This window comes from Neofelis nebulosa, chromosome 5, assembly GCF_028018385.1.
Source record: "Neofelis nebulosa isolate mNeoNeb1 chromosome 5, mNeoNeb1.pri, whole genome shotgun sequence".
Taxonomy (NCBI): Eukaryota; Metazoa; Chordata; class Mammalia; order Carnivora; family Felidae; genus Neofelis; species Neofelis nebulosa.
This window is the reverse complement of record NC_080786.1, coordinates 63,070,109-63,129,061: the sequence shown is the minus strand read 5'-3', so window position 1 is coordinate 63,129,061 and position 58,953 is coordinate 63,070,109. Positions and strand designations below refer to the sequence as shown.

Below are 58,953 nucleotides of genomic sequence, written 5' to 3'. Positions count from 1 at the left end.
TTTTAGCTTTCCATCTTCTGCTGGGTGCTAGCTGATCATATCCAACAACTGTCTTCTTCCTTAGAATCACCTAGCTCATGCCTACCTTTCCTCCTTCATCTTTGACACTGTGGGACATCTTTGACACAAAGTCCATCTTTGACACAGGGTTGTCGAGCACAATGGCCAAGAAAGAATTCTTGAGACGTTTTCTGGAGCAACTTAGTAAGGTTATTTAAGCAGCACGAGGACAGGACCCTTGGGCAGAAAGAGCTGTACTTTTGCTGTATGAAGCTGGTGGTTATATGCTTAGTGTTCAAGGTAGAGGGGATGTATAGGGAGTATTAGATCATGTTTCCTTTGAATTTCTATCCATAAATTTCTACTTATAAATCTAGTAAGATTTCTGTGGTCCTTATCATTCGGCTCAATATTAACTATTGGCAAGATATACAGACAGTCATGAGACCCTTTCAGAATGTAGCAACCAATGCGTGTTTGATCCTTATCGAAACTATGTAGGCTATTAGGTCAGCCTTCTAGCCTAAAGGCAAACATTCTTCTGTTTCTATACCTCATCCATACCACAGTTCTCCTCCTATTCCCTCATCCCTCCACGTGCAGTTTCACACTTACATGTCTACTATTTTTTCCCCTTTCCACTTGCCATATCCTTCAAGGGTCAGGTAACAGGTCACCTCCACAGCGAAACTTGCCCTGAATTTTCTCTTCAGCAGATTAGGTTGTTTCTTTCTCTGCCTCTTATAACATTTTATGCACTCACTGTTAGTATATAAGTTCACATTATAATTTGTTGTGTCCTTTCTACCAGACCGTGAACCATTCAGAGTCAATGTCTAGTCCAGTGCCTACTTCATGTAATGTCTAAATAGGGTGTCTGTCTGATCGGATAAGGGACCCAAATGTAGAGCGACCATTGAGTGGAAGCCAGTGGCATGGGTAGTGGAAGAATTCACCTGACGCAGAACAAAGAAGATAGAAGATTACTGAATACACCACAAGGGAGCAGTGGAAAGGGCAGCAGAGAGGCTGTCTGCAACAAGGCAATGGGTGGGGGCTGTTTCTAAAGGGGGAAGAGGAGGAAGTATGACAACATATGGAATTCTCCCTTTTTTGGTAACTGTGCCTGACTGTAAGCCGCCTATTGACCAGTTAGGGCCTATGGGTATTTTGAGGTGGAGCACCTGATTGGCCTGTCTGTATTCAGCCAGGTGGTCACCTGTGGCCCTTTCTACATTCCATTGCTCAAGCCTGTTTGCCTACAAGCAGCCTCTACATTCCCCACCCCCCCACCCCCGACAGATCGACAATGACAAATCTTTGGCATTTGGGCAGAAGTCTCATCTTCAGTAGCTTCTTCCTACTGAATGAGGAGCCTATAGACGACATGATCTAAACTTGTTGCTTCATCAGGGGTTCTGTGAAGTTATGGAGAGGACCCTCTGATGGTATGGGCTGGACTCCCTGTTGAACCATCATTCATATATGGAATTGTTGAATTCTAGAAGAGACAAATTTAACAAAGAGATTAAAGATAGGGGGACCAATAATTAAGAGCATGACTACTGAGGACAGGGGTCTTAAGAAGGGAAGGAGTCAGGATAGCCATGAACAGGTTCCTTTTCAGGAAAACCATCCTTGTGTTGCATCCCAGAAGAAGGAAGCTAAAAGAAGGTTACAATGAGAAAGACAAAGCTTAGCCCCAAAAGGGGTTGTGACTGTATTGTAAGAGCAGAACAGCAAGGGGAAACAGTTCCAGGTAAGTTATGATTTCTGACTGAGTAAATCTGGAGGGGTCATCCTGAAGGGAAAGGTTGAGAATGAAGTCTTGGAATTGGGAAGGAGAAATCGTGAATTTCAGAAGGAAAGAATTGAGAAAGTTTTTCTAAGATAATGTCATAGAATGATTAAATGCAAGAGAGTGGGGGATTGGCAAGGGGCCGGATTCATGGGTGTCTAGGTCTCCGGGTGTGTATCATCTGAGTCTTGTTTGAGTAACAGGCATAGATCTCCAATTGGCTCACAACTGTACTTGGCAGAGGGCTCCACATCTGGGGCTGGAATGCTCTTGATTCTGGAAAGATGAATCCACAGGGAGAAGCCATGAAGTTTTACCACTGTTGGGAGTGGTCAAGAGAACCTGATAGGGCCTGATCCAGTCAGGTTTGAGTGGCTTTTTGTCCTGTGAAAGAGTCTTAAGGTATACCCAATCCCTGGATGTAAGTTTTGGTTGTATGTTACCTAAGAAAGAGGGGTCAGGTTTTGGACTGCACTGGTTTGGTGGTCAGTTTGTCGTAGGGATATAACATATGGTATAATTAGAATAACAAAAATTAAAAGAAGCCCAATGAAGACAGCTGACAAGTCTTCCTCTAGTCCAGGAGTTTAACCAATCATTAAAGTAAAAAGAGGGATCATTTAAAGCACCAATTTGAGTATTCATGTTAGTTAGAAACCCAGAAATATTTTCGTGGTAATCTGGACTATATACAGAACCCTCTGTTTTAATGAAGCTTAGGTTCCTCTTTGAGCTGCAGTCAGGATATCAAGGGACATTCAGTTTTGGAGGGCTCTCTTTTGGATTTGTGAGTGACGGCCTATTGAGCTTAGTTAAAGGTGGCTGCTGTGTGCTTGGCTAAAGCCTCTACTTGCAATTTTATATCACTAGAGGCAGTTCCTGGGACAAATATGCCTAACGGATAAAACCATCAAGAAGCCCTCTTTGTTTGATGTCTAGCCTTAACAATATCCTAATTACGAGGAATCACTGACAAGTGGGAAAAGACTTGTCTGGGGATATGGGTATCCCCAAGTGCATCATCCAATCCAATCTTAAGGAAAGTGGGGCCATTTGTTGTTTCCTTGAGTCCATAGTTAATCCCACGGAGTGGGGAATGCTCTGGATTTTAAGGAACTATTTTGTCATCCCAGACACAGAATTGGTCAAGGTGATAGTTGAGTTATACAGTTGACAGGGAATCCATTCCATTTTCCAGATGTTCAAATAATCATATGTCCATGGGATCCTCTTATTATCCCCATAGAATAACAAGCATGAAGACTGTCTATACATAAGCTATGGTGGTGATTTCTCTGAAGTTTACCTCAAGTTGTCTAGCTTAGGCAGACAATAAACATTTCAGGACAATCAGAACTAGAATTTAACATTTGCAAAGGTGTGTTACTGAAAACTAATTTTTTTCTTTAAAATCCCCCCTTATTTACAGAGATAGCCAAATCAAGACTTATTTGTTTGAAAAATAAATCCAATTTTAACAAACTTGGCCAATTTTTTTCATACTCAGCAAGAATAGTGATTGATCATACAGATTTCTAAAATCTGTTTTGCTGGAACTTTTCATAAGGAATCTAGATTGAATTTTTAGTAGCCTCTCTAGGCTACAAGCCCACCCAAATACTTGTCAGACATGCCTGCAATACCTGTAGATTTGGGTGAATTTCTCTTCTTGAGGTTTCCAAATACCCTGAGATCCCTGCACCTGCCAGGAAGTGACATTCTTTACTCACCTGGTAAGGCTGCTGGGAACTCTGTAAGCAAAGTATCAGGCCAACATTTCCAAGGGGCTTTATGGCTCCATGTTTCATAAAGTCAACCTTAGTTCCTTAAAGCTGTTTGGTCATATCAGAGTCTATGAATGTCACTCTCAAATATGACATTCCAGTCAAAGCCTTGGTAAAATAACCACTGTTTCCAATGGTACCCTGTTGCAAGGAGAAGAGATTCTTATTGAACTTCTGCAAATAACTATGATTGTCAAGGAAGAGAGAATACTCAGAGTTTCTGAATTCAGAGGTTTCAGGTCGAGAGAAAAGTTAAATGCTTCAATTGGTTCACAAATGAATACTTTATCACATTTCTGTAAGTCACAGATATCCTAAGAGAAAGTTTCCTTAATCTGGAAGAGCAAACATTAGAGAGCCAGCAATGTTTTAAATAAGAGTCACAAAAACTGTAATTCTTATTCAGTTTGAACGCAGCTTTAGTTTTACTTTCCAAAATTCTTACTCATTTTAATGCTTTAATAATCAGAATATTGAGTGATGACCTTATACCAGAACATAACATGCCAAATAAACAAGCCTAATTAGTCAAAGAGACTTTGTTTACAATTTAAATCTCAGGGAAGTTTGTTAAAAAAAATCTCAGAAAGTTTTAAAGCACAAGATTAAGTAGGATTACAGCTAATCAAAGACCTGATAAAGACAAAACATAGAAACTGGTTTTTCCGGGCAGATTAAAAAAGACAAAAAACAAAAAAACAAAACTTTGTTTACATTTGCTTATCAAGAACAGACCAACAATCCAAAAACACTTTTATTAACAGAGAGAAAGCAGCATTTCAACCTTATACCAGTGTACTTTTAAAATCCATTCATTTCTCAAAGCACCTGCACGGCTGATTCAGTTAAGCAGCTGACTTTGGCTCAGGTCATGATCTCACTGTTCTTGTGTTCAAGCCCCACATCGAGCTCTGTGCTGACAGCTCAGAGCCTGGAGCCTGCTTTGGATTCTGTGTCCCCCTCTCTCTCTGCCCTCGCCCCTCTTGCACTCTGTCTCCCTCTCTCAAAAATTAATAAACAGTAATAAATAAATAAATAGAATCCATTCTTTTCCATCTTAGTCTATCCTGACCATGCATAAAATTCCTTTCCAAAGACTTCCCTTCATAAACCTTCTACAGTTTTCCTTTACATTCAGATTTGTGTCACACACCATTTCTCTGCAAACAATCAGTCTCATTTTAGGACAAAATTACTTTCTTTTACCGTCAACAAAAATGTGTTCCCGTCCCTTATATCTTTCTTACACGTCTCCTACTTTCCTACATACAGAGTTATTTCCCTTATTTCCATGAGTCTAATTATTTAGCAGAATTTTAACTCTTAGAAATCTTAGTCTCCAGTGAAAACTAGTAACCAATTGTGAACTATTATATCAGAATTCTGTGGGTGGCAAATTTATGAATCAATTAAACACAAAGCATGTTTCCCAACAGACTCAAATATCCTTGGTTTTTTTGCAATAAGATGTCAAAAGCAGATAAACCTTATGTTTAATAATCAATGCTTCAGCATTTCATCCTCTTTGGAAAAGACCTAGATATCCAATGAATTCATCCAATTTATCATTCAAGCAAATTTTAAAGTTTCAGGTTACCAAACACTTTGAAATCTGTCTTAACAATTACTGATGAAAACTTTGAGGCATCTTTTGCTAACAAATTGCAACAGAGATCATGAGCTTATTTAACCTTCAGCAAACTTTGGTAGAAAAAAAGTTTCAATTAGCTTAAATAGCGAATTATGTTTACTTGGGTCTACTTAAAAGTCAATCAATTTGTTCCCCATTGCCAATTTTTACCTAGGGCACCTATGAAGAAATCTGAAGTGGGTGGTATAAGTCCAAGGGGGTGCTTTTTGCTTGTAGACAGCAAGGGGAGGAAAGGAGTCAATGGTACTGGAGGCACCAAAGGTGGTGTAAGAGCCAGATTTGCAGGCCACACCCAAGGTGGTGCAGAAACAGGAGGAGGGGTGGGGAGAGGCAGAGGTGAGGTGCTGCCTGAGGGCTGAGAAAAAGGACTCCCAGTTCTAAAGCATGTAAGCTTGGACAGAAGAGCAGAAGCCATGTTTTTTGTTTGTTTGTTTTTTCTCATCCACAAGTGGAAATGGGTAGTCCATGCTGGGCCAGAAAAGATAGAGAACCTCCCCAAAACAAAAGTGGCAGCTGCTTGGGAATATTCCTTAAAGTCCCCATCCTGAGGTAGACTAACCACAGTTGACTCCAGATATCATAGCCATTAACATGGGAAATGAATGAGGGGGAAGCTGCCAGATATAGCCAAGAGTAACCTAGGTCTATTAGGAGGAGGAACAGTGAAAGAGTCAGTGGCCAATATGTCAGGAGGTGTTTTGTTAGCAGCCAAACACATTCTGCAAGAGGCTTCTAGGTCGAGGTCCTGATTCGGGGCCATGAAACCAAGCAAGACACATTTGAGACTTCTGACCATTTGGAGGAGTTCTAGCAAAGGAGGTCAAGCTGGAAAATAGTATCTAAGAAAGAGTTCATGGGAGGGTCATACCTCTTGACCTGGGAGTTTGTAGTGAGGCCTGGAAACATCCTTAGGCCTTGGGGTCAAGTTTGATCTAGCTTTTTTTTTTTTTTTTTTTTAACTTAATTAATTTTTAAAATTTATATCCAAGTTAGTTAGCATATAGTGTAACAATGATTTCAGGAGTAGGCTCCTTAATGTCCCTTAGCCATTTAGCCCATCCGCCTTCCCACAACCCCTCCAGCAACCCTCTGTTTGTTCTCCATATTTAAGAGTCTCTTATGTTTTGTTCCCCTCCCTGTTTTTATATTCTTTTTGCTTCCCTTCCCTTATGTTCATCTGTTTTGTATCCTAAAGTCCTCCTATGAGTGAAGTCCTATGATATTTGTCTTTCTCTAATTTCACTTAGCATAATACCCTCTAGTTCCATCCATGTAGTTGCGAATGGCAAGATTTCATTCTTTTTGATTGACGAGTAACACTCCATTGTACATATATACCACAAGTTTGATCTAGCTTTTAAGAACATAACCCAAAGGTGAATGGAAAGGAAGAGAGGGGGTTTGTCCCATAGTGGGAAAGACCGGCTGCTGATTTCCAAAGGGGCATCCCTCCAAAGGGAACGGAGCTCCGACTCGTGGTCATGATTTCAGCCAGGGTGTCCTGCTGACCTGAAAAAGGACCAGACCTAATACAAAGTGACTGACTCTTCTGGTGGTGTCCCACCACAGGGAGGAGTTGCGGCTAATATGGGACAACTGACTCTTTTTGTGGTGGCTGCACATACAAGGTGACTGACGCCTTTGGGGCATCCCACCAAGCTGGGTGGTCCCACCAAGAAAAGGGTCCCTGCAAATTGCCTGGCACCTCTTGCTGGGGTGTCCCCTAGCAACAGGGAGAGCCGGCCACTGGTTAGGCCAGACCGTCAGGCAAAGGAGTAGGACACCACCATTCAGACGGGTAGGAACACGTTCGTCTGGAGATCAAGATGGCAGCTGGCTCCACAGGAACAAAGGGAAAGGCTGCTAAGAGTTAGCCAGCGTCAGGAAAGGGCCCAACCAAGTCTGCAAGCTCTGTGGATTCACCCTGGGCGGGCTGCCAGTCGTGCCGGACTTTGGGAGCAGACCTCAGGGGTCAGAGTGAGAAAGCAGAGGAAAAGGGCCCTTGGCCCTCTCAGGCGCAGAGGGTCCAACCTGCTCGCCCTCAGACCTTTAGACCCCACCCAGGAGCCTCCCCGGCTGGAGGACTTAAAAGTTGCCTGGGAAGTACTAGGGAGGGCCAAAAAGAGAAAAGAGAGGGAGGGAAGGATCCCTGCAAAGGGCAAAAGGGGAAGTCCCTCACCCTTTTAGGCAAGGGTGGTCAGGCTGGTTCCCCTTTGGGGATTTGGATCCTCACCGAGGAAGTAACCTTGGCAGGAAGTCTCAGTTCCCCAAGGAGAGAAAGTCCGGAGAAATTCCTGGAGAGTCTGGGGAGAGTCCCAGACTGGCAAAGGCTCTTTCCTTGTCCTTGGGCAGTGTTCCCCCAAATCTGGGGGGAGGGGGGCGGGGGGGGGCTGGGGCAGCATAAAGTCGTTAAGCCTCAGACCTTGATTTCAGCTCTAGTCCTGACCTCAGGGTTCATGAGATGTAGCTGCACGGCGAGCTACAGTGAGGGATTCTCTCTCCTGTCTCTGACCCCGACTCCTCCCGCCAACTTTTGCGCCTGCGCACTCGCACTGTCTCAAGATAAATAAACATTAAAAAAAAAAGTACTAAATTCCTTTCCTAAGCTATACTTTGTAAAGAAACGGATTTACGGGGGGGTGGGGGTGGGGGTGGAGAACTTTCCTCTTCCATCCACCTTCTATCCAGGAATTGCTGATCCGAAGGTCAGTGTAGTTAGTACTCTTATTATCATAATAAAACAATGGCCAGCAGAGATCTATTCATATTGTTACAAGGACAGACCTGAATTACCTAAGAATTTTCACATACAATTGCCATTCTGACATTCAAGTTTTGGTAAGAAAATAAATGCTGAAAGCTTAAAGTGTGCTTTTAAGAAATGCCTGAATAATTCTACACATGACTAATCAAAGGAGAAATTTGCTTGTCTAGTCTTAAATTCCAGACTGAAGTTACTTCTTTCAAGTAACATGTATGCTTTTATTACGTCCACAAACCAATAGTGTAATAAATGAATTTTGTTCAGTCATGGTTTTTAAAATTTATTTTTAACTTTTTTTCAACTATCCATCTTGAAAAACTTTCAGACTTACGAAAAAGTTGCAAAAAAGAATGTGAAGAATTATCATCTACTCTTATCCACCTTACAGATGTTAGCGTTTTATATAACCACAGTACCATTTTCAAAGCAGGAAACTAATTTGACAGAATACTACCTAGTAATCTATAGTCCTTATTCAAATTTTGTCATGTCCTACTAATGTTTTTTTGTTTTTCCTGCTCAGGATCCAATCCTGCATTGCATTTAGCTTTCACGATTCATTAGTCTTTAATCTTTAAAAAAAAAAAAAAATCCTCAATTTTTCTTTGTCTTTCATGACTTTGACTCTTTGGAGGGCACTGGCCAGTTAGAATGTTGCTCAATTTGGGTTTGTCTGATATTTCCTCTTGATTACGTTCAGATGACACATTTTGGGCAAGAGTATCACAGAAGTGACATTGTGCCTCTCAATGCATCCTATCGGCAGGAACATGTTTGATGTGTCCCATCACTGGTGATGCTAATTTTGATCACTTAAGGTAGCACCTGGCAGATTTCATTGCTGGAAAGTTACTGTCTTCCCTTTGAAATTAATAAGCATCTAATGAGGTGACAGTCTGAAACTATGTAAACATTTTGCTTTTCATGATACTTTTGCCCACTCATTTTAGGGTCCATTAACCCTAAAATAGTTATTACAATTGTGTTTGCCAAATGGTAATTTTCTGTTTCCATCATTCCTTCTACACTTATTAGTTGGGATACTACTGTAGGGAACAGTTTATTTGTTTATTTATTTAGTCCTCAGTTTGGCTCGACTCTCTGGAAACCATCACTTAGGAATGGCTTGGGAATGGGAGACAACACAGTGATCTTTGGGTACTATGCTCTCTGTTCCACCCCACAAGAACTCCCTTTTGTGCTATTTGTGCAGTTGTATTGTTGGGGGAGAGGGTCTGAAAAAGAGCTCATGTGGTTTTGTGGAAGGACCTAGGGAACATCTCTCATTGTGAATCTGTTTGTATCCACTTCTCTGTATACGGGCTGAACATCTTTGCGAGAAAAAGACTTTGAGCTCTGTGATGGCATATCCAACATGTGTGATGGACTGGCAGGGTGCTCACCGGAGGAGTGATGTGGGGCATGAGAGCAATAGGAGTACCTTATAAGAGAAGAAAGAGCCTGGTGGGGAAGTCAGACCCAGAAACAGAGCTCCAGAGGGGGTGGAGACTGTACTACTTACCTAAGCACGGACCTCTGCCAAGGTGTGACCCTTGGCAATGGTTGTTTAGGGTATTAATTAAAATAACTGTGAAACTAAATGCACTAATGCTTTGGATTCAAGCAACCTTGCCGTGGGACCCTGTACTGCGTCTCCTGAGCATCACCCAGAGGGAGCAATCTCCTCCTCACCTTCTAAGATCAACATTTGGACCTCTAACCTCAAGGACAACATTTCACTTCCAACTCCACCAGAGCAGCTGCAGGACTCTAGCTCAGTGACCCTAGATGTAGTTCCAGGCATTATTGAGTTTCGAATCCACCAGGACGCAAGGCACAGCTCTGGGCACAGGAACAGTTTAGTTCTGTGTGTCACTTCTATGTAACCATCAGCCCCTGAAGTTGGAAACCTAGCCGAACTTGCCAGAATGGCAAATCATGGGCATTACCGACTCATGTCGGTAAATACCGACTCATGGACACATGTAAGATCCTGAGGATTCTAGCAAATTTCCAGAAATAAGGACACTGTTAGAGATTGGGCCTCTTACAGATAGTTGAGCAAGTGGGACTGAGGTACTATTAAGATTTAGATACTAATATCAGTAGGGTTTCGTTTGTACCTGTTGTCTTAAGGTAATGAGAAAACAGGATCTAGAGTTGAAACCATAATTTTCCCTAGCCTACTTAGTCTTCAGAACACACACATTAGCTATTTCCAACCCATGAAACAAGCAGATCATCATGAAACATCCTCCTGTTGCAAATGAATAATACTAATTGTGTCATCCTTATTTAGTTCTTTTTCTTCTATGTGACTTTAATTGTGCTAATCCAGGATTCAGGTGATGAGCTTTAAAAAATTTATAAGAAGTAACCCAGAGGCAATTATGGCTACTATGCAGCTGAGTGCCCACCTACCAGCAAAATCTAACATGGGGTAATGCATGGACAGTCCTGACAGAAAACTTTTGTCTTTCAGTAAGCTTGGAAAATTGAAGAGACAAAGTAAAGAATCCAAGGAACAAGTTACAAAGGTATGTGTGATTTTCCATTTTGTGAGCACATTTGGTGTCTTCTCTTGCTTTTCTAGATCCCCTTTCTACCCTTTAGTGGATTGCTTTGTGATCAGGAGGCCAATCAGTGGTCTCCCTCCCCCTCAGCCTTCTGCTTACATTCAGCCAATGGAGAGTGCTGGCAGGAGATTGGAGGGTGGGAAGAGACGGTCAGGTTGCTTAGTCTGCTGGTTCACTTCCCTGCTGGGAGGCAGTGGTCTGTTTGTGCCCTTGGCTGAAGATCACAGCTCTTGCTAGGTGAGCCTCTCCATTCAGATCTCTCAGTTGGGGTTCTGGAAACAGTTTCCTTCCCTTGGCCCTTGAGGTTTAGGCTTAAGATAGGCTCCAGATGCTACCAGATTGAGAAGACACAGGCAAAGAACTCTGGAAAAAAGAGCCTCAGGAGTGAGGGAATGCTGGATGCCGGTGGGTGGGCGGGCTTGATAATGGAAACATGGGGGGCGGGGGTGGGGGTCGTGGGGGGGGTTGTGTCAGTCTCTCCTTTTGTCTTCAGATGATAGAGTATGAACAGGTAACTCCAACAGGCATTTTTGCTACTTCCTACAGGATGAGCCTTACTAATTAAAATTATACTGATATTTTTCACCTGTAACACTAGCAAAGATCAAAAGTTTTGATGAAACTGATGGCAAGAGTGTGGGGCAGGCAGTAGGCACCAACCCCATTGCTGGCAACAGTGTAATATTTTGTCACATGAAAAAAAAAAGCACCAAGCATAGTATGTTAATGCTTTCATAAAAAGGGGGGGTGGGGGGAGCAGGTAAAAGAATATATGTACATTTTTTCTTGTTATGGTAGAGTGATTAATAGCTGGAAGACAGGATTGGAGCCGAGGTATAACACTGTATCCCTTCTTGAGCCATGTGACCATAGGCAATATTTCTTTTTAACTTTAAAATCCAAAGTTTAGAAACAAAAGAAGTAAGAGCGGCCGCCGCAGCAGCAGCGACTCTAGCTGAACACAGAGGACTGCTTTCCTAGCTGCAGTGGAAACAGCCCTGGCTCCACAGGAACAGTAGAGCCCAGATGTTAAGCCCACATCCCATTTGGCGGCCACAGCAGTGAGAGCTGGATGGGCAAAGCCTGGCCTAGACCCCAGGAATCAAAGACAACACTTCCGACCAGGCCTGGCACTGTGGTGGGACGAGCAGAGGGGCAAACTGTCCCAAGTTAGAGGAAATGAGTAAGAATTGGGTACATTTCAGTCATGTTGGGAACGGACAAATCTGTCCTGACTGATCATTTGGAAAAAGCAGACACTGGAGGTGGTGAGTTCCAAAGCCCTGGTGCACGTGAGTGGACGGACTTCCAGGGGCAGGGCTTGCCCAGCATGATCCTTCGCAGTCCCCCACTACACTTCACCTGCCCTCCACTTAGGCAGGTGAAGAGGCGCGGGCATGAAGGAGACCCCTACATAGCTCAGGTCTTGTTAGAAACCTCTCATTTCTTAAATGCATCCCAGGAATTAGTGTGGGGTTTTAAAATGACTCCAAGCTTGACTGGCAAGAAACAGTAGGTGGTGATGGTCCTAACTCTCTTCACCCAGAAGCTTGAATTACCAATCACTTTCCTGTCTCAACCTGTTTTGATATTAGGCTTTCTTTGATTCAGTTGTTAGGTTCCTTTACCAAGCAGAATCATCACTCACAGATGGGTGAAGAGCGGTTCTCTGCTTGTGTCCTTCAGAGTAGGGAGGAGTGGGGAGGCAGGTATTTTATGACACAACAAAGTGTAAAGCCATGAAACAAGAGAGGGAGCCTCAGACAAAATTGCAACATTCATCTGAGAATCTGACTAAAAATGAATAAAATCCACACATGGATGTTTTTATTATTCTGTTTTTCTTTGCTGGTTTTCATGCTTTCAGTTTTCCCAACTTAGCCATGAAAATGCTTTCTTTGTTTTGTTTTGAGTAAACTCTACCCCCAACATGGGACTTCCACTCGCAACCCCAAGATCAAGAATTATATGCTACTGAGGTGTCTGGGTGGTTCAGTCAGTTAAGCATCTGACTTCATTCAGCTCAGGTCATGACTTCATGGTTTGTGAGTTTGAGCCCCGTGTGGGGCTCTGTGCTGACAGCTCAGAGCCTGGAGTCTCCTTTGGATTCTGTGTCTCCCACTCTCTCTGCTCCTCCCTACTTGTGCTTTGTCTCTCTCTCAAAAATAATAAACAAACAAAAGAATTATATGCTACTGGCTGAACCAGCCAGGCACCCCAGCCATGGGAAGTGTCTACAGGCTGATTTCCTACAGATTTTCAGTTTTTAGAAAATATGCAAACAAAACCAGATTTTGTCAACCAGATTTTGTCATACTGGTACCTCAAAGGCCAGTTCCTGGCTCCTTTCTTCACTAAAAAATAAAAAAATTTACACATATATGTGTGTGTATATTTGGGTAGAATATGATAAATCATATGATTTATCATATCATATGATAAATGATCAGAGCATATGATATGATAAATCATAAGATTTTAACTGCTAGGGATGCTATAGGTTGATGCCTTCATTTCACAGACTAAAAGGTGGAGGCTTAAAGAAGTAAAATGAGAAATACAATATTGTGTGAGAAAGAAATATTGTATGAGAAATACAATAACCTAGTTGGAATTCAAACTTAGATCTTCTAACTCCAAATTAAGGGCTTCTTCACTTGTGAAGTGCTCCTTTTAAGGAGGGGTTTTCTGAGGAAGTTAGTAAATACTGTGGTTTCTTGATGGTTTCAGATAAATGCCAATACCTAGTATTCCTTTGGGGGCACATGGGAACAGATGTGGTGCAACAGTTGTTATATTATTTCTAGCAGCATAAGGCAAAAAAAAAAAGGGGGCGGGGAGCCGGTTTGGATGTTCAATTATTCATCCTTTTACTGAATACCTACTCAGGCAGGACTGTGCTAGGTTCTGTGAGACATGAATGATGAATAAAATTAATGATGTATAGATAACTCAAAGGAATATTCACAATAAGATCCCAGAGAGAGAGAGAGAGAGGGAGAGGAGTGACCAAACTTTGAATATACACCAAAATTCAACCAAGAAGTGGGGGAATGAAAGGATATTCCCTCCCACCTCTTTTTGGGGGTGGGAAGGGGGTGTTAATTTTAAATTTCTGTATTCTGCATAACAAACGTGCATTACTTACGGAATAAGAAAAAGAAGTTATTTTCAATTTAAAAAATTGACTAAGAGGGACACCTGGGTGGTTCAGTCGGTTAAGCGGCTGACTTCAGCTCAGGTCATGATCTCACACTCTGTGAGTTCGAGCCCCGCATCGGGCTCTGTGCTGACAGCTCAGAGCCTGGAGCCTGCTTCAGATTCTGTGTCTCCCTCTCTCTCTGCCCCTCCCCTGCTCATGCTCTGTCTTTCTCTGTCTGTCAAAAATAAAACATTAAAATAAATAAATTAAAATTAAAAAAAAAAATGACTGAGATATGCTGTGTGAGTTCTTCAGAGAGCCAACTGAGCTGTGCTCTGGTGTTCTTGAGCCCCAGGCTGAAGTGTCCTTAGTGGTCTCGAGTCTCCAGCAAAGCTGTGGCTTCCAGGAAGCCCTGGCTGGAGGAGAGCATGAACAGGGAGGACATTGTTTCTATATTTGCCCGGCCCTGTCTTACTCCATCTGCCACCTCTTGGACATCAAGTGCCTTGCACTAATTCTCATGGTCACATTACTTGCTATACCTGTCCATGCTAAAGAAGGGCCAAACGCTGTCATTGGCATAGCATGGACCAACAGGGGCACACTCATTGATTACCCACAGAAAAGATAAATGAGTCAAAAACATTTTAAAAATCTTTTTCTAACTTAGAAAGTGTAAATGATGATTTTTCAAATTTTTAAAAAAATTTTTTGTGAGGTCAGCTGTGTTAAATCTCAAGTAAGTATCTCAGCTTAATGAGGGCAACTCTGTCCATTGCATAGGGGAAAACAAAGTTCTTGAAACAATGGGAAACTTGTAAGCATACTTTGTTATCTTGTTCTTGAACTTTAACATTATAGTATTATTAGAAACATTGTGTGCACAGTGAGAGTTTTGTCATTTCAAAAAATGAAACTTGGTGTATGTTTTGCTGTCCTTGGTTAAAATCATTTACTGGTAGTGCTCCTGGCCTTCCTCAGTCTCTCCATTATCCGAATTCAGCAGGAGGAGCTAACATTTGGGAAGCATTTGGGAACAGAGAGGTATAGCAATTGTGTCACAGAGCATCTGAATTGACATACCATCTCAAAACAAGATAATTGAAACAAGCTACTATTTTTAAATAGTTTTAAATAGTTTCATGTTCATGAAAAGTGTTAGAGTCTTCACAAGAATTCTTGCATTGTATTGTTATTCTTAATCCTAAATTTCTATTCTATTTTATTAAGTTTATTTATTTTGAGAGAGAGCATGGGCTAGGGGCAGAGAGAGAGAGAGAGAGACCCAAGTAGGCTCTGCACTGTTGGCATGGAGCCCGACTTGGGGCTCTATCTCACAAACCGTGAGATCATGACCTTAGTCAAAATCAAGAGTTGGACACTTAACCGACTGAGCCACCCAGGTGCCCCTCTTTATCCTAAATTTTAAAACAAAGCCTTGATTTATGAATTACATATTTCAAAGATGGTAATCATAAGCAGTAACCCAATCAGACCATTCATTCTGGAAAATTCTCCATAAAGGAAGGAGTGCTTAGGATCTGTTTTGTGGATGTCATTTGCTGAATGTGCTTGTGAGTATAAGCAAAGGCTGGTGAATAATTACTTTTTATGCCTCTGGCATGGAAGCAGCCATTAGGCCAAAAATAAAGAGTTTTTTCCATATGCTCCCAGGACTAAAAAGACAACAGCTTTTTATAGTTTTGTCCTTTGGGGTGGCTGATATCTCTCTTAGTTAAACCTGTACAATCAGATATTGGCTGATTCATTCTGAATCCTGTGCTATGAATCTTTATGTGTTTGCTCACTTAGATGAGTGGTTTTAGTGGCAAACCATTGGTATTAATATAAAACAATAAGGACCAATTTAAAGGATTTGAAACCTGTTGGATTACCATAGTAGTTCCAATCCCATGAAACAACGAACCATCTGGTCATCATCTAATTCATAAAAAAACCAAAACAACAAAACCTCACATGGACAAAATTACTTTTGGATATTTTGAATGAAGTTATTTCTATTTATTCAGTGTCTGGGGACCTAAATGTGTATCTGAAAAGAAAATGTTGCTATAGTAGAAATCTGTAACTGGAGTCTTAAAAATATCAGGGGAACTGTTTTCAACTATTATTTACCAAATGTTCTACTGCTTTTTGTAAGCACTTGTAATTTCCATCATGTAGGCGAAGGAAAACTACAGCAAATTATCAAGGCAAAGCACAGCACTGAATTTGACAGAACTCCAGCAAATATTGTGTTTTCTTCATAGAACTGATTGTATTAGTCATGAGATGTCGAAAAACAGGTTGACAGGTAAGCCTATTATCTGCCTGGACCATACAGACAGCACTGAAATTTCCGGTTTCTGCAGGACATTTTGCAGTGTTCGGAGAGCAGTTGAATGACATTTCTAGTTTGTGATTCAAGGCAGCTGGTGGCACAGCCTATCTTAGAAAAGAAACAGGCTTCCGATGTACAACAGACACAGAAACTTTGCCTTATGGATTCTGCACCATGTGTCCAGTTAAGTTCATCAAAGAGCTCTACAAGAGTATGGAATAAAGACTTAGAAGTGCTTAATGCAGAATTTGAGGACCCAGATAAGTAGAGAGAAGCAGAATAGATTGCGGACACCAAAGGAAGACTATTTCAGTGCTATGTGATAAATATAGCTCCTAGATTCTGTATCTTAGTGTGTGTGTGAAGAGGCCTGTCCCCTAGGAGAAAGAGGAGATTCAGTTCTCTCTGGAGTCATTTCCCCAGGACCTTGGGGCTATGAGTGGGAGACTGCTTGAGGTGACCACTGTAGGAGAACTGAACAATTTGGAAGAAAGAATGGATATCCTCCTGTTATAGGAAGTGCTCAGGAAGTGAGGTAGGCTGAATTTAGAATGGATGGGGTGGTGGTCTAAGGAATTTAGAGCCAAGAAGCAGAACAAAGGATGCTATTACCCTGGTCCCTAGGACTGGGAGGGTCATCCCTCCAGGGTGGGACGGGTGAGACTTCTGAGGATTGAAAAATTCTCACAGTGGGCAGAACTCTTGGGGGTGAGTTTACTTATCTGGGAAAGGCAGAGCCCAAACTCAGAGCCCTAATTTAGGAGACCCTGAAGTGATTTCAATAGGAGGAAGTGGCTGGAAAGGGGGAGGGGACTTAAGCAGACGATGGATGACCGTCTGCCAGGTGCTGTCCTGCCAGTGTCCTGGCATCTTCCTTGGCAGTGTGACTAGAAAGAGTGCAATCCATCACAGTCTGTGATGTCCCTTCTTCTCCACCCAGAATACAGTAAAACATTTTCTCTTTCTAGAGCCAAGGTTCTGGTCAGGAATGGACTGTATGTGTGAGTCAGTGTTGTTTTTCCCTTTGGTGTTTGGAATTAGCTTAAAAGATGGGTGCCTTGTATGGTGGGAAACATAACTACCCTAACTCTGTTCTGCCATGGGTGGTGAGTTGCTGGACAGTAGACTCGGGTTGTATCTTCTCCCTTGATTCTTCCCCTTATTGTTCTCCTTCTGATTTCACAGCTCTCGCTCTCTCTCCGGTAGAGCTTTTGGTCAGGCTACAGATGCGCTTTGGGACATTTGCTCTGATGAGAGGTTTCCTCGGTAGTTTTTACTTTAAACAGAATACATTATACATTTTCCTATGCTTGAAGGCCTCTTCCCCTTGACGCAAATGCTTGGGCCCCTCGTAGCCCACATCCTCCAGTGCCACACATCAGTGGCACAGGCTGGGTTTTGACAGTGATCTTCAGGTACCCAGTGAAGAACCATCTTTGCAAGAATGGTGGGATGGCAGGACCCATGATGAGTATGAAGACTGATGTCTCCAGTGCAGGAGCATCACAGTGATCCCCAAAAGGGAAATATACTCTTTAGTTTTGTGCTTCCCACAGCATGCTCTTAGGAGGGGTATGGTTAGGAAGATGTATAATTAAGAAGCAGGGTTTCTAAGTTTTTATAACAGCTGGTTTATCATCTGGATAAACTCTGTAGCTCTCTGATCCTTTTTAATGTGAAATTTGCTGTTTTCTATATAGGAATGCAACTGCGGAAGTAAAAAGTGCAGAAACCTGGCTACTCCCTGCCACGCACCCCATCCCCCAAAGACACAGAAGGGGAGCTGAAATTGCTGAATATTTTTTTAGGCATCAAAGAGCTGAAAAATGTTGAGAGGGGACTGACAGCAAATGGGCTGATGAATGTATTATGGACTGAATGTTTGTGTCCCCTCGCCAAATTCGTATGTTGAAATCCTAACCCCCATTGTGATGGTATTAGGAGGAGGGCCCTTTGGGAAGTGATTAGGTCATGAAGATGGTGCCCTCGTGAATGGGATTAGTGTCCTTCTAAGAAGAGACACAAGAGTTTGCTGTCTCTGGTTTCCACCATGTGAACACACAATGACAGGCCGACAGGCTTCACCCTGGAAGAAGGCTGTCACTAGAAGCCGACCATGCTGGCACCTGGATTTTGGACTTCTAGCCTCGGACCTGTGAGAAATAAATTTCTTTTGTTTATAAGCCACTCAGTCTGTGTCATTTTATTATGGTGGCCCAAACCGACTAAGACAAGAGGTGATAAAAAAATTTTTATAGCAACAAGGTGTTTGAAACTCTTGCTTTTATGTTTTATTTGATGAGAAGGACTTCTTAGCAGGATGAAAGGAAGTAGGCATTGAATTCAATGTAATAAGCAGTCAATAAACTTTATGTCACTCTAGCCAGCAAAATAAAATTACCTAGTAGGGAATGCGCCAAAGGAGTAGTGGTGAAATATACTAGAAATGCATTTTGTTTTTTAAATGTGCACAGCCTAAAAGCATTCCAATTTTTTCAAAATGACACCCAATCATGTTAGGCAAACTATTACATTTCTGGGGTGATTACTTCTCATGGCTGCACAATGACATCTTGTGACTATTAGCAGATATATCAAAGACCTCAGACCTTGTACTTTTGGCTTCTGTGAAGAGACATTCATTTTCCCCAGGACAGGATGGACAAGTACAATAAATTGCCTACAACTCTCTATAAAACAGATCTTTCATATAGCTGTAATAAAATTACAATATAAATATTTACCATCATGAGTAACTGCATTTGCTTGAAGTTATTATCTTAGTATTAATTGATAGAATAAAAAATTCCACAGATTTTATTTATTTTTTATTTTTATTAAAATTTTTAAACACTTTATTTATTTTTGAGAGACAGAATGAGAGGGAGACTCAGAATCTGAAGCAGGCTCAAGGCTCCAAGCTGTCAGCACAGAACCCGATGCAGGGCTTAAGTCCACAAACTATGAGATTATGACCTGGGCCAAAGTCAGCGCTCAACCAACTAAGCCACCCAGGTGCCCCATAAATATTCCACAGATTTTAAACAGCAAATATGCATTTTTAAATATACTATCAGAAAATGTTAGAACACACACATAATGTATATGATAACTCTTAATAAGATTTTAAAAACTTTTGTTATGGAAAATTTTCAAACATATATAAAAGAAGAATGAACAACATAGTGAGCCTCATGTACTCATAACCCAGCTTCAGTAAGTATCAACTCATGGTCAAAGTTGTTTCACCTATACTCCCACTGACTTACTAATACCCTCTCTTCTCAATGGATTTTTTGAAGCAAATCCATGGCATGATATTGTTGGAAGAGACACTCTTTTCTGGGTCTCCTTTGTTCCTACAGGTCTTTCTGGGTGGGCCAAGATTGCAAGATCCTGACTGTTCTTTCATCAGGGCCAATTTTCAGGGTTAATTATGTACTGGTAACCTTAAGAAATGACATAACATCTCTTCCCCACTCCCCTCCAACATTCCATCCCCAGCCCAGTCAAAGAGCAGGCTTGCTTACTGCTTGCTATAAAATTAGTGGGTTTCCCAAGCTCAGTGCTCTTCAGCTGTGATGCAAGACACTGCATGTACAGGCAATCTCTAGGCCCATCTTTGTTACCCTTGCGGCACTTGAGAGCAAGGAAAACCAATACAAATATGCTAATGTTTGGGCTTCTTGTTGTGTCATGAGTAATAAAGTCCCTTGTCTCTGACTCAAGAGTCTTGAGTGTTCTGCCAGACTCCTTTTAATTTAAAAAATGTGTGATTTAAATCATTTTTAAGTGTACAATTAAGTGGCATTAATTACACTCACAATGTTGTGCAACCATCATAACTACCTGTCTCCAGAATGTTTACATCTATGTGATTTGAATCTTTAGTATCTTTTAATCTATTGATTTTCCTTTTTCTTCTCTTTGTTTTTCTTTGCAATTTGTTTGTTGAAGAAAATCAGGTCATTTCTACTATATAGTTACTAAAACAGTTTCTACCATGCAGTTTCCCACAGTTTGGATTTTGTTATGGACTTCCATAAGGAGGCATGTATTGTCTGGTTGTTTCTCTATTTGTAAGGGTACCAGCCATTCATGATCATCAGCTAGATCTTTATTTTTTAGGGGTGCAAAATGATGATATGCAAATTCTATTTTTGCTTTTTAAGAGCTGTAATAAATACTTCCATTATAGAAACAGTTGCATAGCGCTCCATTGTGTGGATGTTTATTCAGTCTGTCTACACAGAATATTTCGTAAGTTGAAGATCCTAATTAGCCAACACAGTTTCATTGTGATTGGTTTTCAAACATAGGAGAGAGTTCTTTTTGTTGCTGTCCTTTCTTCTATTCTCACAAAGGGTACAGAGTATGCTCAAGACTAAAGTAGTATTTGCAGAAAAGGTAAACACTATTTCTATATGATAATGTGGGTGAAATGTTCATTCCCCAATACCATTTCTGTCTCTAAAGCGGGTTTGTTGTTAAAAAGTACCCCGGAGTTATTCATCTGGAAAGAAAGTAACCTTAGTGTGCACAACCAACTCCAGCCTCCTTCCCTGCCACCCCCCCTTCCACCGGAAGAGTGCAGGGAACTGAGGACCCTCCTTCACCTACATCCTCTGCTTTTTTATGCATGGATCTAAGATTAAGCACAGTGCTTTTTTTGGTGATAGTATATGCCAGGAAGTCATGTCAGAACACTTTCCTTAGTGAGATTTTGAGACACATGTGTTCAAGTGAATCAGTTACCAACTCGATTGACTCATTTAGCAGGGATAAGAAATTTAAAACTGTCATATGGATTGAACCACATGATCCTTTTCCCACTAAAAATATTAATTAAACTTTCCTTTTTATCCCCCACCATAACATCTGTTAACTCACATTTGGTATCTTGTGAAACTTCTCTATGCTGAGAATTGTAACAGTTGAAAGGGCATGTGACAAAACTTCGTAAAATTTTGAAATTTTCCCGGATTATTCCTCTTTTTCTCCTTCTCTCCCTCCTCAGTCTCTCTCTGTCTCTCTTTCTCTCTCCATAGAAAGTAAATTAGCAAATCCACAAGGACATTTGAAAGTACAATATAATTTTATGTTGGCAAAAACCCCTTGCTGTTTTCAGATTAAAAGTGAAAGAGAGCAAAGCTTGATGATGTTAGCCTGGCTTGTAGGGAAATAACTTCAAAAACCCACCTTTAAACCAAAAAGTGAATGTGGGTACCAGCCTATACATGTTGTACAATGCACTTTATTTTTTTGTTTTAGTTATCTATTGCTGTGAAATAAATTACTCCAAAACTTTGTGGCTGAAAACAACACATTTATTATTTTGCAGTTTCTGCGGGTCAGGAATCCAGGAGCGACTCAGTGGAGACCTCTGGTTCAGGCCCTCCATCAAGCTGTAGGCAGAAGCTGCATGTGTAATTATCTCAATGCTTCATTGAGGAGAAGCCACGTTCAAGTTCCTTAATGTGGCTTTTGACAAGCCTCAGAAGATTTGTTTCCACGTTCCATCACTCAGGCTCTCAGCAGGGCTGCCTGGACTCATAGAAGCTGGCTCCCTCAAGAGCAGGGATTCCAAAGAGGGAGAAAGAGCATCCCAGACAGAAGAACCAAAGATGTGACATCCATCATGATTTTCATATTATGTTCGCTAGAAAAGAGTCAGTAAGTCCATCCCACCTAAGAGGGGAGGGCGTTACACTAGGGCACAGGGACCGGGAAGCAGGGATCATTGGGGGCTATCTTCGAGGCTGCCCGCTACAGTTTCTTCATTTTAAATGTAAATTTTAAAAATAGGAAATGCATTCTCATCGTTGGACATTTAAAATGTACAGGAGGGTATGTGCTAAGTTTCCCTCATGCCCCTCTTGCCAGTCCCTTCCTTGAGCAAACTCCTAGCCTTTTCTTGTGTATCTTTTCAGAGGCTTTCTGTTAAGTGTAAAGTTGAGAGGAACTCCATGGGGACAAGCAGAAAGTCACCTTCATCTTCTCCCCTCCCTCCAGCCAATTCAAACCTGCTTTGCAGAGATAACTCTATCCCCACCCTTTGTGGGAAATCTGAGGTGGGTACTGTTACTTTTCATCTCCGTCTCAGATAATTAGGAGTTATTTTGAGTCATGACAATTTCATGTCAGAAAGAAAATGCTGAGTAACAGTCTCTCTGAACTGAAAGGTTAAACCTTCTGTTCTTCCCTGGCTTGGTCCTTCTTCAGCCTGGAAGCCTGAAGTGAGAAAAAGTGGAGGCCTTGTGGTCAGCTTCTCTTTCTCATTTTTGTACTTTGCCACTTTTTCTTCTACATCTTTAAACTCTACAGGATTGCCTTGGTCTCTTTCTGGGTTGGGGGATGGGAAATGAGTGAAGGGAGATAAGGAACTCTTTTTTTTTTCAGTATTGGTTCTTTTGGCTTCTTAGGAGATTTCCTCATGGAATCATCCAACTGTAGCTTTTTTGGTGTTTGCAAATGCTCTCCTTCATTCAGCATTTGCTTCCAAGGATACACCTGCAGCCACTTTGGGCTGAAGTCACATTAGGAAGGCTCTCGGACAAGGCCTCCTTAAGGGCTCCAGGAGGGCTGGCTTTCTCTTCTTCCCAGCTTCCATCTCATCTTGGGAAACCCTCACACACCCTTCAGAATGTCCTGGACTCTTTGGAAAACTGATTAAGACTGTTCTTGCTCCTTGAGGGTTTTAATTTCTCATGCTATCTTGTTCGCTTCATTTAGGAATTGTTATATCCTGGGAACAAGGGACATCCAATGTATCACCCCAGGAATTAAAATCCAAAAGAGGGGATGTATCTGCTGGTTGATCAAATGGTTGTTTTGTATGGGTAGGAAGTAAAAGACTTTTCTTATACAACATACTTTCCACTTGCTGAGATACCTTTGGAGACAAAATGATTATAACAATTAAGTCTATAGATTCTTTCAATAACCCAGCATCCTCTGCTTAGGCACAGATGGCAGGAAGGATAGGTAATTTCAGGCATGGGGCATCTAGATAGTTGTGAGGGACACCGTTCTAGGATGTGGGGGCTTTTTCTTTCTCTCAGAAACATCCAGCGTTTATTACTGTAAAACTGGATATCACCGTGGTAGTAACTTTGTAATTCCTGGCTCTGGGTCTGCTATGGTTCATCTGTGACACAATCATTTCACTGAGTTTACTCCACCTCACCCTTTCCTAAGGGTCCCTCAACAGATCCCACAGACACCCCACTCCACCTTTACCAATGCCCAACTGGCACTTCTCTAAGCTGAGGCTCTAAGCTGAGATTCAGCACACAGGTGGCTTCAAGTTGCCTTAGTGTTGAGACATAAACATTGCCGCTTTGGGCCTCGGTGCCCCAGCATTAACCGCTGGGCTCTTACACACACCTCACCCTCCATGGGACCCAGGGGATTTCTACGTCGTTCACATTGTCATAGCTCAAACCCAGCTTCTTCCACTCTAATAATACTGGGTTCTCAGATTCCAGTAATGTCCTGTATGCCTTGTATGCCCTGTTCAGGTCCACCTTTTAAGTTTCTGGTCATCCGGGTGGGTTTTCTTCTTCTCAGCAGGGCTTACTATAATGGAATTTTGCCCCTGCTTCCCATTTTGGAGATTGAGATCTTCCCCCACAGCTTCTGGGGAGCTCTGTCCTGTTGTGCAGGCAGATGGAGCCTGGACTTTAGAGCTCACTTGGGCTCCATAGAGTTACTTATACACATTAGGTGTGAGCACAGGAAATGACTACAGCCTTGTGAAAATGATTTGGGGCTAACAGTGATGGCAAGTGAGGACAAGATGAAGACTGACTTGGAGAATGTAACACTGTATGCCAACTATATTCAAAAAGAAAAAAGAAAGGCTTAGAGCTGGCCACGTTGTTAAGGCAGAAAAAAATAAGTGCCAGAGTGATAAATTAAAGCCAAAGTAAATCAGATTTGAGAAAAAAAAAACATGCAGTGTCATTAGAATGCCAAGAGGGATAGTATCCTCACTAAAGAAAAATAAATTGTTGGGGCGCCTGGGTGGCTCAGTCAGTTAAGCATCCGACTTCGGCTCAGGTCATGATCTCGCGGTCCGTGAGTTTGAGTCCTGTGTTGGGCTCTGTGCTGACAGCTTGGAGCCTGGAACCTGCATCAGGTTCTCTGTCTCCCTCTCTGTCTGCCCCTCCTCTGCTCGTGTTCTCTCTCTGTCTCTCAAAAATAAATAAACAAAAAAAAAATTAAAAGAAAAAAATAAATTATTTAAAAGTGAATACCATATTGTACCAATGTTAATTTCTTAGTTTTGACAAATGTGCCACATTATGTAAAATGTTAGCCTTAAGAAAAGCTGGGTGAACTCTATTATCTTTGCAACTTTTCTATACCTAAAATCATTCCAAAATAAGAAGTTGAAAAAAAAAAAAAAAAGAATACCAATGGAAACATTAAGGTATTTACACTAGAAATAAAGAACTTCTTTACCCTAAACTTTTTTGGCAGATAAAAATGGTTTTCGAAGGACATTTTGAAGTCTCATTGTTCTTTGCGTAAATATGTATTGTAAAGTGGTTCAGTTCTGTATAAATTCTGGGAAGAATCAGTTGATGATTCTTGGTTTCACTTTTAGGAAACTCACTCTTTCAACAAATAACTTTTGACCTATCATGAGTCTTGTATACTCTAAAGATACATTAGTCAACAAAACAGATAAAGATCTATACTCTCATGGAGCTTACATTCTAGTGGGTTTGGGGGGGGGGGGAATCAACAATAAACATGAATATAATAAATGCATTGCATTGTATGATTGAAGATGATAGGTGCTGTTGGGGAAGAAAAGAAGAGAAGAAAAGGAACAGTAGTAGTGTGCACCGATGCTGAGCTGGGTACAATTGTAAATAGGGCGATCAGAGCAAGCTTCATTAAGAAGATACAGCAGAGCAAAGATGAAGGAGGTAAGGGAACAAAGCATGAGGATATCAGGGGAAGAGCATCCCAGGCAGAGGGAACGGCCCTTTGGGGGAGCTTGCCGACAAGTTTAAGCAGCATCCAGAGGCCAGTGGTCAAAAGCAGTAACTGGGGGGTGTGGAGCAGAGGGGAGGTAAGTAGAAGACGAGGTCAGGAAGGTAAGGATAATGGTGGGTGGAGAGGAGCACAAATGATATAAACTTTGGGCAGTTACTCTGGAGGAAATGGGGAGCTATTGCAGACTTTTGAGCCAAAGGGTGACATGGTCTGTCCTATGTATTAGAAGGATCATCCTGAACTGTTTTGTGCATAGGCTCTGGGAGGGCAAAGGTGGAGCAGGGCAAACAGAAGGCTAAAGCAGTAATCTAATGAGAGATACTGGTGCTTTAGTCCTGAAGGAAGCAGTGGAGATGGTGAGAAGTCATGAACTGGAGTTGGCTCAGTCCAGTCTCAAGAGCCAGTCATTACATTTTCTGGAAGTTTGCAAAGCAGTTGCTAAATGTGGCATTGTTAAAAATTAAATTATTTAAATTTACAATTAAATACATTATATTGAAAACTCGAGTCATCAATACTCAAAACTGATCACTCCTTAATTGTTTTTACCTAACGATTTTACTATTAATTATTATTATTCTGCTCCTGAGGTCAGTTATGTGTATCCATATGGTGAACATGCTCTAAAATGGGCACTGCTGCGCCTCTCTCCCCGATTCTGAATTCGGGGACATGACATTAGGAGTTTGTCAGCCATCGTAGGCGTATTTACATTACAGAAATTAACAGATGCTACAAGTCAGCGTTCATTTTGTTTTTTAAAGGGAACTAGTTGTTAGACATTCACCAGCACACCACTGCTTTGTGGCTTCCCAACCATAGCTAGGAATGAGTACCACTACCCCACCCAAAGCTTTCAGGTTTCCCCATTTCTGTCAGGTCCCCACCCACAGAGGGGCAAAGCTTAATAAAGAGTTCAAGTGGGTATTGTGCATATTACAACAGGAGAAAAGTAACATATTTCTCTTAAGCCTCATACCATTAATACATATTTGGTTATGAGAACTCACCATACCTGCGACTGAATCTTGAGCGCCGGCCCTAGCTTTAATCCCAGAGTGCTGCGAAGATGCTCCTCGGTGAGTAATGGCAAGGTTTCTCCATCAATGGCATGATCTTTAAATACCTTTATCAAAAACAAAAAGTGTTAACTTTGCATGTCTTTGGAAAAAATTCGTGTGTGGGCCAGCTGGGTGGTTCAGTCAGCAGAGCATTCGACTCTTGATTTCAGTTCAGGTCATAATCTCACAGTGGTGGGATGGAGCCCCCTGTCAGGCTCCATGCTGAGCGTGGAACCTGCTTAAGGTTCTCTCTCTACCTTTGCTCCTCTCCCCACCCCCCTTTTGTCTCTCTTAAATAAAATAAGTAAATAAATAAAAATAAACAATTTTTTTTTAAGTAATCTCTATACCCAATGTGGGGCTCAAACTCATGACTTTGAGATCAAGACTTGCATGCTCTCCCCACTGAGCCAGCTAGGTGCCCCCCCCCCCAATTCATTCTTTCTTTCTTTCTTTCTTTCTTTCTTTCTTTCTTTCTTTCTTTCTTTCTTTCTTTCCTTATTTATTTATTTATTTAGAGAGACAGAGAGAAAATGCAAGAGGGGGAGGGACAGATAGATTGAATCCCAAGCATGATCTGCACTGATAGTGTGCAGCCCTTCTCGGAGCTCGAACTCACTATGTGAGGTCATGACCTGAGCCAAGATCAAGAGTCAGTCACTTGGGGTGCCGGGGTGGCTCAGTCGGTTAAGCATCCGACTCTTGATTTCAGCTCAGGTCGTGATCTCACGGCTGTGGGTTTGAGCCGCTCATCTGGCTCTGTGCTGACAGTGCAGAGCCTGCTTGGAATTCTCTCTCTCTCTCCCTCTCTCTGCCCCTTCCCCACTTACACACACATTCTCTCTCTCTTTCAAATAAAAAGAGTCGGTCACTTAACCGACTGAGGCACCCCCCAAATTCTTGTTCATATATAGGTATTTTAGTTTTGAAGGAACCATTAAGACTGCTTGAGGATGACACAAAATGTCATAAAGTTTCTTATTTTCAGTTACTCTCTCTTCTGTGATCCAGTAGCACGTCTGTGCTCTTTAATGACTCTTGGAGTGCATTGTAATTCTGTCTCTGGAACTCAGATCCAACCTGGAATAGTTATGATTTGAGGGCAGGCCCATGTCTTGTTTACCAGTGCCCCTATAATGCTGTGGCCGGGATATGGTAGATGTGCAATAAATGTTGCTGGGCAAACCAATGAATGGACAAATAGGCTGAGTAAAGTGCCATGGTGGAAACCATGGCAGACAAATTTTACCTCTCACGCTGACAGGTGCAGTATATCCGTCCACTGCCCTGTGTGCATGGCAAGGGGAGGAGAGGGAAATGCAGGCGAATGCTGTCGTGCTCGGCCTTTCCGGGGCCCTATCTGTTCTGTCTGTGTAGTGGATGCCACCGTGCCTTCTTTTCTTCTGGAAACTAGGAAGGCCACTGGTGGACAAAGATTCCAGGCAGATAAAGAGATGAATCAAAAATCTGGGCAGATTTGGTAGTGCTGTAATTTCATGATCTCCAGCTTCCATCTGCCCGGCAATCCTCTATTTACTGATAAGTTTTCTCTTTTTTCTATTTTCAAGCTTTCTTCACACTCTTCAAACTTAAGATCTTACAGAATCCTCCCTCATTTTCAGCAGATTATATAACTTCCTAATTAAAAGAAAAGAAAAGGAAAAGAGAGAAGGGAAGGGAAGGAAAGAAAAGGAAAGGAAAGAAACCAATAGACAAGAACTTCCTCTAATTCTGCCCAGCAACCTAAAAACTTGTATTTTCTCCCTTGGTCCTGATATGGTGGAAGAGTGTCTCTCAGTGTTTGAAGACAATCTCTTCATTGAAGACAATCTCCTCACCCCTCCCACCTCAGGCTTCACTCAGTAGATAACCCCTCTCTCAGTGTTAGTCTCCCCTCTTGAGCTGGCTCCTTCCCATTGGCATTTACCCAAGTCTCCATCATTAAGCAAACAATAATAAGGCACCTACACAAACGCTTCCTCACTCCGTCTCTAGATATGGCCCCATACCTCTCATCCCCTTCACAGGCCAGTTTCTCAAGAGTTTTGATCTTCCCTGCCTCAATGTTCTTACTGTCCAGTCATTCCTCAGTCTCAAGGACTCTGACTTCTACCCTCACTAGGCCACTAAACCTGCTTGTCTCTGGGTCCCCGGTGACTCTACTGTTACCAAGTGCATGGATGTTCCTGGTGTTCCTGGCTGTATTTGACATTGTTGACTACTTTTTCATTTAAAAAAAAAAAAAAAAAAAAAAAAAAGCTCTTTCCTGGCCTTTGCAAGGCGCTCCCTCCTGGGTACTCTCTGCCTTTCTTTCTCAGTCACTTGTGTGGCTATTATTTCTTTATCCATGTTTATGGGTTAGGGTTCCTTAGGCTTCTGCCTCAGGTGCTCTTTGGTCTTCCTGATTCATCTCAGTCTCTCTCTTGGCTTCAGTGAATATCTCTTTCTGCTGAAGGCTCCCTAATGTATACCTTAAACTCACAAGCTGAATCACACCAGTTCTGCCTTTTCCATAGTGTTCTTGTCTACCCGCCCCACTGGTGCCACCCTGGATCTAGAGCTTCCCCACTAGTCTTGCTGCCCTCAACCTATTTTCATAAGAGCAACCTGAGTGACCTTTCTGAAATATAAAGCTAAGTATGCCACTCATGCTTAAAACCTCCACTGCCTCCAGGATAAAGCCACAGTCCCTCCTTGGGTCTCCACAGCTCTTTGTGACCCGACCCCTTCCCATCATCCAGCCTCTTATCTTGCCATTGTCCCCTCTCTCACTGCCTTCTCTGCCGCTGGAAGCTATCTCGAAATCCCAACTGTGCTAAATTCTTTCTGGTTCCTGGTCTTCACTTGGAAATTTCTCCTTTGCCTCTCTTCCACCTCCCCTCCCCCCTCAGCTAGTAATCTCACTTACAGATGCCTCTCCCTTCAAGAAGCCACAAGGCCCTCCCGTGTGTGCCCACCATGCTCTGTACCTGCTCTCTCGTAGCATCTCCACGTTGATGTGGAACTCCTTACTAGTGTCCCTCTTCTGGACTTTAAGCTCAGTGGCAAGGGGAACCATATTTGTCTTGTGTCCACTATATTGGAGGGCATGCCTCAGGACTGACTGAAAAGTCAAGTCTTTTGGGGAAGCTTCTGTACTAGGAAATTCTTGTTCTAATAGATTTTAGTTATTTATAAACTGTGTTTGCTAAGTAATTATTTCGTTTCCTACTTTAATTAAGGAAATTATAGAATGCCTAACATGAACTAACTTATCTTAGGCCAAAGTGAAAAAGTTGACACTTTGGTTAGGCTTGTAGCCTTATCTTGGGGAAACGTATGACTTCTCTTAACGTTTTTTGAAGTATTAGGAATAAATTAAGGATTCCTTTTACCACCTTTGACAATACCTAGGGGCCCAGGTACCCTTGACTATAAACCATATGGCCCAATATCTTCAGTGTAAAGTAATTGTGGTGGAAAGAGATAGATTTGTAGTCTCATACACATTTTTCAAGCACTCACTCTCTTAGACACTGTGATGCTCAGTTTTACTCAGCTGCAAAATAGAGTTAATATCTTCTTCATGGAATTGGTATACATTAAATTTAAAAGATAATCTAAACGACGTGCCTGATACAGAGACTCGCATATAGTCCATGTTCAGCAAAAAGTAGGCATTATTATAATAATGAGACAACCAGTGTAGAAAAGGTTAAGTGAGTTGCCAAGAAGCTGAGCTTGCCAAATAGAGAACTTAGAAAATAAAAGGTTTCTCATTCTGATCCAGGATTTTCGCTATGTAATTCTGCTGCCATTCAGAGAAAGGGGTACTGGTGAAAACAGTTAAATGTATTAATGGTGGGAAGGTTTGGCCCATTTCTCTTTCCTTTGTAGGGATTCCATTGAGGAATGAAGGGATGCATTTTCTTTTCTTTTCTTTTTTAATTTTCTTAATGTTTACTTATTTTTGAGAGAGAGAGAGACAGAGTGTGAGTGGGGGAGGGGCAGAGAAAGAGGAAGACACAGAATCTGAAGCAGGTTGTAGGCTCTGAGCTGTAAGCATAGAGCCTGATGCTGGGCTCGAACTCACGAACTGTGAAATCATGACCTGAGCTGAAATCAGATGCTCAACCAACTGAGCCACCCAGGTGACCCAGGATACTTTCTCAAACAGAGACAGGTTGGCAGCTGGGACTGACTTGCATGAGGACCCAAGCCTCAGCCCTGACGGATGAACCTGGGCCTGAGGCAAAGTTGCAGAATATGCCAGTGTCACTCACATGTCCCTCCTACTTCCTTGTCAAGACAGCAGTTTAAGCCAGGAGCACCATATAAATGTACACATAATTTTAGTAATTTCAGTTCTTTTAGGGAGAGAATATTTTATCTGCTGAGTTCCTTGAATGAGACATTTACTTAGAACAAACAAGATGTGTCACAGGCTCTCCTGGATGTCCCTGAACAATTGAGCTACCAACCCTCTCTCTCTCTATCTATTTAAAAGAATTCATTTGCATAGGAGCTTTGAGGTTTAGTTGTGGTTATTTTTTTCTGGCTTTCTTTTTATACCTACAGGAGGCAGTTGGTAGGAGGTTGCTGAGTGGCCACCTAAGGCAGAGATGAGAAAGAAGACGGCGGGGTGGGTGTGGGAGACATGGTGGGTGTGACCCTGACTAGTCCCAGGCTGTGACATACTAGACAAGGGTTCCAGGGACAGCTGTGCCCGAGCTGTGCTGCTTCTGAGCTTGTTGCACTCAATTGCATCCAAGGGGACTCTCTCCATTTCTGTACAGAATACTGTCCCTAACACGGCAGGGGCACGCCCAGCAGGGCAGTGTTCTTCTTGCTGTTGATTTCACCAGCAGTCACCAGCTGAGAGGGAATAGACTCATGAAGAAACAAGAGCAGAACTTGACCCTAACCACATTTGAGAAACACCTAGAAATAACTGTTCCATTTCTTGGGGTGGGGAAAGGAGCGCTGACATCCTGTTGGTGAGAAATAATGAGTCAGCAAAGTGTGGGGTATTCGTGCTTATGTGACTTCTACGTACCCACAAGAAGACATTTGGGACGATAAAGTATGAAATGCATGTAGCATCATTTATTACAAGAGCGGGTCTCATAAACAGCACTTCCATGCCTGTGGATCACTGGCTGATGAAGAATAATGAGGGGCCAAACAGATTCGGCCCACCCAGAAGCCAGCAATCACATGTTCATTGCTTATTGCTGATTTCAACTATTGCTTATTTCGGACTGTTATCAAAATTTGGTAACTTTGCTGTACTGGCAGTTGGTGCGGCACTTGATAAGTGGAATAGATAAATTTAAAAAGGGATTGCCCCATGGTCAATGACTAATAAGAAAATAATAAGGTTAGACTCATTGAATGGGAGAAAACAGGACAAAATTTTTTTACAAAGTATGCAAAAAGACAAAGTGGATAACTGAAAGAATACAACTTGCCTGATAAGGAACCCGTTATCTTGAGGAGCCTCTGATAGCATGGTGAAATTAACGCTCATCAAGAACTTATAAGGTGCCAGGCCCTCTTTACTGCTTACCACAATCCTTTGAGGATAAATTATATAATTATCCCCATTTTACAGATGAAAAACAGCACTAAGAAGACAGGCGGCTTGTCCTAGGTCACATGTCCAGATAACGGAAAAGCCAGGATTTGAACTTGTACTTTCTAGTTTCATAAGCTATGCTCTTAACCACTACTCTATCTAATTTTCCATAAGTCCCATAAACAGAACAAAAAAAAAAAAAAGAAAAAGTAGAAGAATTAATGGCATTAAATTGAAGAAAAAAAAATGATCATAAAACCAAGATCTGAAAAAAGTCATTTCTAACATCAGTTAATTATGTTAAATTATAATGTCCTTTCCTTGCCTTTTTTTCCTTTAATATATAAACCAAAGATAATGACACCAGATTTAGTAAGCAAATTGCAGCTTAAAGTTGTGTTATTAAATCACTTGAAAAAATAAACTTTATGTATGAAAATGTAGCATTGACATAAACTTCAAAAACCGGCCAACCCATTATTTTTGTCACCAGTTTTCCCATATGAGGAGAGCTAGTCTTCTTTCCAACTGTTCTAATGGTTCATTATGATTCAAAAAAAATAGTATTTTATCTACCAGACTGAATTATACGTGTGTATTCACTTTTGCATATTGCCCTGGCATAAATAGAGAATTTGAAAGTAGTTAATTTCTTATTTTTCAGATCTATAGGCTTGTTATTCTTTTTAGAGTAAAGAATATATTTCTATTACCTATTATGAGTAGCCTAAAACTTCTGGTACAGAAGTATGTGCCCCCCAATGTTTGCTATATGGAAGAATAGGGAAAATACTCATCATTTCTCAATATTTTTGGATGTTTAGCCTCTGAATCTCCTAATTTTGGGTAAATTCCTATCTCCCAGGAATCTTGATGGAACAGAAACTAATGCCACACATTGGCTTTCCCAGCCTCCCCTGCAGATGGGCTGTGGGGACCTGACCCAAGCTTCAGCAATCAGAGGCTCCTGTCCCCGGTCAATCGATGACATACAAGGGGTAGATTAGAAGCAAACTCAGAGAAGCAAACTTCTCTGAGAGAAAAATGCAAGTTTGGCAGGACCCGTGTTGAAGGAAACATATTTCAAAATGTCTTATTTTTATGAAAGTACTTAAATGTTCAGTCACCTGAGCATAATCTGAACAACCTGGAAGGCCCCTAATGAAGTTGTGCACGTCATTCACGGTCCATTTCTGAATATCTTCATCCAAAGACAGATTTTCCCCAATTGTAACCAGTGGGTGCGCTCCTTTAAAAGTGGAAAGGAAATTATTTTGTGGTATACAATTTCCAGGAAAAGGGGAAACTAAGAGCACGGTTTTATGTATAGTTACATTAATTTCCTTATATTCTATTACCACAGAGGGTCCCTTTATATATATATACCACAGAGGGTCCCTTCATATCTATGTGCAAGCTCCTTAAACAATACTGAGAGATATTTTCTGAAAAATTTAGCAATCTCCTTTCTTTCCTTCTTCTAAAGGATCTTTAACGACAGCATTATCGTAAATACAGACGTTCCATACTGCTTCATTTTCTCTCAGGTTCTAATAGACATGCCCTGTGGATTTCATTCTCCAGATGAACACTGTCATGTTCTATGATGTTCTATGAATTATCATGCTCTCTAGGTGACATGAGAATGTAGCCACATATTCATCGAAATGGCAAATTAACGCTTTGTAAGGGTAAGTCACCAACACAATTGGTTTGGTGACGAGATTACAACCACCTCCCCCAAATACCTGTGTTTTAAAATGTTTTTACCAAAAGAAGTTCTAGAAACTATTCAGTGTTTGTTTGGGAGGGTAGTATGTTAATGTTTTTAGGTAATAAGTTATTGTAACAGGAATGGGCACTGAAAGTTAATGCTTTTGTTTAACTGTCTATTGTTTTCTGCACTTAAATACAGGGGAGATGGAATTCATACTTTTAAGGAAGAAGTCCCTCTATTTTGTATTGAAGAAGGTAATAGCAAATTAAATTAAAAATTTAATTTAAAATTCTGGTAGGTTTCCCCATCCTTCCTCATTCTTGCCTTCCTAGCTTTGGCTGGAAATTCTCTATACAGCAATATATAAATAGAGACAAGTTTCACTAATATGGCTTATTGGAACAAACATAATAAAGGGACTTCAAGAAGACGTAGTCCTAAATAGGATTAAGAAAAAGAAGAATAAAAGGAAACACGATGAGAATGGTACATTATGTAATAACTTAAGGACGTGGTGACCTGTGGCTCATTAGAATCTGCCATTGGCCCCTGACACCCACCTGGCAGAGACGGTCGAGGAATTGGGGGACAAACCCCATTCTTTTCACCACAGGCTGCAAAGCCTTGCTCTGAAGTCTTCTCCTTTGCACCATCCCAGGCCTTTGCTTCTAGGGGAGCACCATGAGCTCCCCAAGGTTTTTTATGGGTGGGCTCGAGCTCCCCACAGGTGTTGCCAAGAGCTGGCTTTTCATTGGTTTCCCTTGACTTCTGATTGTTGAGAGCTTCGGTTTCTGGTTCTTTTGCAAATTCATCCTCTTCATAGGGAATCACATGAGTCTGGCCTAAGATTTTTTCTTCTCCTTGACTTTTAGAGCTCTCAGTATCGCTGTCTAGAACTTTCTGATTCCCAGCACCTCTCCTGAGACGACGACATTTCTGACCCCAGCTTTCTAGAAAATGTGGACCAGCTGCCACTAGCGTGGGGGTTCCCTGAAGGTTTCTCAGGGTGCTTCTGTGAAAATGCAGGTCACTGGCAGGGAGCATGCTCCTGCCATGGTAGTTGGCTGGGCCAGGAGGGATGCTGGAGCTATAGAGGAATGGTATCCCTGGTCCTGCTAGTCCCTTGGGATTCACTTTTTCTATTCTCCTTTGCTGGTAAAATGCATGCATTTCCATTTCCATCCTAAAAACAAAACAATATATTTTATACACCCCAAGAAAACTGCTAGAAATATAATCTTAATGGTTCTCTGTGTTCCTTGAGATGGAACCTCTGCTTTTCCCAGGTCTTCCCACTACTTATCAGAAGTTTGTTGGGTGGAAACACGAATTCCCTTGAAAATCACTGGGAAGGAGAGTTTGGAATAAGACCTGAGGATGAAAGGTTTGGCCGAATCTCACAATGGAAGTCCAAGGCCTGTCTTTAAAGCATTAGCTCTAATAGATCTGGCAAATTTCGCAGGAATGGGAATAACATAGCACAGGGTAGTTTCTTGCCAGAAATTAATCCTCGAAGAAATCAAAGTTCTGGAAAGAGTTTTCTAAACCCCAAAGTATAATCTTAGTGGGACTCAAGGAAGTCAATGCAAGTCTCAACTGTTACAAATCAATGCAATTGGCAGGAGTTGTGGGGACGATTTGTTGGGGGTTTTGCTTAACTTATTTTGATTATTGGTTATCACCTGGACTCATTAGGGTTCAGTGATGGAAAACTGAGTCTGAGGCCTTCTTGTACCCCAGGGCCATGCCCTAGTAATTATTGCTGTCTTTTCTTTCTCCTAGTTGCTACAGCTGAAGTCCACTTTTGGGGCCACTGACATGGGGCTGCCTGGGCTCTGCTTGTAGAGTTCAAAGTGGGGTTGGCAAGCTTAGCTCCTATATTTGGGCAGAACTGAAGTCTTTTAAAACAGAAGTGCAAATATGAATTTCAGGGGACTCACAACTAGGCATTTTAATTATGAGACATTAAACTCTTAAGATCTACAGACATAGATTCACTATGTGATTTCTAATCTTACTTTTATCTGTAACTAACTTAAATATATGTTTGTATATATTTCTTTCTGTAATATTCCTGAAGTGCTTTTTGTATGTAATCAGGTATCTATCTATCTATCTATCTATCTATCTATCTATCTATCTAATATGTATATAATTAGAGTTTGTATATGTATACAACACAAAATACAAATATAATGAATGCATATAAAAAGTATCTCTATATCTATCTATTATCTATCTATCTATCTATCTATCTATCTATCTATCCATCTAAAACAATGAACAAGTGAATAGAAAATAAATAAAAACAACACTATTATGTTACCTGGCAGTATGCTGCCTTTGAATCATTTCATTCCTTCTTGCCATTGCCTTTATGGATTCAGGTGGTAAAATGCCCCAACCTTAAAAAAGAAAACCACCATCCCACCCCACAAACAAATTAACAATGTCCATTTAAAGATAATAAAAATAAAATACAATGATTTAAAAGAACATCCACCCACCAGTAGAGCACAGTGTTGGAAACAATATCAGATAATTGCTGTTCAGCATCTTAGAGTTACTTTGGTGATGGAATGATAAAACACTAGATAATTTTATTTTTCTTTAAGTATGGGTCTCATGATTGGTGACATTTTCCTGCCATACTTGAAAAGGAAAAAAAAAAAAATGAAATGAACTGTGGATCTCTTTGTTTCTAGCTTTTGAAGCAAAAACTGATAATTTTTCTTTTCTTTTCTTTTGCTGCAAGAGAAATCAGTTGACCTTTAAAAAAAAAAGTAACTAAGTGCTTCTTGTGCACCAAAACCCCTGGAAATAAATTCAATGATTTCATGGATAAGATATAAAGCTCTCTATGTGGACTTTTTGGTGTGTCTGAGGAAGATACTTTTTGCAAAATGCTTTCAATGAAGTTGGTAGAAATTACATTCTTTGTGTCAATCTTCTGAAGTGTCTTGAAATAACAGCAGCATTACGGAATTCAAGGCTCTATTCTTGCCTGGTAACTTTATGCTCTATTGATTTTTTTCTTTCTCTGTACTCCTAATGCGCTTAGAGTCCATACCGATACTTTTTAAACCATCTATGGTAAAGCAGTATTTTTTTTTCTTTTAAAATTTCTGCCCATCATGGGCCAAAACATTTTTAAAAATATAATAAAACAGCCTGGGTGGCTCAGTTGGTTGAGCGACCAACTTCGGCTCAGGTCATGATCTCACGGTTTGTGAGTTCCAGCCCCACCCTGGGCTCTGTGCTGACAGCTGGGAGCCTGGAGCCTGCTTCAGATTCTGGGTTTCCCTCTCTCTCTGCCCCTCCCCCGCTCATGCTCTGTCTCTCTCTGTCTCAGAAATAAACATAAAAAAATTTTTAAAAAATACAATAAAACAAACTTTTATAAAATTGAAATGAAAACAAGGACAAATACAAGTGTAATGTAAAAAATGATCAGATTAATAGACATAGAACTACCCTGTCAAATTGCTGCAAAAGTTTATCTATTTATGCATTTATTTGCACAACCTCTTCATAGACCAGCACAGGTCCACAGAGAATTCTTCAACAATAATAGACATACAAATTGTACTTGTTTTATGTAGTTTTACATGTGAAAATCTGTTCTCCCTAACACAGGGGTCAGTATCATGAGAGAATTTCTTCTTGCACATGCTTTGTACTAAGTTAGAAGAGTTCATTAACTCCTATTAATAACCCATCTTAAAATAAATAATGCTATATCTTTTTTAAGGGAGATTATTTGTCATTTGTAAAATTCAGAGATTGGATGAGGTGGCCTCGAAAATCCTCCTAATGCTAACGCTTTATATTTTTTATTATTCAGTTATAATTATAAATAATTATATATATAATTATAAACAATATATATATAAATTATATATATAATATATATATATATAAATAGATAAATTATATATAAAAATAAATATAATTATAAATAAAATATAATTATATTTTTTGTAATTCAGTGGGGGGTCAAAATATTCTTCTCTAGAGAGTCAGCATGGGTGAAACTATCAACCCATGAGGTACTGACTGCAAAAGAATGCTGAGAAATTTCTCATGAGAAGTCCAGTTTAGAGGGCACAATTTTAATTACCTGGATTTTAGAACCCTCTGAAATCTGGAATCCCCAAACCTATTCCAAGTTTCTTTCTCTTTCCTAAATAGATGACTTCAAACTTAGTGCTAGTCCAGCTGTAATAACCTACTTTCTTCCTGATACCCAATTTTTTGAAATAGATTTGTGTCTTGGTTTCTATTTTGCTAACTTAGTAGCTCAGTTTCTATAGGACTGAGGCCCTAGTCTTCCGTTGCTTACTCTCCTACACATCAGCCTTGAGGCAGGAGACCTGACCTCTGTCCCTGAGACAGGTGGTGAATTTGCTTGCTTGTATCCAAACATTGGCAGCTTCCAGATTCTTTATCACTAAGATGGGCTCTGAGTCAGCAATGCAACTATTTCACTGGTCTATTTATGTGTTGCCTGTAACCATGGGCTATAGATTTACTGGGTTCTTGATGCCAGATGGGGTTTTCATCCAGGATTAGCCTTTGGGACAACCTTTTTGGTCCTTGGAACACTCTAGTGGGTGTGTCCAGTTTCAGTCAGGCCCTGGCTTCTACGCCCTATCCCCTTGCACTGGATCCATGCACAACATGCTCAAATCCAGGCAGACTGGTGTCTTCACTGGCCCTGGCACCAATCATATTTTTTCTTGTGCCAGGCTTTTCACTCCTACTTGTTCTTATCTATTGAGAGTTGTTGGAATTGGAGAGCAGGGACAAAGAGAAACTCATGAATACAGTTTTGGGGGATAAGATACATCAGTTTGATCTTCTATATGATGAGGAATTTCTCTCTTCTTAATCTCTCTTGAGCCCCCACCAGTCATGTTTTCATTGATAGCCCTCTACTGAGATTGCTCTTACCAAGATCACCAATGAGCTCCACTCAGCTAAATCTAATCATATATTCTTAGTTTTCGTCTACTTCATCTACGAGAGGCATACTTGACCCAGGTGCTCACTCTCTCCTTAAAACTTTGTCCCTTGCCTTCAAGGCCACCAGGCTCTCCTGGGTCTCCTCCCATCACACTGTTTTCTCCTGTTTCTCCCTTGTTTGATCCTTCTCATCTTTTGGATCTTGTTGGTATGTCTTAGATATCATCCGTTTAACCTCTATCAACACTCACTCTAAAGATGATCTCATTTAGTCTCATCTATGCTGATGACTTCCAAAATTATATCTCCAAGCTGTCTCCAGAAGTCCTCTCTTCACTTTAGCTGCCTTCCTGACATCTCCCACTGATTATCTGTTAGGTACCTCAAACGTAACAGGAGCAAAACAGAGCCCATTAAATCTCTCCCACCCCAAGAACTCTGTTCCTCTCACACTCTTCCTCAGCAGTGAACAGCAACTCTACCTCTCCTATTGTTCAGACCAAAATTTTTGCTATCCTCCTTAAGATCTCTCTCTCACACAGCTCATATCTAAACTGTGAGAAAATCTGTTATTTCTACCTTCAAAATAATTACAGAATCCAACTACATGTTACTATGCAACTGTCACCACCCAGAGCCAACCCATCATAATCTTTTGGCTCTTCTGATAGCCCATTAACTCCCATCAGTTTATCTTCAGAGCTTTGATCCTATCAAGTTTGTCTCAAATACAGGACCATGTCACTCCTTTGTGCAAACTCCTCAAAAGCTTCCCCTCCTACTCAGGATAAAAGGCAAGCCTCCACTTTGACCTATCAGAGATAAACAGCCCCAAGCCCCCTTAACTCTCAGATCTCATCTCCTCATGACCCCTTTAGTTCCTCACGTGTAAGATAAGACAGATAGAGATATTGCAACTTTTCATGTTATTCCTCAGTAAATTGGTGGTTGGAGGCATTAAGCAACTTACACGTGGTCAGTTAGTGGTGGAACCATGATTGAAACCTAGGTAGCAAGTGCAGAACTTACAAGCACACCTGCCACACAGTTTTGCCAAACTTAGCAGTAAATGCGATGGCACGATGGCAGAACTTAATGCAGCCATCCAGGTCACATTGGTGCCACAGACCACCTATTGCTCATACCTGAGTAGACATGATTGGATAGCATGTTCGGCATATTTGCATTTGGTAGAACAGAGGATCCAAATTGGGAAGGAACACAAAACTGTCTTGGGTCAGCAGGAGCTACAGTGGAAGACAATAAATCTCTAGGAAAAAAAGATATAAAATAGATAAAATGAGGATGGAACAGTACAAATTTTCCATCGCATAGGCAGTGAGATTTTCTAATTGCCAGATGAGATTCTATCATCTCTTCCAAAAACAAGATGCAAAAATCCTGCAGCCTCTTGGTTTCAGTAGAATTGTGCTGAGAAACATCTACTAAGGAAAGATTGACCCAGCTGACAACACAACAGAAACATCAAGAAAAAAAAAAGTTTTAGAAATGTCTGGAAAAAATCTAATCAAATTAATACTGCTCTCTGATTTCCCATGACCGACATACTATTCTGACCACATTCTTTTCTCATGTAATGGACACACTTTGCCTTGGGTTTTGCCATCTGGGATCAGTGTTTGACTATGTGGCGGGCAGTTTGTTTGTTTTGCCAAACTTCAGTGGTCTCGAGAAGTCAAAATTTATTGTTCACACTCCACAACAACAATAAATAATGGACATTACTTTCCTCTCAGAATGTCAAAATATTCTAAAGAGGGGAAAATAAGAAACTACCAGAGTGTACAACCTAAGTACTGATAATGTCACTTTTATTGAAAGAAAAAAATTGTTCTATCATGAGAAAACCAGGGTACTCAACTGTTATGGAGTGAGTTGTATTCCTCCCAAATTCATAGGTTGAAGTCCAAACTCCCACTATGACTATATTTGTAGATAGGGCCTTTCATGGGGTACGTAAGGTTAAATGTGGCCATAACAGTGGAGCCCTGATCCGATAGGACAGGTGTCCTTAGAAGAAGAAGAGGAAGAGGAAGCAGGAGTGCATGCACAGAGAAAAATGCCAGGTGAGGGCACAGCAAGAAGGCGACTGTCTGCAAGCCAAGGACAGAGGCCTCATCACAAATCAACTCTGCCGACACGGTGATCTATGGCTTTTCAGACTCCAGAACTAGGAGAAATAAAATTCTGTTGCTGAATCCATGCAGTCTGTGGTATTTTGTTAGGGCAGTCCTTGCAGATTACATCAATGTTTATACCTGTATGATGCCTGTCCCATAGTAAGTGCTTGTTAGCTATGTGTGGAGTGTGTCAAGCAGGCCCCAGATGGGAAGTGATGGGAAGTGTGTTGAACGTGTGGCCAGCAGAGCATCTTGATATGAATTTGTGCGCCACAGTTCATGGAAGTGACACTAGACAAGAAAACAAAACTGGAGTCACCATCATTTGAAACGTTAATGGTCATCCATTTTCTCCTTCGAACAGAATAGTATATCAGAAAGAAATACCGATCCACCGTTGGAGGTTCAAATGATGAAGGAACCAGTGGCATCCTCTGCTGCCCTGGTGCCGTCAGTAAAGGATTCATGGCCATCGTTGGATTTATCATCAATATCTCTCGCCACTGATGGAGTTCTAAAAAGAATCAGATAAATATGTAAACAAATAACTACACTTTTAGTGAACTATTTGAATTTTTCTTGAACACAACAAACACCTTTTGTATTTCCCCAACATCTGGGGAGACCAGCTATACCAAACTTTCAGTTACACAAAACCCCCTTCACTGTGAGCTCCCAGACCCAACTGCAGAACTTAGTGATTTTCAGCTTGTCCTTGGAATTCGTTGATGAGTTCACAGGAAATACCACACCATATTACAAGCAATAATAAAATTAAACCAGCCTTGCAAGATTCCAGAAATACCAACCTCCTTTCTTACAACTTATTTTGATTTTTATATTTCCAGGGGTACAAATGTGTCTATTTCCCATATGTTCAATCTTTAGAAAAATCTTCCTTTTTAATTGTTAAGATTAAAATAGAAAAGGGGAAAGTCATAGTGGCTAAAAATACATCTAGTTAAAGTAGATATAGACTAGGACTGTGTTTAATTAGAACAAGTGAGCGAGTTGTATCCAAATATACATAAACACAGGATGCATAACTTTATCTGAAGAACCTAATGACCAGAAATAGGGACCGTTGTTAAAAGGATAACATTTTGATTTACATCTTCCTGTTAATTATTCATGTCCTTTGAGTAATTTTAAATATTAAACAAATACTAGTCAAGCAGGTCATTGTCGCTTTTCCTTCATCCTCCATTGTCACTTCAAAAAATTCAAGATACCTACAAGTATGGTTTTTAAAATATTTTATTTTATTTATTTTGAGAGAGAGAACAAGAGTGTGCATGCATGCACGCGTTAGTGGGGGAGTGGCAGAGAGAGAGAGAGAGAGAGAGAGAGAGAGAGAGAGAGGGAGAATCCCTGAAGTAGGGGCTTCATCCTACAAACTGTGAGATCATTACCTGAGCCAAAATCAAGAGTCAGATGCTTAACTGCCTGAACCACCCAGGCACCCAGATACCTACAACTGTGTTTTTTAAAAAAGGAAACTAGGAGGGACCCCTGGGTGGCTCAGTCGGTTAAGTGTCTGACTTCAGTTCAGGTCATGATCTTGCGGTTGGTGAGTTCGAGCCCCACATCAGGCTCCACATTGATAGTGCAGAGCCTGCTTGGGGTTCTCTCTCTCTTCCTCTCTCTCTACCCCTCCTCTACTTGTGCACACTTTCTCTCAAAATAAAGAAATAAACTTGAAAAATTAGGAAATTGGGAAGAAAATGTTCTGCTTTTCAAAGTAGTGATCTTCATTTTTTCCTTTCTTGTATGTATATTTGATTTGATTGTTAAAACAGTTAATACACTCATATAGATCAAAAACTAAAAATATAATGGTATTTAAATAAACAATCCCTTTTTAAGCTTCTTTTTAAGACTGAAACCTAGTGATCATAGTCCATAGTTCACCTAACATTGGCTTTTGCCATTCATATATTTAAAAAATTTCTTTATGTTGATTTCTTTTCACTGGGTTTCTGTGAGATCAGTATAGTTTCCTCTCTGATAGTGACCTCAGAGAGTCTATGACTAGTCAGGATTAAAATAAAAATATTTGCCAGGTACCTGCCAGCCACGGTGAGAATGCCAACAAAGAACAAAGGTTGGGTATATGTCAGACATGGGCTTGCAATTCTGGCAAGGACACTGTCGTGCCTTGAAATCTCAGGTCCTCCGTGCGCAATCTGGTGCACAGCCCCCTTCCTCCCCTTAGTCCATCACACAACAGAACAATGTGGGACACAACTGGGTGTTATTGAACTTTCATTTGTGTCATAAAATGACTGTCTTTGGCAGAAGTTTGAACTTACCCACGAATGAGATAGAATCTTTAAAATTATAAAATATAATGTTTATCTTGCATTTTATGTGATGCTGGAGACAAATCAGGAGGAAGGAGGAGGAAAAAGAAGGAAGAAAGGGAGAGGTGCAAAATCCCTCCAGAGCAAGGATTGCCTAGATGTTGGACCACCCTTCTTCGTCACACACGTCACCTGAGGGAAATGCCATAAAAATTAGTCACCAAAAACAGATGAGGCTGTCTTATTCTGGCATTCCCCCTAAGAAGGCCTTAAGACAAGGACTTGAATGCAGGTAGTGGTCCCAAGGAGCTCACAAGGGGGAGTGGGGAAGTGAAATCAGGAAAGGAAAAGCTGATAAAGGGAGAGTTAATGTGTGGATTACTACTCTGGGCAACTGGGATCAACGCTGCTAAGACATCTTGTGGAACACACCTCAGGATTTGTCCCAATGAAAGACAAAGAGACGGGTAAACAGCCCCTGGATTATGCCTGATCTAGATGCAAGGAACTCCTGTGGTGTGGGAGGGAGCCTTCAGACCAAGAAGCTGAGAGGAACAGGTGCTTGAGATGGGGAAGGACCTCCCCATGGTTGAAGATGAACCTGGAAGGGGGCCACGGGGAGCTCCCATATATCTCCCTCTGCCCCACTGGCAGCAACAGTGTCTGGGGCTGTTGAGGCAAGGTGATTACCTTCTAATGTCATTCCAGTAGAGAGCTGGCACAAATGCCTTTCTTCCGGAGTACCAGGTTCACCAGACAGAGGAATACATTTACGAGGTTCTGTAGGGTCCATTGTCTGCAACAACACAGCAGGATTGTTTTTTTACTGTTATTCACGTGTTTAGTGAAGTAAGCAGGGAACTCAAGGCTATCAGGTTAACAGAGATGAAGAAATAGAGCATCAAAGACAAGTCTGATCTAATTTAAATCTGCTTAAAACTCTTCTTGGTAACATAACTGTTCTGGATCCTATGGTTCTTGGGTGCGGTTTTTTTTTCTTTTTGTAATGCCAAGGAGATTGAATGTGATCTATAAAATTTTGTTACACATCTGGTATAGTAGTTTATTATTTTTTAATCAATCCTCCAAGTTTGCACCTAAAATGTAAGCTTATTTCCGAGGTCTAGAGAAGTATCTCTATGTACGCCATGAAGGTCCCCAGGAAGGATGAGTCAGTGACATCTGCCACATCTCAGTGTTACGGTTTTGGGCTCCACTTGGCTTCCCTAGTTTCCTTTCATCCTTATACTTGTAAGCGAGTGCTTTTTAACTTACCACCATCATATCTATTGGTGCCCAAATTTTCTTCTAAAAGTCTAATTGCCTGGTGCTATACCCTGGATTTTTATGCCTCCTCCCATTCATATGTTGAATACCCAATATGATGGTATTAGGAGGTAAATATTTGGGGAAGTGGTTACATCACGAGGGGGTCTACCCCTTCACGAATGGGATTAGTGTCCTTAGAAAAGAGACACTAGAGAGGGGTGCCTAGTTTTGGCTCAGGTCATGAACTCATGGCTCGTGGGTTTGAGCCCCATGTTGGGCTCTGTGCTGATGGTGCGGAGCCCACGTGGGATTCTCTGTCTCTCTCCCTCTCTCTCTGCCCCTCCCCTTCTCTCTTTCTCAAAATACATAAAGTTTAGAAAGAAAAAAAAAAAAGAAAAAAAGACAGAAAGAAAGAAAAGAGTTACCAGAGAGCTCCCTCACCCCTTCTGACATGTGAGGGCACAGCAAGAAAGTGGTCATTTGTGAACCAGGAAGCAGGTCCTCACTGGACTGTATCTGGTTCACAGACTGCATCTGCCGATCTGCTGGCGCCTTCACCTTGGACTCTCTGCCTCCAGAATTGTAAGAAATAGAGTTCTGCATTTATAGGCCACCCAGACTACAGTATTCTGTTATAGCAACCTGAATGGACCAAGATACCCTTTTTGTGTTCTGTTGTTATATTTTGAATGTGCCAAATTTTTATGCAGTCTATTTTTTAATAGACTTTATTTTTAGAGCAGTTTTAGGTTCACAGCAAAATTGAGTAGATAGTACAAAGAGCTCCCATATATCTCCCTCTGCCCCACACGCATAGCCTTCCTCACTATCAATGTCTGGCACCAGAGCGGTACATTTGTGAATGTGGCACATCAGTAAACCTATACCTACACGTCACTATCATCCAAAGTGCACAGTCTACCTGTGTACCTACTTTTAGCGTGGTACCTTCTATGGGTTTTGAGAAACGTAGAATGCCATGCATCTACCACTACAGTCACACAGAATGGTTTCCCGGCTCTAAATCAAATTATATTTCAAAGCAAATACTATCAGGAGACTTCCAAGGAAACGTTCTGGGGTTGGCCAGATCTTTCCCTTCATCAGCAAGGTAGATGCTTGAGCTCCAAATCTAGGTGTCTATAATCTCACCATTTGGGGAGTCATAGGATCAACCCATGAGTCTTTAAGTATCAACTTTCACATTTTCAGGGTATCCTCTTATTTTAGAAACATCTAGACAAATGAAGTGAACCAAGGTCACTTTGGCACGGCAGATGAAATGCTCTTGAGTCAAAATGCAGACGGGGATATCCATTTTAAACGCAGTGAGTCTGGTAATCCCAAGTGTGGAGTGTAACGGTGCTTAGGTTTGCATTCAGCGTGGATTTCTCTGACCCAGAGCTCTAATCCTGGATGCCCAGCACTTTAGGAGGATGAGGATTCCTTAATCTCTATCTTCAGACTCTTACCCTCAACAAACCCCTCCAGGCAGCACACAGACGATTTAGGTAGTGCTAATTCTGTCTCAACTGATTAGGGCAGTAGTAGTAAGACATGAAGTTCATGAACTAAAGCCCTTGCCAAATCAGCAGATTTTCGCTGAATGCTTGCCTGGTGCATAGTAGCCAGGTGTCAGTTTGATTCCATTTCAGTCTCTCATTGGCTATACTGTGACCATTTATTAAAGTCGGTGCAATCTGAGTTTGGCCAAGCCTGAATTTGAGCAATTACATGTGGAATATTTGTTGTGTTGCATGTATGATGCATGACTTCTGGGATTGTACTCATTGAAATAAATTAGTTTTTAAATAACTTCTGTATTTGTAAGTTTTTACAAATACAGTTTGTATATTCTAAGAGTAGACCAGTAGAATTAAATGTTTCTACAATCTTGAGAAAAAAAATATAAATTCTTAAGTGAAAACTAGTGGGAGATATTTACAGAGATCTTTTATTTAAGGTATAAAACAATCCTTAGTAGCTTCACACATTCGCTATTCTAGGTGTCCTATATTAATCTAGGTTCTGAAAAGCATGTTAGTGCTAAAGCATAATTCACACTTCCTTAAGTACATTTTCAGTTTAGAAAAATAATAAATAGGAAATTTTTTTAAAAAAAATAGGAAGGCTGGGGTGCCTGACCATTAAAAAAAAAATAGTTAAGTGGCCATCTCCGGCTTAGGTCGTGATCTCCCAGTTGGTGAGTTTGAGCCCCACATCCGGCTGTCTGCTCTCAGCACAGGGCCTACTCTGGATTCTCTGTGCCCCTCTCTCTCTCTACCCCTCCCCCACTTGCATTCTTTCTCTCTCCCTCTCCTCTCAAAAATAAATAAAAACATTTAAAAAAGTAGGAAGACCAATAAATTGTCCAAAAGTATTTAATTATCAATACCCCTAGCAGAAAAATTCACGGTGAGAAGAGAGATCATGCTAATTTCACAGTTATAGTTAGAAGTGTGAAAAGTTTGTTTTTATATCCAATAATAAAAAGCTTAGAAAATAATTACATAAAACAGTGTGTGAGATGTAAATAATTGTACTGATATTCCAAATACATAGTTTCCTGAGATTACAAGGTGATTCTAAAATTATCCAAGCCCTATTTCAAGTGGAAGAAATAGTTACACTTAAAGCATCTTTACCCCAAATGTGCATCATGGCCATTTATAACAGAAAGAAAGACAAAAGACATTGCTCCTTAAAATCTGAGTGGCTGCTTATGTGGGTCCTGAGAAACTTAACAGAACCCATGGGGGAGGGGAAGGAAAAAAAATAGGTTAGAGTGGGAGAGAGCCAAAGCATAAGAGACTCTTAAAAACTGAGAACAAACTGAGGGTTGATGGGGGGGTGGGAGGGAGGGGAGGGTGGGTGATGGGTATTGAGGAGGGCACCTTTTGGGATGAGCACTGGGTGTTGTATGGAAACCAATTTGACAATAAATTTCATATATTGGAAAAAAAAATCTGAGTGGCTGATGTCTCCATCAGCCCCACCCCACCTCTTCCTCAAGGATTTCACCCTCATGGGTGGTCAGACACTGACTTTTTGCTCTTGCGGGGTTCCCAGTCTGGCCGACAGCCCACCTCCTACAGCTCTTCCTTCCTCTCTGCTCTACATTGACTCCGAATGCCATCCATTTCCCTCAGTATCCACAAAAAAGCACTCACACAAGGCAAATGTTTTGTGTAGCCAACTTGACTGAGAATTGGCCAATCAGATTGGGAGGGAGGGGGCAGTGTCAAAAACAATTTCAAACTGAACATTAAAGTTCTCCATTGTGAAACATCCCCTTGGGGGAATTTTGACATTTCAAGCCCAGGCTTCTTGTTCTTTTCCTTGACCTTCTCTCAGTTGGTCCCCCAATAATTGCAAAACATTCCTCCCACCTAGTTTTGCAGAGGGCCTCTGCACCCTCTTCTGACTCTGCTCTGAGCCTCTTCTCAAGGGAACTTTGACTCTGGGTCTCTGCATATTCCCTCCCCTCCCCAGCCTTGCCGAGGATAGGGAAGGAACTTAGAGGCTTCTTTTCTACTGGCTTGAGTTGTGTCACTAACAGCCCACTTTGGAGGTCAGCTAGACTTAATTTTTGTTTTAAATAACAATAAGCATATACAAGCACAATATAAATGAAATGAGGTATCACTGTAGTAGTAAGCATTACTGTCCACAAAGGCAGTTAGTACCGAAGCACTTGGCAGTGGCCCTGAAATATATTTCACTTTTACTAAAGGCATATACTTTATTAAACACCGTTCTAAATGGATTGCGTCACAATGCGAACCCTGGAAAGTGTTGGTGAAGGCATATGGTGTGTGCATGCTTCCCTCACCTCTCACTTCTTTTCATTCTGGAAGCTCATTGTCATTAGAGCCACCTATGCTTCCTTGAGATGTAAAGTTCTAGACACATTTGCAAATACTGTAATGAAAAAGACTAAACCTTTTCATCATTAAGCAAGTAGAGATTATGTAATATCTTCACTACTTGAATTCAATATAACTTATGCACTGCCATAATTTGAATAAATTACGTTCACTTTCTCCAAAAGATCGTGAAGCAAAACCCATTGTATATAAATTTGTACGTAGGTCAAAGTGACATCTAGTAGTACCCGTATAACTGAACTGAATTTTAGATATTTTAGTGAGATTGTTAGAAAGAATGAGTTAAGAAATAATTAACATAGGGTTTTTTTCATGATTATCATTGACTGTTCCTCAATGTTTTTTTTCTCAAAGTTTCTACTCTGACATTTCATAGTCCACACTTCGTAATTCTTTTTGGAATATAGTTATCTGCAGTAACAAAAGGCCATTAGAAGAATAACGCATAGTAAATGTATAGGAGCAACACACAGAGGCAGGTACTTAATCTATTTGAAGATGAGAAAACACTTGATAAATTGATATACAACTTTGAGCTGACTTTATTTTAAATAAATTTCCTTTTACTTTTACCTAAAATAAAACTAAGGTGTGACAGATAGTATTTATTTATTTGACATGAGCAGTATATCATTAGTGACTCTTCAGTAGTTTCAGCCAAATAAGAATTTATTAGCTAACATGTTGTTAGCAATAAGGGAGCCAACCAAATTTATAGATAAATCTAAGCCTTTCTTTATAAAAATTCATTTTTCCAAAGTTTAATGTGTTTTATTTTTATAATGTACCCAGCGATTTTGGCAGGAATGCTGTTGATGGTATTTATACAAGATGATTTCCTTACTTCTCCATTGTGCACTCGGTCCATGTAGACCTGCCTTCCTTTTAAGATAAAAGTGTCCATTTATTTTATATGTGCAAACATTTTATTAAAAGTAACTAGCCTTAGTTTGGACTCATTAAGGGTAGATATATATACTTACATCCTCTCTGAAGTCTTCTTGGTTTTGACATTGCTTGTGGAAGAACCATCCAAAGATTTTCTTTCAATTGCGGAAGCTCCTCTGGCTGCAGATTTAAAAGCACATCTGACGACTGTTTCAGAAACCGTCTTAATTAATTCACCTTGCCTTAAATACGAATTCAACTAAGTTGATTAGTCCTATTTCATGGCAGAAACGTTGCCCTCTGATATCCTCTACAGATAGGCGAAAAGACGCTAAGCCCTAGGAAAGTGCACTGCAGTGTATATAAACCTGTCTCAGAGTTTAGCCTTTAGTTTAATCCTTCCTTAGCCTCTAAGATGCTTTGTGGGCATTCACTTAATGCCGCTCTTCAGGTTGACACAAAAGGAAAATACTAGGAGAATGATAAGCTTTCTTTGATGGGAATATGACCTATTTCATATTTCCAACAGGTTTTGAGTGGGAAGATTCCTTTGAAAGTAGGGGAAAAAACTAAGTTATTTTTCACAGAGCTGCAAAATTAAACAAAAGATGGCAGTCTGTTTAAGGAAGAAGCTTCTAGAATTGACAGGGGGAAAGCCCTTCATGGTCTGTGTGAGAACTGCGAATTATATAAAAGAGAAAACATGGAATTCTGAAGATGTGATGTTTTATTTACTAGTGAAACATTTGTAGCCTTGAAAAAGAACCTCAATCATTTGTATTCCTAGTAATTTGCTAATGGAAAGTACAAAATAAGAACTCAATACAAAAAACTAAAGTTGTGTTACAAGTAATTCTTTAGGCTTCTCGTTTGAAGATAACTTTCTTCTTTGTCGACACACATTTTTATTGTTAGCTATTGAGGTCATTAAAAAAAATACCATATGGGATGTATTGATTTCACTCTGGGGTTATTTTTCATGAAACAGTGGTCAGCAGCAGGGATTTAATGGCTAACAGGCCCAGTCAAGTCCCAGGCCCGCTGTGTGTGACCTCTACAACCTGGCCAAGTTATTGAGCTTCTCTGAGCCTCAGTTACCTCTTCTCAGAGTCTCATAGAGTTTTTCTGAGACATGAAGGCAACGTGTAGACAAAGTATTTGGATAGTTTCCACCACTTGCTAATTATTTTGTTAGATAATTACATCATATGGAGTCCTCTGTTGAAAAGCTCTGGGCAAAATTTTTCTCAGCCTGCCGCGCTAGGAATAATTGGACTTTTCCCTGAGAGATCCAGTCAAAACAAAATCTCAGGAATCACATAACTAGTGAATTTCTTTGCACTGGCTAGTAGGAAGCTCAGGGCCAAATTTGTGGCCTGCCTTTAGGCATGCATTTTAAAACTACAAATATTCTATGGTTTCATCTCAGTTTTCCTAATGCTATTTTCCTTTTGCCTTGATTTCTTTACTAAACTGTCTGTCTCTCTGTATTGTATGTGTATATTGAAGTCTCTGCCAATAAATAATAAATGCATATAGATTTTCATCACTCTCATAGGCCTCAAATTAGAAGAGCCTGGGTCTGAAAGGCTTGCCGAAATATCGCTAAACACTGCTTTGCTACAAGCAACATCCTAAAGGAGAATTCAGTTCCTGGCCAGCCCATAAACATCCAACTAACAGGGTAACAGCAGTATGTATTCCAATATAGAGCTACCGTTTATAGTCCTGTTCTCTGGAAATATGATCAGAGTCCCAGGAGGGTTCATGAATGACCCAGTTTCCCCTGGATGCGTGCCTGTGCCGCACTAGCAGCTGTTACTCCATTTACTCCTAACACCAGCTCCTGCTATGTTAAGGAAGGAAGAAAGATGAGGAGGTCTGACAGGTGGAATGTGGAAAGGAGGAGAAACAGTGGCTTCTGGAGAGTCGGGGGCCTGATGGGAAGGGGGAGAGAACAGGTAGCAACTTCTGGTATCGTCAGCCACACCAGGAGCAGGTTCTATGAAAGCAAAGGAGAGGGAAAAGGAGTACTGGCAGGGCCCCAGCTATTTGAGGAATGGCTGGAAGAAGTTCCACAGGCAGAGAGGAACAGGTGAGGGTAAGACCAGCAATGTTCTTGTAAGTTATTTGTGAAGCATTCACAAGTATTGTAAATTTGCATGCCCAGGGTGAAGAAAAGCCTCGTTGTTTCCTTGCAGTTGGTCTAGTCTCTTTCAAAAGTCCTGCTCTCTCAATAAGAGGTGAGACACTAGGTTTAGTCCAATCTGGTAAATTCAAAGCTACCCAACAATGTAAAGAGACAGTGTTTCTTGGGGAATTTAGTCCCTTCCAAGACTAAATTGTCTCCTTTGGATCTTTTCTCCATCTCCCTTTCTTCCTTGAGATGGCGCATGAACTGGGTGTGGGCAGTGTCCTAGTGGGGGAAGGGATCCCAGAGTGTGTCAATGGACCAGGTCCTGACCTCTGCCTCTCCAGCTGGCTTCCCATGCAGACATCCTAGGGCTCGCCAGGAGGCCCTACCTGCTGACTCAGCATCTGACACAGCAGAGCCTCTGAGGTTTGGCAGTTCATCCTCTGGCTTAGGTGGTCCTCCCTGTAAGCCCTTGCTTGACCACAGAGTTATCTTTGCCCTGGGATTGGTGACCCACTCCAGCAAGCTTCCCAGAGTCTCTGCTACTTTTATATCAACTGAGGGGAGGCAGGCACTTCTAGGTCCTGCCTTCCACACCACTCAGGGTGACTCAGGAAAGCTAACTCAGGTCCCTGGAATCAAAGTATAGGCCACCTTCTTCCTTACTTGTTGGGACTTCCCTCAGGTGCAACTGTGCTTGGGGTCCCCAGTGCTCCCTCTTGATATGCTAACCAATGGGGATGATCTGGAATTAGGCTATCCATTCTCTCTCCACAAACTCTAGTTTTAAGGACAAATGTCTCAACAAAGCAGGGGGAAAAAGGCAGTGTGGAACTCAAAACCAGTCGCCCCAGGCTCTGATGATGGGAGGTCTCCCCCTCCACAAACCTCATGGCTCTGCCTCTGAGCCACCTTAAGAAGTGGCTGCTGCCTTTATATCATCACATGTTTGTATTATCGCCATATATTTTTTAAAAGATGATGTTAGCTTTCAAACTTTGTTGATTACTAAAGTTCTTACTGAATGACCATCAGTGACTTCTCTCTAAATGCGGAAAGGATACGCTGAAATATAAAGATTGCTTTAGAACTATTTTATATCATTTGTTTTGATACTGATACAGTTCTGATCCTCCATGCACTTGAAATTGTTTTCTTCTATAGCGATGACAGCTCTTTTTCTGGAAGATAAAGAAGGTATATGTAATAGTATATGTGAGCACAGAAGTGGAATGTAATAGAATTTATTCTAAAGACATGTTTTCCATGCAAACCAAAGACTTCCAGAGAAAGAATAGGAAATATTCCCTCTTCATCTGTTCTTCCCTTTCCTTGCCCAGAATGTAGATGGTGATTATTGCATGGTCTAAGGAAATTGTGAAAAATTGAGATCTCTAGCTTTATGAGATTGTGATTCATTAACTGAAACTATGGTCGCACTGGGGCACCTGGGTAGCTCAGTCGGTTAATCATCCAACTCTTGATCTCCACTTATGTCACGGTCTCACGGTCCACGAGTTCTAGCCCTGTGTTGGGCTCAGTGCTGTCAGCACAGAGCCTACTTGGGATTTTGTTTCTCCCTCTGTCAGTGCCCTTCCCTTGCTCATGTGTTCTGTCTCTCTGTCTCTCTGTCTCTCTCTCTTACAAAATAAACTTAAAAAAAAATGGTAGCATTAAATAAATTCTTCTGAAATTGTTATGTGCTACTTTTTTAATGCTTCATAATTTAGTTGCTTAAAAATTAACCGAAGACTATATTTGGTATAAGCCTTGTATGAATAAAAGTATTTGCTTATGCAAATAACTGAGCTAGAAATAGAAAACATACTTTACACCAATGTGCATATATTGAAGACTATGAAATATATTACTATTATAATGGCAATTCCATTCTTGCTTATGTATTTTTATAAGTGGACAACAATTTGGAAACGGTAAGGTAAGATAATCAACAGAGGTTTTCATTTCTTCAGATACTAGTTTTAATTCCATTTTCCTTCATTTTATCAATTTTTAAATTTCCTTAATATCCCCTTCAAAAAATAATCACTAAGATTTAGAAGGCCATGAACGCTGAAAATAAAAATATTATTAAAAATTTTTCTGATGTCAGTGTGCTTTTAAAAAAAGGTCATTTGATCTTCAATAATGCTTTTTTCATGGCCATAAAAAGCCAAGCACCAGGAGAACTGTATGCCAAAGACGTGGTTCTTGCTTCTAGCATATGTATGCCCCTCCCCTCTTTTTGTAAAAGACTCGTTTCTCCTACATGATTCCCTGCTCCTCCCTCTTCACTATAGATATAGCATAAAAACTAAGTACAGAAAATAATTGGCAAGGCATAGAAAAAAAGAGTAGACTAGCAAACAGAAAGAGGTGACATTTTATCTTCAAACAGGAAAATTAATTTGGAAGGGTCATTAAAACAATTGCACTTGTAAACTGGTTTTTGCTAACAATTTGTTTTTCTTTGGCACCACGATTATAGGATTGAAAACTCCTCCAGGGAATTTGGATCTAGACTACTTGGCCATGTCACAAAACTTCTGGAATTGAACACATTGTTGGTACATGGGTATTAGTTATAATGGAATTTGATCTCAAAAAAATTGTTTGCATTTCTCTAAATAATAAAAATATTTCCCACAAAAGATGATCATGGAAAATGGCACTACAGTTGCCATGCTCTCATGGCTTTATAAAATACTGAGCTCTTTTGCTGAGTGTCACTATGATTCATGAGTAACACATTTTTACTGCCATTAGAACACTTGCAAAATTAAGCTAGAATTACCTCAGTTGACTGCTATTAGCCAAAGCTCCAGGATTCAGTGCCAAGAATAAATCCTTGTAATGATAGACTTCAACAGTTGTACAAAGCAGGCTTTTAAAGACTGGTTTCTGGAAACTAAATATTATTTGCTGGGACAAAGAGCCTATCGTTCATAGTTATTTAGCCCTGACTAGTTAAATGGACATATTTCTTTTTAACAATGTAAAAATGTTTACAGAAGTAGCATAATAACACCAGTGATGTATTTTTTTCTTTACTTAATGTCTTCTTTTTGGTAAAGCATCTCTGTAGTTTTATAAATATTATCCTATTCATACCTAAAACACCTAGTTTTTAAGAAAGCAATAATAGCATTTGATCCAATCCTCAAAAGGTACAATAATACAAAAACTGCATTTCACATGCATTGGAGAAATCAGAAGTGGCCCCAGGCTCCCTCACTCCTCCAGCTTGGTGCTCTGACTCCTGGAATGAGCCACGTCCTATTGCAAAGAAATCTTGGATGTCCATATTTTGTATCTAAAGAATGAATCACTCTTATATGAGTGCCACATGGCATGACGTATCTTTTTTTTTATTGTGGTAAAATACATATAACGTAAAGTTTATCATCTTAACCGTTTTTTAATTTAAAAATTTTTTAACGTTTTTATTTATTTTGAGAGAGAGAGTGTGTGTGTACGAGCAGGGGAGGGGCAGAGACAGGGAGAGAATCCCAAGCAGGATCTGCCCATCAGCACAGAGCCCAAAGGGGAGTTCAAAACAACAAACCACAAAATCATAACCTCAGCTGAGGAGCCACCCAGCCGCCCCTCATCTTAACCATTTTAAAACATTTTTTTAAGGTTTTATTCATTTTTTAGAGACAGAGACAGAGCATAAGTGGGGGAAGGGTAGAGAGAGAGGGAGACACAGAATCCAAAGCAGGCTCCAGGTTCTGAGTTGTCAGCACAGAGCCCGATCGATGCAGGGCTCGAACGCACAAACTGTGAGATCATGACCTGAGCTAAAGCCGGACACTCAACCAACTGAGCCACCCAGGCGTCCCTCATCTTAACCATTTTTAAGCATACAGTTCAGTAGCAAGTTCATTCACATTGTAGTGCAACCAGTTGCCAGAACTCTTTTCATCTTGCAAAACTGAAGCTCTGTACCCGTTAAATAACTGCCCCTTCTCCCCATTTCCTGGCAACCTCCTTTCTACTTCTGTGTCCACAATTTTGACTATTCTGGGTACCACATATAAGTGGAATCAGTACAGTATTTGTTCTTTTGTGACAAGCTTATTTCACTTAGCATAATGTCGTCAAGTTTAATTTCCTCCCTTTTTAAGGCTGAATTAAATCCCATTGTATGTATATACTATCTTTTAAAAACTCATTTGGGGGCACCTGGGTGGCTCAGGTCATGATCTTACCAATCATGAGTTCGAGCCCCACCTCAGGCCAGGTGCTGTCAGCCTATTGGCGCAGAGCCTGCTTTGAATCCTCTCTGCCCCTCCCTTGCTTATGCTCTCTCTCCAAAAAATACATAAAATATTAAAAAAAAATTCATTTGTTGGGGCACCTGGATGGCTCAGTCGGTTAAGCGTCTGACTTCGGCTCAGGTCATGATCTCACGGTTGGGGGGTTCGAGCCTCGCATCGGTCTCTGTGCTAATAGCTCAGAGCCTGGAACCTGCTTCTGATTCTGTGTCTCCCTCTCTCTCTGCCCCTCCCCTGCTCACGCTGTCTCTCTCTGTCTCTCAAAAATAAATAAATGTAAAAAAAAAAAATTAGGGGCACCTGGGTGGCTCAGTCAGTTAAGCGTCCAACTTCGGCTCAGGTCATGATCTTGCGGTTTATGGGTTCAAGACTCACATCAGGCTTGTGCTCAGAGCCTGGAGCCTGCCTGGAGCCTGCTTTGGACTCTGTATGTCTCTCTCTCTCCGCCCCTCACCCGCTCGCACTCTGTCTGTCAAAAATAAATAAACGTTAACAAATTCATTTGTCTATTTGGGTTGCTTCTACCCCTTGGCTATCATGAATAATGCTACCATGAAAATGGGTGTGCAAATATCTCTTCAAGACTATGCAATACTTGTTATTTCTGTTCTGTGTGTGAAGAGGTGTGTGTGTTTTTTACAATAGTGATCCTACTGGGTGTGAAGTGGTATCTGATTGTAGTTTGATTGCATTTCTCTTGAGATTAGTGATGTTGAACGATTTTTCATGTGTTTGATGGCCATTTGTTTGTTTTCTCTGGAGAAATGTCTGTTCGAGTCCCTCGCCCATATTTTTAAATGTTTATTTTTGAGAGAGAGGGAGACAGCACACGAGCAGGGGAGGGGCAGAGAGAGAGGATCGGAAACAGGCTCTGCACGGGGCTCTGTGCTGGACTCCGCTGACAGCAGACAGCCTGATGCAGGACTGGAGCTCACGAACTGTGAAATCATGACCTGAGCCGAAATCAGACACTTACCTGACTGAGGCACCCAGGTGCCCCTCCCTTCCCCAGTTTCAATCAAGTTGCTTGTGTTTTTTTGTTGTTGCTGTTAAGTTGGAAGAGTTCTTCCTATATTCTGGATATTAGCCCCCTGTAAGATATATGACTCTCTCCTATTACTGCATAGTATCACTTAGATGTAGAATTGAAAAAGAAAAAAAGATCAAACTCACAGAAACAGAAGGTAGAAAAGTTGCCAGGGGCCGGAAGATGAGAGAAATAGGGAGAGTTTGGTCAAAGTTTGGTACAAGCTTTCAGTTAAGATGAATAAGATCTGAGTTTCTAATGTAAAACATGGTAACTATAGTTAATAATACTGTATTGTATAGTTGGCATTTGCTGAGTGAGTAGAACTCCAATATTCTCACCACCACCTCCAGAAAAGGTAAATATGCGAAATGATGGATATATTAAGTAACTTGATGGGGAGTATACCTGCACAACAGGTGTGCATGTCAAATCATCACACTGTACACTAAAAGATCTTATAATTTTGTCAATTCTGCCTCTATAAAAAGTGTATAAATATTAGAAGGCTAATTCCTCAATGTTTTGTGCTATTCTCGAAGTAATGGCTTAGAGGCAGGACATCTGGATTATTAACCTTTTCTCTACCACCTTCTTAAGTCCACAATCAACAAAACAATATATCAGTCTCTGATTCATAACATTTTGATTTCTGTGGCATCTGTACTCCCACATGACAGATCTCAAGCCACCACCATCTCTCAAGAGACACACAGCAGGACGTGGTTGTATATTGTTTCCTTCATTCTGGTAAATAGATGTCAACAACCTCAGAAACATAGAAAATAGTAAAACATGGTAAAATGATTAAGAAGTGATAGGCTTTGTATTACGTTTATTTTTAAGATAATGGAATCAATCGTGAGTCTACATATTTCAGTTTTTAACAGTGGCTATGTTTAACAACCAGCTTGCAAAATTCCTAAAACTCTTTTAATCACCTTTGTGAAGTGTTTTCAGCTGGCCCAGCACAACACTGCTTAGACCACTTCTGCTCTGAAATGTCCACCTTCCTTCCACCCCCCAACATTTTGCTTGGGTTCCCCAAATAGTGTATCACTTTGGCCTTTCCTTGAAACCTTTTATTTTTAAAAAAAAAAAAAAATTTTTTTAACGTTTATTTATTTTTGAGACAGAGAGAGACAGAGCATGAATGGGGGAGGGTCAGAGAGAGAGGGAGACACAGAATCTGAAACAGGCTCCAGGCTCTGAGCAGTCAGCACAGAGCCCGTCGCGGGGCTCGAACTCACGGACCACGAGATCGTGACCTGGCTGAAGTCGGACGCTTAACCGACTGAGCCACCCAGGCGCCCCTCCTTGAAACCTTTTAAATAAGAGTCCGCTGATTGCTGTTCAAAGTCCTTCTACATCTGGCCCCTGCACACCTTATCACAATGTTTCCACACCTCGTGAAGGAGAGAACCTAGTTGTGCTTCCAGGTGACCTCACTGTCCGGCTCTTCACCCACACCTTGCTCATTCTGGACTCTCGGTCCTGCTTCCTCTCCACTTCTCTGGAAAGCCTTGGTCCCTTCTCACCCAAGTTCAACCCTTCAGGGACCAGCTCTGATTCCACAGATTGTACAGAACCTTCCCTGGGTGCCTCAGTAATTTCTCTTATTGCTTTATTGCATTGGCGTCTTCTACCATAAGCTATATCCTTCATGAAGTATTATTTCGCACTGACATTATTTTGTTGGCACATGCCATTCTTCATTTTCCAACTAGAATGTATTAGCAATGTCTGACATTTCCAGTTAGAATGTCAGGGAAAGACTCGGGTTTCATACCACTTGAGTACCCTCCCCACATGTATTCATACATTCAAAACTATTTATTGAGCACCCACTGTGTATCAAGGGCTGTGCCAGACATTAGGGATACATTTGTAAGTCTTTGTAAAGGAACAAGACATAAGTCTATCTTTGCCAACCTCGATGAAAAAGCACACATGAGGGGCGCTTGGGTAGCTCAGCTGGTTAGGCGCCTGTCTTCAGTTCAGGTCATGATCTTGCAGTCCATGAGTTCAAGTCCCACATCGGGTTCTGTACTGACAGCTCAGAGCCTGGAGATTGCTTAGGATTCTGTGTCTTCCTCTCTCCCTGCACCTCCCCTGCTCACTATCTTTCTCTCTCTCAAAAACAAGTAAACATTAAAAATTTTTTTAAAAAGTACATACTAGACATTAAAAATAATTAAATTAAGTTTTGGAATAAAGTATATAAACAGAACCATGAAATTTTAGAGCTAGCAGGGATCTTAGACCAGGCATTCTCAATGGGGACAATGATATCTCCACAGAGACTTTGTGGAGCCACGTTGAAAGTTTTTGGTCGTTCAGTTGTTTTGAGAATATTATGGGATTTATGGGTGCTTCTGGGGATAGCGGACATCCGGCAATGTGTGGACAGTTCCATTCAACAAAGAACTGTATTACCTCACACATAATTTTTAAGTGTTTCACTGGGAATTCATGAAGATAAATTATAATTAGCAAACCTTAGAACTAGAACTCCACTTCACATGAAACATAAAGCTTTCTCTTGTGTGGTTTTTGAAATACACTGAATTTTCCAGGTATTCAACTAAGTTGAGAAAAAAATGTTCTCTTCTGCACCAAATTTTATTGAAAGTTGTTCATCATCACAGAAAGAAAAAAGAAA

At 40.9% G+C, this 58,953-nt stretch overlaps 1 protein-coding gene across 2 annotated transcripts; it reads right to left on the bottom strand.

The window, feature by feature from the left end:
- Positions 1-21,361: 21,361 nt before the first annotated feature.
- SAMD7 (sterile alpha motif domain containing 7) lies at positions 21,362-49,194 on the bottom strand. Of its 2 annotated transcripts, none has more exons than XM_058730461.1 (9): positions 48,949-49,194; positions 43,500-43,605; positions 40,894-41,020; positions 39,511-39,635; positions 35,727-35,805; positions 33,961-34,583; positions 32,811-32,932; positions 26,081-26,191; positions 21,362-22,948 (listed from the first exon to the last, which is right to left on the bottom strand). In XM_058730461.1, exons 2-9 carry the CDS (start codon positions 43,600-43,602, stop codon positions 22,781-22,783), a joined length of 1,458 nt encoding a protein of 485 aa, XP_058586444.1. In that variant the 5' UTR covers positions 43,603-43,605; positions 48,949-49,194; the 3' UTR covers positions 21,362-22,780. The 2 variants fall into 2 exon arrangements, with proteins under 2 accessions (XP_058586444.1, XP_058586445.1); XM_058730462.1 differs by lacking the exon at positions 48,949-49,194 and adding an exon at positions 42,819-43,001 and having other exon boundaries at positions 43,500-43,595.
- Between the last annotated feature and the right edge of the window lie 9,759 nt (positions 49,195-58,953).

Excerpts from the sequence above, each read along its gene's own strand:
- SAMD7 (XM_058730461.1), bottom strand. The coding sequence starts at position 43,602 with ATGGACCCTACAGAACCTCGTAAATGTATTCCTCTGTCTGGTGAACCT. Across the intron at positions 41,021-43,499 it reads TACTGGAATGACATTAGAAG|AACTCCATCAGTGGCGAGAG; the intron begins GTAATCACCTTG and ends GATTCTTTTTAG. Across the intron at positions 39,636-40,893 it reads GAACCTCCAACGGTGGATCG|AGATTTATTGTCTTCCACTG; the intron begins GTATTTCTTTCT and ends TTTTTTTCCTAG.